Source organism: Nannospalax galili, unplaced genomic scaffold, assembly GCF_000622305.1.
Source record: "Nannospalax galili isolate Female #2095 unplaced genomic scaffold, S.galili_v1.0 scaffold445, whole genome shotgun sequence".
Taxonomy (NCBI): Eukaryota; Metazoa; Chordata; class Mammalia; order Rodentia; family Spalacidae; genus Nannospalax; species Nannospalax galili.
The window spans coordinates 2,504,826-2,575,117 of NW_008354184.1; the positions used below are offsets into that span (position 1 = coordinate 2,504,826).

At 52.6% G+C, this 70,292-nt stretch overlaps 1 protein-coding gene across 2 annotated transcripts; it reads right to left on the reverse strand.

Moving 5' to 3' along the window:
* Positions 1–22,899: 22,899 nt before the first annotated feature.
* On the reverse strand, positions 22,900–50,078 carry Cyth4 (cytohesin 4). 2 transcript variants are annotated; one of them, XM_017802768.1, is made up of 14 exons: positions 49,915–50,078; positions 42,767–42,849; positions 41,436–41,500; positions 40,093–40,159; positions 38,610–38,728; positions 37,380–37,460; positions 35,973–36,085; positions 33,819–33,967; positions 29,701–29,812; positions 26,620–26,696; positions 25,980–26,051; positions 25,389–25,543; positions 24,414–24,482; positions 22,900–24,102 (listed from the first exon to the last, which is right to left on the reverse strand). In XM_017802768.1, the coding sequence occupies exons 1-14, from the start codon at positions 49,931–49,933 to the stop codon at positions 23,817–23,819; spliced, it is 1,467 nt and encodes a 488-aa protein (XP_017658257.1). In that variant the 5' UTR covers positions 49,934–50,078; the 3' UTR covers positions 22,900–23,816. The 2 variants fall into 2 exon arrangements, with proteins under 2 accessions (XP_017658257.1, XP_029410966.1); XM_029555106.1 differs by lacking the exon at positions 42,767–42,849.
* Between the last annotated feature and the right edge of the window lie 20,214 nt (positions 50,079–70,292).

A 70,292-nucleotide genomic window follows, 5' to 3' on the forward strand; every position in this document is an offset into this window, starting at 1 on the left:
GGTGTGGGGAAGGAACAGAGCCTAGGCTGGGCTACTGGCCACAGAGGGCCTAGTGAGGCACAGGGGTGGGGGGCAGCAGGTGCTGTGCCTGAGGACCCGAGGCCCTGGCTGGCCCCATATCCAACCCAGGGCAGAAAAGGCTGGCATTGCCCTCCCCCAGCCTCGCTCACTTGGTCTGCAAGTGTGGACCAGCTCACCTTGAATGGAGCTGCGAGCCCCTCTAGGGAAGAACCGTTACCTGACAATCAACCCAGAACACGTGGCTGCCATGTTTTGAGCCAGTGCCAGGCCAGGGCCTATCCTGGTCATCTCAATCCCACATTGGCTCCGAGTGGGTATTGTTAGCACAGCTTGATGAGAAGGAAATGCCATCCCAGACAGGTGTCTCTCTCTCCCTCCCTCCCTCCCTCCCTTCCTCCCTCCCTCTCATCTCTTTGCTTGTGGGATGTTCAATCCTTCCCTCCTTCCCTCCCTCTGTCTTCTCTCTCCCTCCCTTCCTCTGTTTCTTCCTTTCTTTTGAAGGCAGGGTCTCATACTGTAGCCCAGGCTGACCTCAAACTCCCAAGTGCTAGAATTACAGGTGTACACCCCCATGCTCAGCTTGTAAGAATTCTGATGAGGCAAAGAGGCCAAGCAAGGCTGAATGGGAGGTACTCACACTGTACAGGGTACCCTGGGCCCCTTGAATGGGACCATAGGAAAAGAGACTGACCAGGGACACATTGCCACAAAGGAGCCACACTGTGTGCTTCAGGGTTCCATGAAGCACAGGGTAGCCTTTTGCAAGGGAGAAATGGGGACCTCCACTTACTGAGCACCTACTGGGTGCCTTGTGTTAACTTTGAGTAACTCATTTTATGCTTAAGAAACTAAAGCCCAGAGAGGTGCAGCAGTTGCCTGAGATCACACAGTGAGAGAACCCAGGCCAGCTTGGGTGCTGCAGGCCCCCCACTCAGTGCTACCTCACGGAACCTGTGAGATCTACTTTCTACAGAAGGTGGCTCTGAGGACCTTGGAGAGGACAGGCAAAAAAGAGGGGGAGGAGGAGGCTGGGGTGGTACAGACAAGGGGGAAGGCCTGGGATGGGAAGTGTCCTGAGGTAAAGGGCTCTAGGGAGGGATGAGAGAGGTGCCACCAGGAAAACAGATCTAGGGGCAGGCGCCAGGTAGGCTCTGGGCAGGAGAGTGGCATGAACATGGTGGCGGGTTCCAGAAGGCTGCCTGGCAGAATGGGTGGGGTATGGGACTCACACTGAGTGTACTTTGTGTCAGGTACAGCTTCCAGAGCCTTGCAGTGGCCGACTCCACAGTCCTCTAGGTCAGTGCTATGACCAGCCTATGTCACAGATGAGGAAATGGGCACTGTGCCACTTGTCTGAGGACATAGAACTCAGAAGTAGTCCAGCTGGGGACCCTACCTGGGCTGGCCCTGGCCACCTGCTTCTCCTTAGGGATGGGGGAGCTGAGGTGCTGCTGGAGGCTGGCCTGAGTGCTCTTAGAGGCCACACTAGGGAGCTGGGATTCCCAAGGAGGCTGGGAGACAGACACCAGGAGTCACCTAGAAGAGGTGCAGAGAGTGACCATGTGGCCACAGTGGGTGCAGAGATTCAAGACTCAGGGAAGCGAGGACTGTTGGAAGCAGGCTCTCAGGAAGGACTTCCAGCATCCTGAGTATGCCTGGTCTCCTGCCTGCCTCTGACATCTGCATGGTCCTGAACGATGTGTGGGTGACAGGAGTAGGGCTCATGGGCAGTTAAGCCTCTGTGTGTGTGTGTGTGTGTGTGTGTGTGTGTGTGTGTGTGTGTGTGTGGTGTGATGGGCATGTGTGCACATGGTAGTGTGTGAGAGATGGTATATGTGTGTGATGGGTATGTGATGTGTGTGCACGTGTGTGTGATAGGGGTATGTGTATGACAGGTGTGTGTGTGAGACGGGTGTGTGTATGTGTAGTGTCTGTGAGTGATGTGTGTGTGTGCTGTGTGTGTTGGGTATGGGGCAGCTTGCCCAGTGAAGAATGGTGTCTGTCACAGGAGGATGTCATGCTGCAGGCCCTGTCACTGCTCTATTGCTATATTATAGGAGCTGAGTGTGGCCCACAGCCTCTGTCTCCTTGGCAGGTGAGCAGATGGGCAGGTGGGTGGGTGGTCACTGCAGCTAACCCTGCCCTCACCACTGTGATGCAGCTACTATTGAACAATCCAAGGCCCAAGTCCAGGGCAGGTTGAGGAGGACTTCAGGCCTGGAGCAGCCAAGAGTTGGTGACTAGAAGTGACCTGGGCTAGTGACCCTGGGGGAGGTTGGAATGGGCTACGACCAATGGCTTTTGAGCAGGGGGAGCAACCGGGACCTCTTCTCTCCCTGGCTGGCTAGGCTCTGGCTGGCAGCCCTGGGTATTAAACGCCCACAGAGCTGAGCAGCGGGAGCACTGGGGAGGGAGCAAGACAGCAAGATGGGTGTGCAGCAGCGACTACAGCAAGCTGCCAGGGAAGCTGGCCAAGGTGGGGGCTAGTGAAGAGGCTGCAGAAACAGGGCCTCAGGGACCTGGGTGGCTGAGGCTGAGAGAGACCAGCGCTGCAGGCTGGAGGCTGCCTGGAGGGGGACAAGCTGCCTGCACCTCCTCTGCACGCCAAGCTCATAGCAAACCAGGAAATGAGTAGTCAGACTGCCCACCCACGGGGGGGAAGGGGGGGACTGAGGCTCAGGCTGTAGTAGGATAGCAAGGGTGTGACAGGTCCTTGGGGCTGGGGACCCCCACCTCACCCCGGGGACTCTTTGGACAGGAAGGAAGGTTACTTAAGGGGTAGGAGAGCACACCTAGTCTCCACTACCCCATGGCCTCACTTGTCCCCACAATTCCCTGCCATCTGCCATCTGTGGGCCTCAGTCTCCCCACCTATGAAATGGACATGGCCTCAGGCCACCTGTCAATCATTGCAGCTTTTGTGACCAGCACTAATGGGAGGCAGAGGAGACCCAGCAAAAAGCTGTCCCTTAGCTGCTAAGGCTCCTGTGACTCTTTAAGTGCTCTGTGCCTCAGTTTCCCTCATGCATCAGGAGCTTGAAAGGGGCCTTCCTTCCTGGGTTGTGTTGGCACAAGGCTACTGTGCCTCTTTCCCGTTGGCCCCCCTGTACCCAGCTCCTGGAGCCTGGAGGGCAGGCAGGGGCTGCACCCATGAAAGGTTCATTTCCCTCTCATTGTGCAGGTGACAGATCCTGCTGCCAATAATGACCTGTGACAAATCAACACTGAAGCCCAAGGCTCCTGGAAGCCCGGAGCCCCCGAGGAATCTGAGTGCATTTCTGAAAGAGGAAGAATGGGTGGAAAAAACCCAGGGGTTGTGGTGGGGGGCAGCTCTCGGGGAGGCCAGGGACGGCCACACAGAAGGAAAAGCGAAAGGAGTACCCTCTCTTCACCCCTTCCCAGGGCCTTCCTGTGTTTGGGAGGGGCCCCTCACCCTTCTGGATGCTCTGAAGATTCTGGGAGACAGGTCTGCGGAAACACCAGGGAGAGGCATAGTGGAAGGTAGAGAGGCCTCTCCTGCAGGGCACCCTGGAATGCCTGGGAGGGGAGGGGTCAGCTGCTGGACAACAGGGAGGCGCGGGAAGCTTGCGAACTGAGCAGGATGGGAGGAAGGCTGTTCCCCTCTGTCTCTTCAGTGTGCAGCCTTCAGGGAAGGACACCCTGTGCCACAGGAGGGGTGTGAAGAGGTGGCCTGGTGTGCTACTCCCTGGCTAATTACAGGTAAGCAGTACAGCCTGAACCTGGCAGGAACTAATGCTGGGGGTGGGGCAGAGGATCCAGTGGTGGCCCATCTGTGACTGTGGCAGGAGTTCCCTGGTCCCCGGGTGGTCTCACTTGTGTTTCTTCTGCTGAGGGAGATGCTTTGTCCTCAACGACCCATTTTTCAGATGAGGAAACCAAGGTAAAAAGTTGAGAAGAGGTGAAGAAGCTGGGCGTGGTGACACACACCTTTAATCCCAGCAGGGCCTGCAGAGGCAGGTGGATCTCTGAGATCAAGGCCAGCCTGACGTACATACTGAGTTCCAGGTCAGCTAGGGCTACAGGGAGACCCTGTCTCTTTGCAGTCTACCTTTACACAGACATTATTTCAAAGTTCTCACCTAGGTCCTTCCTAGCCGAGTGACCGTGGCCATGTTCACTTGTTATGGCCTCATGGGATTCAGGCCTGTGGCCTGTGGTTCTGTCCCCTGGGTTTTTCTGCACTTGCTGAACTCCTGTACTGCCTTAGCAGGTAGCAATGCTGGAGCTCCAGTGCCTTTCCACCCCCACCCCCACTTTCTCTGCTCCCAGGCTGGGAGGCCTGGCCATCTCCCTCCTACTACTGGTGTTTTCCCTTTTGAGCTCCCCAGACTAACAGCAGCTTCTAGGCAGAGTATCTGGCTTTTTAAGTCACCTTTGCCTGGCTTCCTTGGGTAGGTGTTCTTATGTGGCCGTGACAGAGGACAGATGCTTTTTGCCAGCTGTTCTAGTTAGCCTTCAATTGCTGTGACAAAACACTGACCAATACCAACTTGGGGAGCAAAGGGTTTATTTGGCTTACATCTCCCAGGTCACACAGTTCATCACTGAGGGAGTCCAAGGTATGAACTCAGGGCAGGAACCTGAAGGCAGGTGCTGAATGAAGAACAGGCCATGGAGGAACGCTGCTTACTGGTTTACTTACTTCCTTGGCCTGTGCTCAACCTGCTTTCTTAAACAACACAGGTCTACCTGCCCAGGGTGGCACCACCCACAGTGGGCTGGGCCCTCCCATATCACTCAACAATCAAGAAAATGTCCCACAGACACGGCCACAGGCCAGTCCAATGGAGGAAATTCCCCAACTGAGGCTCCCTGTACCCAGGTGTGTCAAGTTGCTAACTAAAGCTATCCAGCACGCCAACCCTAAGGCACTTAGGGGTGGGGCAGGGTGCTTCCCAGAGCAGCTCCTAGGTCTAGAGGCTCAGTTCAGTGGGGGAGGTCCTCTTCACAAGGTCAAGCCTCTGACCTCAGGGTCTCAGGCCCCTAGGCTTCAGTCTCCTCTCCTGGAGACAGCCTCCCAAGGGTGGGGGAGTTTTGCTGGCTTCAAGTGGAGGTTTGGGGAAGGGGAGGGACAGGTGATGGGGGTCAGGGACTCCCAGGACCCCTCTAGTATCACACTGGGGCCAGGCTCCTCCTCTCTGCCCCACCTGAGCCCAAGCAACCCAGGCCTGAGAAGGAAAGCCAAAATTGAGAAACCTTTCCACTCCAGCACTGCCAGTTGCGTAGTCCCACCCCATCTTCAGATGTGACCAGTGACCATCCACCCAGCCCAGGAGGGGCAGAAGATGAACATGTGTGCATGGGTAAACTGAGGCCTGGAGAGGCTCTGGCACTTGCCCAAGCCCTGTGTCTCCCTGCCCCTTTTTTTGCTCTCTTATGCCTGTCATGCCCCATTTTGCTGAGAAGAGAAAGAAAACCAGAGTGTTGGGGGGGGGGCACGACTCTGAGCTCTGGCTAGGACTGAAAGCCTGGCAGCCTGATGTGTCAGGTACCTGGGACAGCTCAGTAACTCTTTCCCTGAGGCTGACCCTGGGGCCAGACCCTGCGGGTTGCCCCAGGCTGTCTGAGGTAGCTCCTCCCTTGTGGTTAAGGGAGGAGACAGGCTGGCAGCAACATGGCCTGAGGGTTACCTCAGGCAAAGAAGAGTTTGATATGGCCCTGGCCTCCAGGTGACCCACACTGCCTGACATTCCCCGTCCCCCATCCCCATGGCTGGGCCTCTCAGACTTAGCGCCTGTGCATGTGTGTTAGGGGGTTGGGAAGCTTAGAGAGGCAGACTGTGCAGGCAGTGTGAGCATGGGGACCTAGTCAGGCATCTGATGAGAGGAGTTCAAAGATTTTCCCTGGGCCTTAGTCCCCTCTGTCCAATACCTCAGACCTTTTGTCATCTGACTAGGAACATGTGTCCACTTAGCCACATGCAGGTCCTGTCATTGGCTTAGGGACACCTCTTCAGATCTGTCCCTTCAGTGGAGACTGACTGAGGGCCAAGGGTGGCTGTGCCGGGGAATGGCAACAGACAGGGTTGCCAAGCTGCAAGGGAGACAGATGCACTGGCTCTCCTTCGAGTTTCTGAGCTGGGACTCCACAAAGTCCAATGTACTGTGAATGAGGACAGGCTCTCTGTTCACGTGACACCCACTCTGGGAGACAGGTCAGTCAGCACCTGCAGAAGGGCATCAAGGGGCCTGCCCTAAAAAGCTGCAGATGAGAGCACAGATGGGCCACCACTGCTTCAGGAAGCCCCTTACACGAGAAGGAACAGCGTGTGAGGTAGCCTAGTGGTGTGACAGTGCTCTATGACCCTGAAGCCCAGAGAAAGCTGGGAGGGTGGGCACAGGGAGCACAGGAGAAGTGGGGGCACGGGCTAGTCCTGAGCTGGATCCCCACTGGTCCCATCAGGAAATGGAACTTGCTGAGATACCAACACACAGGTGATCCAGGAGGGTTGGAAGGGGACCGAGGGTGGACTAAGCCCAACACTGGGAAGGAGCAGGTGATGTTACTGTAGTAAGCCTATGGAATTGGGTGGAGCAGTTGGGTGGGAGCTACAGTGGACTTGGTCAGAGTCTTGCCTGGGAGGTAGACGCAACAGAGGATCCCTGGCTTCTCTCAGGACTCCTCACACCCCCTTAGGCCTCCCACTCATCCATCCACCAACCCCAAAGGAGACCACTGACATGGAGCCAGGGATAGCACAGAGCTGTTCTCTGCTGGGCGCTTCAAGCATGGCCCGGCCCCTGCTTAGTCCTCTTCAGCCTGAGGTTTGACTGCTGTGCCCTTCAGGGGCCCCTGTGGCCTCCAGGTCCTGGCTGGGGGCTAAGCTTTGGACCAAAGGCTGACGGGTAGACACTCAGCTGCAGTGAGAGGAGGTTGGTGAGCCTGGACCTTTAAGAAGCAGCCCAGCCTGTGAGACTGGGGCTGGAGAACCTTGTGAAGAGAAAGCTGACAGCAGATTCTAGAACTGGGACAAGTTGAGCTGGCCTAGGGACAGGGTCCTGCAGACAGGACTGCACACACTGCAAGGATGCTCGGCAGGGCCAAGTGACAGGGCTTGAATGTCACCTGAGCCCTGTGACTTCAAACTCAAGGCTGTGAGAGCCATTGATGGTTCTAGGGAGGGGGAGGTACTGTGGATGGGTGCTGCAGAGCTCTGTAGGGCCCTTTATAATCTTCACCCCAGACAGAGGCCTGGAAGGAGGGCCAGTGGCAGGAAAACTGATTAGAAGCCACTGAGGTCCTAACTAGCCCCACCCATTGGGCAGGCTTTCTGGGGTTCCCGAAGTGACCTCATGTCAACACTGCTCCCTACCTAAAACCCCGGGAGATACCTAAGATGACCTTGCCTGCCCCACCTTGCGTGGAAGCCACACCTGCCACTCTGGCTGGTAGCAGACTCCGGTCTCTGAGGACACTGCAGACAAGAAGGACAGAGAGCTGTGAGAAGGGAGGGCAGCCAGTGGGATGGGTCCCCGGCATGTTGGTGCACCTGAGGCCAGGGCTCCGGGGTCTGCTGGCAGCTGCCTCTGTCTTTGTAGCAAGGGCTAAATTGGGCTCCTGAAAGTGGGTGCAAGGGAACCCCCAAAGCTGGGCTAGGAGTCCTTTCCCAGGTCTCTGTCCCTGGCTCCACGCTGCTCTCTGTCGTGGGTCCCACCACCCTCTAGGGAAGTGGTGAGGTTGGAGAGTGGCAGGTGCCACAGCCCACGGTGGGGCACGGGGCAGGAAGGGGTGGGCGAGAAGATGACGGAGGGAGGGAAGGGGTGGGACACGGATAGGCAGGCAGGGCGGCGGCAGTGGCGGCACAGTGAGGGCTCACCCAGCATCTCTGTGGAGTGTGTTTCACACACTGCCTCTCTGCTTCATCTTCACACCTTCCAGGTACTGGTATTTTTAAAGTTTCGTTTTGCAAATGTTTGCATTTTATTTTGTTTATTCATTGGAATTACTGATGCATTTATGCATTCAATATTTAAAAGGTAAGTGTCTGCCATACGGAGACTCCCCTCCCTTCCCGGGGGGGGGGACCAGACTCCCCCGAGGCAGACGGCTTTGCCAGAGACTTTGCCTCCAAAGGTGTCTGCACAGAGAGCGCACACAGGCTTAGAAGAGCAAATACTAGCCATATGTTTCCCCTCTTAACGCATTGAAAGAGCACCTTCTGTCTCCATGGGCTTCCCACTGACTTTTCCTACCCAAATCTAGTTTATACCAAAACAAAGTCCAGAGAGGTTAAGAGAGTGTTCTGGAGTCACACAGCTTGAGCGGCAAGGTGTACAGTCATCACTGTACGCCTGTGATGTGGGCTGGTCAAGGATCATTTTCCGCAAAGAGGCACTGGAGGAGGCAGGAGTGTGCAGGTGGGGTGGGTGGGCAGGCGAGTGGAGTCATGCAGGTGGGACGGCACGGGTGAGTGCAGTAGGCCACTGCAAATGATCAACCTGGAACCTGGAACGTTGCACCCAGAAGATGGAGCACATAGAGAGGGTGTAGGGACAGTAAACGGATGAGGTGTGGGGGGGAGGCAAGGTGACTATGGGCTGTGACCCTGTGCCACCCTCCTGTGAGTCTTTATGCCCTTCCCTGCCTCTGCTGGATCCTGGGAGGTGAGGGCCCATCCTACTGACCCTGCCCTGAACCCCCTGCCAGTGGGTCCCAGACCCTTCTGCAGGCTGGCAGAGCCCTGTGAGACCACTCAGAATTCCCAGCCCCTTCTTGTGATTTCAGGGCATCCACACTGGCTAACACTGGGAGGGTCCCTGTACTCCTGGCTCCAGTGATCCTCACCTCATCCCCTGGGTGGGACTAAGACGTCCCTGTGCCTCGCCACTCTCTTTGCTTGCCAGCATCTCCCAAATGCTCCCCGAAGTAAGGCTTGCTAGCTTCCATCTGATTTGCTGTGTGACCCTGGTGTAGACACTTGTCCTCCACACCTGTCAGGCAGTCTAGCAGTTTTCAAACCTCAGCTGAGCATCAGAATCCTTTGAAAAGCCATTTAAAACCCATTCATTGCTCACCAGAACCCCCAAGGGAATCTGCCGAGCCAGAACTTGCACCTGTGAAGTGCACACGAAGGGACCTTCCAGCTGACCACTCTGAGTGCTGGGTGCAGCTTTAGCCTCTTCTGACAAGGACCTTGGGCCCCAGAGAGCTCTGGCCCCTGTTGCCTTGTCCAACTTCACTCTGTGGGGCTGAGACAATGCACCGGATACGTAGCCCAGGCTGTCCTGGAACTCAAGGCAGTCACCCTGCCTCAGCTTCCAGAGCTGGGATCACAAGCGTGTGCCACCGGAACAACTTCCTAGGGTCTCTAGAGTGTCCCTCCCGTGCTCCAAGGGCCCAGAATCTCCCACTGCCTGCAGGAGCGAGGTGCAGGCGTGGGGTGGGGGCCAGCGGGCTGCTGGGGAGCTGCCTCCTGGTCTCCAGGGACTTGTGTTCCATCCTGGCTCCGGGGAGGAATGGTTTGGGAGAGGAACTGATTGAAATGTACTTTTTGTTTCGGGGGAAATTAAAGTCTTCAATTTGAGAGCATGGCAGCAATTAGTGTTTAATCACGGGAGGTTCCAGAATGCGGAAACGTGCCCTGGCTGGGGAGGGCGCCTGGCCCTGGTAGGGACTGATTACAACCCTGCTTCCCGCCGTGGTGTCAGCCCCTCCCCTTCCCTGGGACAGATTAAAGTGTAATCTTATGTGTCAGCTTGCTTTCTGGACAGAGGAACAGAGGGATGATGAGATCCTGTTGCTCTATCCGGTCCTAAAGAAGTCGTGGGAAGGCTAGGGCCCAGGAGGGGACTCCACTGTCTTCCTGAGGCATTGCCTTTGGAGTCTCCCACGTCTGGGTCCAAATCCCGCTTCTGCCACTTACCAGCTGTGTGACTAAGAGGAATCCACAGGTTTCTATGTCAGCGCAGAGGGGAACATCCCAGCAGGAGGCCCGTGCTGTGCTGTGTTCCCTAAAAGAGTCTCTGGCTGTACCTGGCACATAGTAGGTCCTCACTGGTAGGAAAGTAGGGTTCCTTTGGCTCCTCCCCTTTCCTGAGAGTCTTCCTGTTTCAGGCTAAGGAGGAGGAGAGTCAGAGAAATGGGGTTTGGGGAGGGGCATGGAGTTGCATTACCAGTGACACCACAGCCGGTCCTCAGCTGTCCCTTCTGCCCAGTGAGCCCATGATCCCTCCCCTCAGGCCTTGCTCTGAGCACCAACAGCCATAAGGAGTGGGCCTTGTGAAAATCACAACAACTTGACAGGGTCCCTTCCCCCAAGATAGTACCAAATCGGAGTTTGGGGTGGAGAGTGGTGCTCTTCTTCCTCTCCTTGTACTACCCACAGCAGTCTGAGGTAAGGGACCTACACAGCCAGGCCCGAGTGGGTGGATAGGTGGTGGTGCTGGCTCAGCCAAGAAGAGCCTGCTTCTGATTTGTGGCTGGTTTCCATGGCAACCGATTGATTGCCCCAGCTGCAGACTCAAGGAGAATCAGCAATGGGCCTTTCTCCCAAGCTGGGCTGCCTGGGAGGCCACCACGGTGACACCTATGCCATCCCAATGGAGTCACCACTGCAGCTCAGCCCAGGAGCCATTATTGACACCTGCTGTGTGCACATGTGATCTACCTATGAAACAGGAGGAGGCCTAGTATGCAGGAAGAACCTTCTATGTGCAAATGGAGCCACTGGGCCTTGCCCTGAACCTGGCCCAGCCACACCCCAAGCCTGGGGAGCTTAATCACTTAGGCTAGGAGTTTTCTCCAGGACGCAGTGAGGACTAAGCACATTTAGTTAGAACAGCTTGCCCATGCAGCCCACCAGAACAAGAGGGCAGTAGCATGGACGGCTGAGGGTCAGAGAGAGGAAGAGAGTCCAGCTGAGAGAGGTTTGACTGGAGCAATGGAGGAGTTGAAGATACATCTTGGCTCAGAAGATGGTGGGGCTGGGAATCAAGGCCATCGTGCAGGGCACTGGGGTGGGCCAAGCAGGGTGGGTGAAGAGCAGGGTCCTGAGGCTCTGATGAGGCCTCAAGTAAGCACTGCAGGCTGGTGTCTCTGACTTGCCAGTCCTACAGTCTGTCTGCCCACAGCCATGCCCACCTCCTTAACTGACCTGTCCCTAACCCTGCCTCTTGTCCAAATCTGGATATGGGACTTCCAGGCTTCCCTCTGCCTGGCCCTGGTGAGTCCCTAGCCCACAGTGGTTCCTCCTGCCACAGGGGAAAAAGGCCAGGATGCAGAGGGACGTTGTCCTCTGGTCCCAGGCATTGGTGGTACCGCCCTCTTTCTGCTCATGCTTGGACTTGGGTGCCTCTGCCCCCCATCTTCTCTCCTGTTTCAGGACAGCCCTCGCTCTCCCACTGTCTCCCACTGCCCCTTGGGGGCAGTTTTATAGTGATCCTTGCCCCTGTCCCAGTTCCTGTTCCAGGTGACTGTGGTCCCTGCCCCAACCCTGTCCCTGTCCTGACAGTCTGTCCTGTCCCCTGGCCTGTCCCCTTCATTTAGAACCTCTGTCTGGCTTCTGGTCCCCAGATGGGCTCTTCAGGCCTGGCCTCATTGACATTCTGCCCACAGCAGCCTTAGTAGCATGCAAACTGCAGGCGCTGCCCTGTGAAGAAGCCAGGCGGAGACAGGTTGGGCTGTGGGCTGGAGGGGACCATGGCGGGGGTCGGGGTGGGGTGGGGGTGGTGTTTCTAGGGTGGCTGCCTGAACCTCAGTTTGGGGGTCTCAGCAGGAAAGGACAGGATGGCTCACCATTGAGCACCCACAGGCCTGGAACTTCAAGCCTCAACATTAATCCCAGTCTCCAGGGAGCCCCTTGCCACTCTTGCTTTGGGAGGTGCACCCCGCCTCCTGGAGGTGAGGCCCCTCCACTGTAGATACTGGTAGGATTCATCCTCCCTCAGATCCTCTGTGTCCCAGCTCCTGCTCGCTGTCCTCTACTGAGGAAAGGCCCCTGGGGACTGGGGAAAAGTTGGCCTTTGCTTCTGGTGCTCCTGGGTTCCTGGAGCTCCATGAGACGACCCCAAAGATGAACAGGGCCCACGAAGATATAAACGGAATATACACAGGGAGAGTGCTGTCTTCCAGGAGCTGGGGAGCCTCTGAAGGTTGTTGAGCAAGGTAGGGGAGCAGAGTCCTATCTCTATTAACGCCTTCCTTCATGGATTCTTCTGGGATTTTTTGTGTAGTCTCAAACTCACAGCAGTCTTTCTGCCTTAGCTCCCAAATGCTGGACTACAGGTATTTGCCACCCTATCTGGATTTCATTGATTAAATATTTAGCTAAGCCTTTTGCTGGGACTGGTGATTCAGAAATACCAGCCCCAGTCCTGGCCCTTCAGGGGCTGACAGGATCACCAGGAGATGCTCATGAATATTCATAAGGGCAGCCAGAGATGTTTATGTATATTCATAAGGGTGCCAAGGTCCTGGCAGGGGCAGAGGGAGGTGGGGGACAGATTTGAATGCCCTAGACTCAGGATCTGCTGTGAGGTTGGGGGTAGAGGGCAAGTAGAGGCTGTGGGCCCAATTGGACAGGGCATACATAGAGAATTCTAGGCCCAGGACCAGCATGGGTAGTCTCCAAGGGCCCATCCACCTCCTGGGTGCAGCAGGCCTCAGTGGCTAGACTAGAGAATGGACAATACTTTCACATTTGGGTGCTGACTGAGGACAGTGGCCTCCAGGGGGAGAACAGTGAGGAGTCAGGGATACAGAGTATAGGATGAAAAGGAGAGAGGCTGGAGATATGGTTCAGTTGGTCGAGTACTTGCCCACCATTCACAAAGGTCTGAGTTCAAACCCCAGCACCTCATAAACTGGGCAAATGTCTATAATTCCAGCAGGTGGAGGCAGGAGGATCAGAAGTTCAGTTATCCTTGTTCATATAGCAAGTTGAGGCCAGGCTGGATACATTGAGACCCTGCCCTCCCCCCAAATAATGACAAAACAACACACACACACACACACACACACACAGTAAAATAAAATAAAATAAAAAGAACAGGAGAGCAGAAGAGCAAAGAGAAAACAGAGATAGGACAGCCAGCCAGCCCTCCTGCCCCCTCTCTGCCCCCCCGCCCCCCCCCACCTAGAAAATGTGTGTTCTGGGTGCTAAGGGTGAAGCCAGCCAAGCCTGGCTGGGCAGCAGAGTAGGGGCTTAGTTGGTGAGCAGGGATCTAGGACTAGTAGGAGCTGGATGCTTGGAGTTCCATGAATGTCCATTCCCATGGTGGTGGTCAAGGTTGGAGGTGGTGGGAATCACAGGTGTTTCCAAGGGCGTGGTGTAGAAAAGGGTGCAGGCTCACTGCTGGCCACTTTCCTAGCCTTCCCACTTAGCCTGTGTTGACTCCACTCCCATTTGTTCAGACAGGGAAACTGAGGCTGGCGACATCACCACTTGTCCTATTAGTATGGTGGCAGACAGATTCTAGAAGGGCCGAGCACTTCATACTTCCGGTTTTGAAGGTATACCTCTTGGGCAGAATTACTCAGCTTTGCTATTGTCATGGAAACACTGCCACAGAGTGGGCGTGGCTGTGTTTAAATACAGCTATGGGGGTGGGGTATAACTCAGTGGGGTATGCCTGCCTACCAGGACTGAGGCTCTGGGTCCCACCTCCCCCAGCACCCCCCTCCCCCCCAACACTGCAAAACAACACCACTTCTGTGTAGGAACACAGAAAGTCAAATTTCATATGCAATTTTCACACATCAAGAAGTGTGAGTTTTCTTTTCCTTTAAAAATATTCAAACCGAGCTAGACGTGGTGGCACACAGCTTTAATCCTAGTACTGGGAGGCAGAGGCAGGCGGATCTCTATGAGTACGAGACTAGCCTTGTCTACAAAGTAAGTTCCAGGCCAGCCAGGGCTGCATAGTGAGACCCTGTCTCAAAATCAAACAAGGAAACAAAAACTCAAGCTGAGCATAGGGTGCAGGACTGTAATCCCAACACCTGGAGACTGAGGCAGGGGGATTACAGAGAATTTGAGAGAAGCCTGGGATGCACAGTAAAACCCTGTCTTAAGCAAAATGAAACACAAAACAGGGCTGGCAAAATGGCTCAGTGTGCAAAGAACATGGTGCCGGGCGTTATCTGTGAACTCCAGACCAACCAGGGCTACATAATGAGACTTCTCTTGAAGAAGAGGAGGAAGAGGAGGAGGAGAAGAGGAAGAGGGAGGAGTAGGGAGAAGGGGAGGGAAGAGGAGGAGGAGGAGGAGGAGGAAGAGGAAGAGGAGGAGGAGGAGGAGGAAAGAAGTTGGGAGGCTGAGGCAGGTGGAAACTGCTTTGAGTTTAAGGTTAGGATGGGCTACATATTGAGCTCAGGGCCAGCCTATGTGTGACATCCTGTCTCAAAAGAATAAATTCACACCTCAAAATAAAAATAAATACATAAAATATTCAGTATTATGAAAACCATGCTTAATTGACAGCTATCTCAGAGTAATTGGGGGCAGGATTTGAGATCCTAGAGAGGGGCTGTACAGGCATCTTTAGCTTCCAGACTAGACTTGTTCCCAGCACTGTCTGCAGCTGGGGTGATCCCCGAAGCTGGGGTGACTCCCATAGCCTGTCTGTCTTAGCCATCTCTGCTCATCTTAGGATGTATATACACCCATGCCCAGGATTAGGAGGCAATATGAGGGCGTACACCTCTGAACCCAACACCCAGAAGAGGGTCTCCTCCTAGCCACACCTGAGCTGGGAAAACCTGAAATCTCCAGAAGCCTCAGTTTCTCCATTAGCACAGTGGGCTGTAGCAGGGAGCCCACCGTCAGGGACATTGTAAGGTCTCAGTGAGGCTGTTCTGGGAAGGTGCCCAGTGCCTGGCTGCCTCAGTTCCCCATCTCCATCTTCTTGACAACAAAAGGATGGAGTACAACTGTGTCCCTGTAGCTTCCTGATGGTCTTTCAAGTGCTTTTAAACTCAAGGCTCCCTTAGGGGAAGCATGGAAGATGGGTACTGTGAGGGGCAGTGTAGAAGCTTTCCCAGTGGACAGTGGTGCCCAGAGTAGAAGGTGGCATGGGAAAGTGTGATGTGTCTTAGCTGCAGGCTGTGCAGCTGGACCTTTCTGCCAGCTGTCGGAGAGGCGAGTTGGGATGTACTCCCCTCTCGTGTTCCATCGACATGCGAGGCCTCTTGTACCCCAGGAACACAGGAAGGTACTGTTCCTGAGAAGGTCTGCTGGACTTGGGGTGCCCCTGAAACCTGAGGCCCCTGGGGTTCGTTTCAGTTGAGGCTAGGGGACTTTGAAGTCCCCAGGGTGCTGGCCAATTTCAGTTCATGCAGCGGAACCTGGGGGCGGGGGCGTCAAACAGAGAGGGTCTGGTTCCTGATTTGGTCTTATATCATGACTGGAAGGTTTAGGGTGAGCCAGAAGGGCACCCTTCCCCTGCCAGCCATCTGGGGCAGGAAGTCCCATCCTTCAAACCTAATTTCTTTTTGTTTGTCACACTTTGGAGAGAGGCATCAACCAAGCTTGACATTGATGAAATAAAAATGGGAAGCAGGGTGAGTGGATTTGGCTCCCTGGAATTTACGAGCACATCTCTGTAGTGAGCAGGGAGGTTGTCCGGGTTGTGTGATCTGGATGGAGCAGGTGGGAATGGGCAGTCCCCCCACCCCCCACCACAGATAAACAGGCAAAAAGTGGAAGCCAGTGATTCACAAGAGAGGAAGGAAACACGCTCTCTTAGCCACGCACGGAGACAATTCATTCCCACTCAGTTCTGAAAGCCATGGGAGTTTTAATAAATGCTATTCCATTCAAAGGAACAAATATTTTAAAACATGAAGTTATTTAATCTATCGCTGAAGAACGCTCACTGTCTTCAACTGCTCATCACATGCCTGGGCGTCCTCAAAAAAAAAAAAAAATGCTGCAGTGTTGGTCCGCTCTTGCTTTCTCCAGATGCCCAACGCACAGGTGAGGGAACCCGGGAGAGGTGAGTTACTTCATTAGGCTGTCAGGTGACAAGCAGGTCCTTGGAAAGGCTCAGTCAACAGATCTCAAAGTGTGGTCATCCCAGCCTTGGAACATGCTGGAAGCCACACTGGTCCATTATCTGTTGAGCTCCCCTACTGTTTCTGATGCTGCGATTGGAACTGTTCCTTCTGGCTTTGGGTGAGTGAGCAGTAGAGGGTGAGCAATGTGTGTCTGATTGTTAGAAATCTGTTCCTGTTTCATTTCTGTTCTAAGCACTCTCACCTGCTGAGCCATCTCCCCCACCTGACGCTGAGCTTATAAACATTTAAAACTGGAAGCAACCTAAGTCTCCAACGTGTTTCTGATGCTGCGATTGGAACTGTTCCTTCTGGCTCTGGGTGAGCGAGCACTAGAGGGTGAGCAATGTGTGTCTGATTGTTAGAAATCTGTTCCTGTTTCATTTCTGTTCTAAGCACTCTCACCTGCTGAGCCATCTCCCCCACCTGACGCTGAGCTTATAAACATTTAAAACTGGAAGCAACCTAAGTCTCCAACATTTGGGGATTAGGAAAAGAACTGTGACCGGTGCAGGACAGATGCCGTGTTGTGGAAAGCCCATTTGCCAAGGCGGTACAGTGTGACACTGTAAGTTTTAGGTTTGTCCAAGGTTTTCCACAGGGTTGTCGTTGGGCACTCCGATTCCAGGACCCCTCAGTCCTGACCAAATGGGGACACATGGTCACCAGGAGTGTAACCACCATTAGTGCTACAGACAGAATATTTTTTGTTTTGCACCGTTGCTGGGCAGGTGGTGGTAACATGATACTTCCCCTCATTGATATTAGGGGGCCCCTGGGACTTACTTTAGTTAATAAGATGTAAGGGGAAATGACTATCGTGTGCAGGCGGTGCTCCTGGTAACCTATGTTTTGCACTGTTGCTGGGCAGGTGGTGGTAACACGATACTTCCCCTCATTGATATTAGGGGCCCTGGGACTTTAGTCAATAAAATGTAAGGGGAAATGACTATCGTGTGCAGGCGGTGCTCCTGGTAACCTATGCCAGGATGGAACCTCTTTAGCTTGGGTTTCTCGGTGCTTCTAACAAGCAAAGAGCCTTGTCCAACTCCCCACACGGCAGGCAGTATAGACGTGTCCCTGTTGCAAGGGGTCGGGTTGTTACTGCAGTGTGCCCTCAACTGCTCCAACAATGCCAGTGCAACACAGGAATTGACCTTACTAAGGCAAATGCAGGCCACGAAGTTGTATTTGCCGTGTCACCATGGAGACCTAACCCATAATGTATGTGGGGTGAGGGACAGATTCTGAAACACTGGTCATATTTGGTATACTTAAAGAAAGTCCTGCGACTTTTTTCCCTTCTTTAGTACATTATCCAGTTTTCTACACTGAGAATGTCTCATTATTTTTTGGTGGACGTTTTATTAAAAAATAATTTCTTTGCGGCAGAGTTGGGTCCTCTCTGGGCTCTTACTTATTCAGTGAAAATCCCCTGGGGGAAGGAGAAAGGGCTAACCAAACTTTAGCCTCAGTAGATAAAGGTGAACAGGCTGTGAAGGTCACAGAGCTGACCCTCAGCTCCTGCCTGCCCACAGTGACGAGCTGGCTCCTACATCCTCATCTATTGAGCAGGAGTGGCCCCACCTCCCAGGAAGCTGCTGGGACAATCCCCAAGTACGTTCAGAAGATAGAGGGATCTGCCTGTGGCTTCCTAAAGACGCCTGTATGTTGGTGCCTTAGCACCTGTGAGCCTCTGTTTCCTCTGGAAGGAAGGGAAGGCTGATGTTATTGGCCGAGGTATCTGTGGAAGGACCTGGGGGCTATGGTGTGCAGGAGGTGGGATGTAAGGGCGATGTCTTGGAACCAGCAGCACAGCCAGCACTTGTACTCTCCTTGAGGGTAGCCCCAGATCTCCATGCTGTTGTACCAGAAACTGAGTTATGAGCTCTGACCTGTGACCTATAAGCTCCGGGACAAAGAGTAAGGTTGGAGTCTCTAGGAGGCTGGCAGGATGCAGGACTGGTCCTCTGCGGCACTGCGTCGGATGCAGGTGGAGAAGGCCCTGGCTGAGTGGGTGATCTGTGCTGGGCAGCTTAGGCTGCCGTCAGTGCTGGCTGGGGTGGGCAGGGTTGTCTGGGCCAATGTGGAACATCAGGTCGTCAAGAAACTCAGAAGAGGCCAAGTGAGGAGGTGTGTGTCAATCAACCCAGCACCTAAGCTGAGGAGCGTGGGTCTGTGTGAGTTGAGGCCAGCCTGAACTACAGAGCAAGCTCTTGTCTCAAAACACATGTTGGATGTGGTGGCTCATGCATTCAGTACACAAGGAGCTGAGGCAGGAGGACTGTCTGCAAGTCCTAGTCCAGCCTGGGCTACCTAATGGGGCCCTGTCTTTTAAAAAAATTTTTAATTGAGTTTTTAAAATTTCATACATTTTCCCATTCAAATCCAGACCCTGTCTCCCATCCATGCCTCCCCCACCCCCCCATCGAACCCTATGCACTCTGCCATTGTCCTATTCATTCAGGTGTTTGTACCCAAATGTCCTTCAGTGTAAATTGTCCACTGGAGCACTGGAGTCTAGTCAGCCCATCTGGTGGCCCAATATAAGTCACACTCTCCCTTACCCAGCAGCAATCAGTCTTAAATAGTTCTCAATCAAGTGCTGGCCTGCCACCTATTTCTCACCTCCCCTTTGGGCCCTTGTTTAATTGAGCTGACTTGGGTCCCATGTTTGATGCCACCACTGCCGCAGGCTCACATGAGCAAGCGTCCAGTGGCCTGGAAGCCTCCACCTCTTTATCTTCATGAACCAGCCTGGGCTCTTACAATCTTTCTGCCTCCTCTTCTGCGGTGGTCCCTGCCGGAGCCATGGGTGGGTGAGGTTCCATACAGGAAGTGGGACCCTGTCTTAACCAAAAACCCAACAACAATTCTCCCAAGATTGGGGGTGGGGGAATCAAGGACCATCTACAAGGTCAAGAATCTTCACTGAGATAATGCAGTCTTTAAGTAAAGAGAAGCCAGTGGGCATGGGAGGGACTTCTGAGACCTGTAGAAGTTTCTGCTTCTTCCTTGGGGCTGTCCTAAGCCAGCAGATCATTTGGAGACTCCAGGTCCCAGGATTGTATCTGGGGAGTCCCAGCCTCCAGAGGCAAGAGGTGAGTTGATGAGGCGTGGAGACAGTGAGGCCCAGAGCCACACAACTGGCCACGGGGAAGCCAGGATTCAGACCCTAGTCTGCAGGCACTTGCAATATGCCATTGGGCCAGAGCAGGATGACCAAGAAAAAAGGGCAGTCCCGGATCCGGAAGGGCATAAGTGAGATGGCAGAGGGGGACACTGCAGGATCAGGGGGTGCTTTCTGCCCAGCCCAGGCTTTTATCTAGCCCCTCCTGGGGATCCTGCAGCCCCTCCACTTGCTGGGACCTGTTCATCCTGTGCCTGAGCTGGCTTGGTGCAAGGCTGTTGGGGAGACTGAGGGCCCCCCAGACATTCAGGCTGTCGCTGCCCTGCCACCATCTCCCTCTTACACCCCTGCTGTTCTAGGGCAAGTCCCTCCTGTCCACCACCAAACTGCTCTCTACTCTCCACATGTGCTGTTGTTTGAGGGGCTCTTCACCCTTCCCAGAGCAATCTTTCAGGCTGGGATATCCCCCAAACTCCTCTCTGTTCCCTCCTCATCGCTCTGTCTGCATGAGCTCCAGCCTGTGCATGGTTCAGGATCTTGGGTCGCAGTGCCAGGTCTGGAACATGGTGCTTTCTCCTTTCCCAGGTGTCTGGCTTTTCTCCTGGAGAGCAGCTGGTGTTTCGAGCAAAGGAGGCATCATCCAGCTTCTGGAAGAAGCCATGGGATGAAAGAGGGAGGTGGGGCTTGGCCCTATGGGGACAAGGCCTTTCTGGTGAATATAGGTCCAGAGAGCATCGGCCATTGGTCTAATTTCACACAGCAATTTGGGGAAAAGGCAGGGTTTGTCCCTAGCTCCGTTTCTCTCTAGGGTGTCTTGGGTGAGGTCTGCTGGTGGCTGGGCCCTGTGGGCCACAGTGACTCTCTTCTACCAGTGGAAAGCTGGGGCTTGAGGCTTGCAGTGCCCTGGTAGGAGACCTGCCTTTGATTTTTGATGCTCACTCTTGCAAACCCCTGGGGAACACCTGAGTCATTGCTGAGCCGGCAAACATATTTAGCTCCTTTCATTGTCCCTAATAAATCAATTTCTCCAGGTCTCTTATACCTGCTTCCAGCTCTGGGCTGCCTGCCCCCACCTCCTGTCGCCTGACATCTGGGCACCGGAGGCCCCAGGTCTTGTTATGGAGAGACTGCCAGCCCCCAAGCACCTGGCAGTGCGCCCCCTTGCTTTCTCCTCTCCTTCCCAGGGGCATTCTGAGCTAGGTGAGACCTCCTGGTTCTGGGCTGGCCTGCATTCAACAGCTCTGGTCCTGGAGCCCCATCAGAGACTCCCGCAGTTGGAGTTGCCAGGCTTGGATGCAGGGATTGATTGAGGCATTCGATGCAGGGATTGAATGCAGGAATTAACAGCATCCATCAAGCTCAGCTGTGCCACACCTGGCCTCCAGCTCAGCACCCTCTTGATATACTGGGGCTTGTGTTTGAGATCCAAGGGAGTCCCAGAAATGCCTTACTCCATCTTGTTTCTTATTGGATGGTGGACCCCAGGCCTCCACTGGGCTTGTACTTCATGGTACCTCTTCCGAGTAGCCTCTCCAGATTGCCTCCTTCCCCATGAGACTTCCCTCTTTCAGTGGCCCCATCTGCTTTGCTGTAGGTCGTCTGCCTCGTGACAATAAGGAATTAATGGCATGGAACAGAACCCTGAGGACCTACTCACCACTGTCCTAAAGGAGCTGGTTCTCTCCTTCTACCATGTGCGTCCTTGGGATTGAACTCAGGGGCTCAGGCTTGGTGGCAGATGTCTTTACCTGCTGAGACATCTTGCTGGCCTTCCTGTCCTAAGCATTTCTTATATACTTAATTATTCCCATTTTACAGGTGGGAAATCTGAGACTCAACACTGAGGGAATTTGTTTAAGTCACAGAAAAGAGCTGGGTCTTGAATCCATGCCTTCTGGGTGGTTTTTGCTGCTGCCCCTGCAACCTCTCACAGTAAGTGGCTCCTTCCTTCATTCCCCAGCCTAGGACAGGAGCCCATGCCTGAGAGCCCCCCTCCCCAATGCCTGTGGACATCTTCACTAAAGGTTTGTGCCACCAAAGGAACTCTTAGGGAAGAAAAATCTCATCCAAAGGGGGGAAGCAGCTAGTTCTGGGGCCCACAGAAAGTGGGAGAATCAGGGGACTGTACTTGTGTGAGAGAGGAGGTGTTAGGTTGAGTTTCCTGGCCTCTGTGGGGATGCTTGAGGCCACAGGCCCTAGTCACCCAGGTGCCTCCTGGTCAGGTCCATGATGCCCAGGCTGGGTTCTGTGCTGCCCAGAGGCCCAGGCTCTGTCAAAGGAAAGAATCTGTCAAGCCTGGCTCCTCTGGCAGCAGAGGACAGCTCTCATCCATGTGTGGTGGGCGCCCCCTGCTGGCTAGATTTAGGAGTGCATAATGACAAAAAGTTGCTCTGGAGAGGGGTTATGGAGGCCCTGGGGCCTGAGCCGGCCATTATCAGAGGGACCTTCCAGTCTTGGTGCGTGACATGGGCCCTATCCCTAGCAGTCTCACAGTCTCAGGGGCTTCCAGACCCTGGAACCTGCTAATCTTAGGCCTGAAGGCCTTTATCAGTTAACTTCAATTAAATCAACAATTAGTATGCACCCACTGTGTGCCAGGTGCTAAGAGGTGCTCCGTCAGTCAGACCTGCACAGAGCTCAGTCTAACTGGAGGGAGATAAGGTGAACTGAAATACAGATCTGGCTGCCTGCATTCAGGCACGCTCTTTCCAGAGGCCTCCTGGATTGTTCCTCTGCCCAGCCCAGCTCTGCACGTCCCACTGACCCCCCTCAGCAACAGCATATGTCAGCTGGGCTGGGTCACATCTGTCTCTCCCATTACACTTGGGCTTATTTTTAAAAGATTTATTTATATAATTTTTATTATTTATGTATATATGTTTGCATCTGTATGTGTATGTACACATGCATGCAGGTGCCCATGGAGGTCAGAAGATGGCATTGGATCTCCTGTACCTGGAGTTAAAGGCAGTTATGAGCTGTTTGAAGTAGGTACTGGGAACCAAACTTAGGTCCTCTGTGAAAGCAGCAAGTGCTTTTAACAGCTGAGCATCTCCCCAGCTCCTGGGCTTGAGTTTATTTTGAGGGCAAGGATGTTATCTTGGACCCCTGGTTCTGCAGGGAGCTTGGTACACAGAAGGCATTCAATACATGGACCAAAGGAAGGACTGTACAGGTAAGATGACCAGTTCAGTTCCTGAAGGTCTTTAAGGAGGACCCTAATGGTGGGATTTCAGATTGGGGTGTGGAGGTATGGAGGTAACCCAGGACTCAGGGGCCCTAGAATGTGAGCCCAGGTAGCAGGGATTCCTGGGACTGGGCCTGGCACAGCCAGAGGCACATCATAAACATCAATGGGTAGACAGTTATCAAAGGTTACTGAATCCAGCCCCACAGTGATCCCTGGCACCAGCCTGTCCTTACAGCCCCCTAGATAGGGGGAGGGGTCACTACTTATCTTCCATGACTGCCATTCCATCTATCGACAGTTTTGTCTTCTGGATGGAAAGTTCTTCTTTCCCTGGATATGGCAGAACTATCTCGGCCTTGCCCCTGCCCCCATTTCTTCCTCCAAGGAAGCCCCTGGGAAACTTCTATTCACTGTGGTACCCCCATTGTCCCAAAGATGAGGCTCTGGGGCCCTCTGAGTGTCCGCTTTTCTTGTCTGGGCAAAGGCTGAAGGGCCAGGAACAAGTCAGGGATAGAAGACACCATCATTGGAGGACAGAGCTCTGTCCACCAGTTGGATCATGAGCTTTATTCTTGCTTCTGAGTGTTAGAACAGAAAGCAAACCACTTCTCCCACTACTTTGGTGATGGGGATGAAGCTGAGGACCAGACAGGGGAGGGGACAAATTACACAGCCCCTGTGTGTATTTCCCCAAACCCCCAAATAGGGGCAGCTAAGGGGGGCTCACCTGACAAGAAAGTTCTTAATTATCCAGCAAGGGCTCCCTCTGCCAACGCCCTGGCTCCCAGATACTTGTACCCTTCTGAGTTGGGGGTCTCACCCCCTCCCATGGTGTTTCTCCCCCTGACCCTGTGGTAAATGTGCATATGTGTGTGTGTGGGGGGTAGGGACTGGGGAAAATGGGGGTAGAATGAGGGGTAGGGACTGGAAAGAATGAGAGCAGCCTGGTCACCCACTGTTCCCGCTGGGCACTTGGGCTGGCACGGGAAGCCCCATTTCTGACTGCACTGCTGAATTTTCCCCCAGGGGTTCCCCAGGCTGGAGAGAGGGTAACAAGTATTTTGGAGGAGCATCTCTGGGGGCAGAGCAGCCTACTGTGTATCAGAAGCTGGCTTTGCTCTGGCACAAGGCTGGAGTGTCTTGAGGTACTGGGACCCACTCTGTGGCTTCTCTTTACCATGGCTCTGATGGCCAAGTGTCCAGCGCAGGTGCCATGGCAGAGAGTCTGTCTAATGAGTTCTGCACCACTGGCTGGATTCCCACCACCTCCGGATAGCCCTCCTGGTAGGCACAGCCTGCAGAGTTCTCTCCTCATGGTGTTTTCATTGCAGCTCAGTCCTGTCTTCGTCAGTTGTTGCCACCGTCTTGAGGTTCTCCCTGGTTTCTCTCCTCATGTCGACACCCTTGGGAGTGGTACCTGAACCATTCTCCTCAGAACCTTCCAGCTTAGTCTGTCTGGGTCAGTTACCTAGTATCCCAGCTCCCTCTGACTTGCAGAGTCAGCAGGGCCAAGATGCTTCCTGTCCAAACTTTGTAGTTTTGCAAGAACCAGAGAAGGGGTGTGGTTTGGCAGAAGATACACAGGATATACATACTCAGAAATATGATCTGAGGCTTCCAGAGTCCACCAAGGTGCTGGGTGTGTGCTGATTTCTGCTCTGGCAGGGAGGGCCCAGCCCAGTGTGAGGGGGAAGGGACTTGCAGGGACACCTCTGAGCTGGAAGCTTCCAGGGATGCTGTGATCCTCCTGCTGGGGAGGGTGAGAGTGGGACATGCACGCAGGTGGTGGGCTCTGCACTGGCTCTGGTCACTGGTCTCTCTGCCTTTGACTGCAGTGGCCCAGGGCAGACTTTCCAGGCTCTTCCCCACAGTGGTGTCAGGAGCCTCCCTGAAAGCTCTGTGCCCTTGAAGTTCCGCATCCCCCACAACCAACTCAACGGGGGGAAGGGGAGGTTTGTGGGCAGGAACAGGTATAGCAGGGTGAGAGGTGTGTTTCCAGGTGTCAGAGGTCCCAGAAGGGCCTAGGACTGAGGGCTCCCAGTGCGGCCTCCAGAAACTCACTGCTTGCCAGCGATCTTCTTTTTCCTAGCAGCCAGCAGGTCGTAGAAGGGGACACGGGTGATGCTGGCCCTGGGGTAAGGAGAGGGGATACGATTTCAGGCCTTGGGGTTGGAGAGATGGCTCAATGGTTAAGAGCACTGATTGGTCTTGCAGAGGACCTGGGCTCAGTTCCCAGCACTTGCATGACAACTCACAACTGTCCATAACTCTGGTTTCAGATCTGTCACCCTCTTCTGACCTCCACACATTAGTACACTTGCACACATGCAGGCAAAACACTCATGCACATAAAATAAAAAATTTAAAAAGAGATTTCGGGGTTTGCTGGAAGGTGGGTTTTCTGGGTTTGTGATTCGGGGTATGTGACACCCAGGGAGGTGTCAACTTGCCCTGTTCAGGAGAAAGGCCAGGGGACCCCTACAGAGATGGATCCTTTGGTAGGCCCAGCAAGGGTGAGACCCCTACTCAAGGGGGTTGAGGGCCAAGCAGAGTCCCCGGGCTCCTTTCCAGCTCCTTCAGAGACTGAGGAGGTGCAGGGGAACCTATGGTGGAACAGCAGGCTCCTTCTTGGGCCCAGCTCTACCCTTCACTGCTGTGTGGCCCTGGGCAAGTCCCTGCTCTCTCTGAGCCTCTTTGAGACCTGAGTAAAAAGATCCTCTAAGTCCCTAGGACACAGACACAGTCCTTGCCTAGTTGTCATTTATATCTTCTGGCCAGCAGGCCTCCCACTGGCCTGTGTCTCCCCCGGCCGAACTCCTTGTGTGCACCATGTGCTGGGGGTCTCCCACTGAATCCTAAAGTTGGACTCTTCCTTCTGTGTTACCTGGGGCTTGACCCAGTGTCTGGTTCAAGGATATGCCCTCAGAAGGTTGCCAACAGGAAGGAGCCCCTTTATGGACAATGAAAGGCGATCCTAAAGAAGCAGGGCCTTCTGGAAGGTGACAGAAACTGTGGCAGGTCCCAGCAGCCGCTCACCTGATGGCCTCAATCCACTGGTCACGCTCCTCGGCGCTGGCAGCTGAGATGCGGTAGGACTGATGCTTGCCCTCCACCACCTTACCGTCCCCGTCCGTCTTGCATGCCTTTATCTTCTGGCCCCGGAAGCTCGGGCTGTACAGCTCCAGACAGAACTGGGGGTGGGGTGGGGGGGTTTGTGCCATGTGAAGGCAAGGCTGGGGGATAGGCAGGGATACTTCCCCATGGTTTTCAGGGGATATGTGTGATACTTGGGTAAGACCAGCACTCCCCCACACAGTGGCCCTGCAGGACATCTCCCTCCCAACAGGCCAGGGCAGAGGACAGTGAATGTCTACTATGGAACAGACTCCCTAAAATCCCATGTAACAGATGGGGAAAGCGAGGCTCAGGGAAGAGTCATGACTTCAGATCCCCAGCCAGTGTCCTAGTCAAGCTCTATGAAACAACTGAGATGTGACTTCCGTAACACTGACCATTCCAGATCCATGGCTCTAGGTGGACCCTACAGAGTGGCCGGACCTCCTGGGGAAAGGTCCTGCCCAGTTGCCTGCCCTCAGCTCTGCTAAGAATCCCCAGCCTGACTCGCACCGGCTTCTTGGGGTCGTCCACTTTCTGCACAGAGAGGTTCTCCAGTGGGATGATCCCCCGAGGCTCCTTGTCCTATGGGGAAGGAAAGAAGGTCAAAGGCAGGGAATGAATTTGGGGTTTCCCCTAAGCAGAGTCATGTGGGATTGCCTTCCCAGATTGCCTAGCCATAGAGGAGTGGGCATAGCATGAGAGCCCTGGCTGGGATTTGGGAACCCTAGCTTCTTTATTTTTTATTTTTTGAGACAGGGTCTTGCTGTGTAGCCCAGGCTGGCCTCGAACGTGCTAGGATCCTCCCACTTTTGCCTTCTGAGTGTTGGGATTATAGGCATGAACCACCATACTTAGCCCTCAGGAGCTCCATCTTTGAACAACAATTATTTTTTCAGTGCTGAGAATTGAACTCAAGGTCTCCTGCATGCTAGGCAAGTGTTCTACCACTGGGCTACAGCCCCAGCCCAGGAGACTCAACTTTAAGCTGGGACTTCTTGACCTTGTGCCTTGCCCAGCCCCTTCTCTTCTTCGCCCCTCAGTTCTTCCCATCTGTGAAATGGGAAGGGACAAGAACTGAATGCTCTAAAAGGGCCCCAAGCTTCCTTATGAAGGTGGTGGCCAGGGGGGCTAGGGCACGGGCGCTGCTCACAGTGGTGAACTCGAAGTAGTACAGGCAGTTGTCTGTGAGGATGAACCAGCGCCGCTTCCACGTCTTCACCCGGCCTCCTGAAAGAGGCCAGCAGTGTGGCAAGTCAGCCTTTTTCTCCATGAGCCACTGGGAGAGCCAATGTGCACTCTCCTGCTCCCCCAGCCCCCAACCCTCTCCCGCCCCCAGTGACTCCCAGTACCTCACTTCTCTTGAACTTCATCCAGGTTCCCAGAGATTAGAGGGTACTGGCCACCCTCACACCCCCACTCTGAGCCCACACCCTGACCCATGCTGCCTTTAGTGTATGTTTACGATGGTTATTATTGATAACCAACTTAACAGCATCTAGACTCATCTAGGAGACGAGCCTCTGGGTATGTCTATGAGGAGGTTTCTAGGTTGGGTTAATTGAGGTGGGAAACCCCACTTTAAATGTGGGCAGCACCATCCCATGGGCTGGAGTCCTGGACTGAAAAAGGAGAAAGCGAGCTGAGCACCAGCCTTCCTCACTGTCTGCTTCCTGCCTGTGGCCACAGTGTGACCAGCCGCCTCATGCTCTTACTGCTGCCTCCCCACCATGATGGAGTACATCCTCAAACTGAGCCAAAACAAGCCTTTCTTTTTTTATATTTCATTTATTTATTTATTTTATGGGTATGAGTGTATTGCCTGCATGTATGTGAGTGCACCTGTGTCGTGCAACACCGTGGAGATCAGAAGAGGGCTTCGGATTCCCCTGGACCCGGAGTTAAGGACGGTTTGTAGCCGCCGTGTGGGTGCTGGGAATTGAAGCCAGATCCTCTGCAAGAGCAGTCAGTGCTCTTAACCACTGAGCCATCTCTCCAGGCCCCAAAGCTTTCCTTTCTTAAGTTGCTTTTGTGAGGTATTTTGTCACAGTAAGGAGAAAAGTAACTCATAGAGCATCCTGGTTTTGATTTGCCAGGCCTGGTTCTAGAAGACTGAGAAAATGCTAACTTGTGAATCCCTGTGACTACCCAGGAGGAGGGGGCCCCAGTAACCTCATTTGACAGATGAGGAAACTGAGGTGGGGGAAAAGTGAAGTCATGTGCCTCTGGTCTTGTGATGCAGCTGATGTTCAAACTCCAGTGTCCTCACCCGGGAGCCAACACCCTTGGGCATGTTAGTACGTGATAGCTAGTGTTCTCATAGTCACTATCCCTACTGAGGCTGAAGACCTGGGTGTGAGCTCAGCACCATCAGGCTCTGAGGTCCCTCTGTTGCCTAGCTTTGTACTTGGAGCTCCCCTGGGGCTGACAGCAAATATCTGGGGGAATGTAGGAGGCCCAGAGGCCAGTAAGAGGAGAGGGTGGAGTGTGTTGACAGATGGAGGGCTCCGTGGGCATCTGGGTATGAGCGGGGCTGGCACAGTCTGAGCACAAAGTGGGTAATGGAGAATGCCTGAGCCAAGGCCCTTGCTCCAATATGAGGTGTCTTCCCTCACCTGCCTTGGAAGACCATGGTCCCTAGCTGGCTGGTTCTGCTGCAGAGGCTCCCGGGCATGTGTGTGGATGAGGCAGGGATGGCTGTTCCCCTCACCCAGTGCAGTATCCACCCCTGCACCTACCACTTTGACTCTTTCCCTAAGCCACATCATCTCTATCACTCCCTCCTCCTACTTCAAGGACAGCCAGCCTTCTGTTGTCCTAAATTTGGCACTTGTTGGGAGATTGCCCTGACCTTGCTGAGTCTTGGCTTCCTGAGAACCACCACCCAAAGGCTAGGCTGTTCAGAGGACCAGCATCTCACCCATACTTAGTAGGTCCTGAACAGATGGTAATCAGCCAAGACTTCTGTCCCCATCTTTCTGGGAGAGAAATGAAATTACCCATGGATCCTCTATCTCCCACCTGTCTTCTTATAATCAGCCCTCCCCTGCTCTCTGCATTCCCAAGACTGATGGGTAGGTAGATGAATGGGTGGATGGGTAGGGTATTTATGTATATGGGTAGATGAATAGATGGATGAATGGATGAGTGGGTTGTGGGTAGGTAGGTGAATAAGTGTGTGGGTGAATGGATGGGTGGGTGAATAGATGGGTGGGTGGGTGGATGGGTGGGTGAATGGATAGATGGGTGGATAGATGAGTGTATGGACAAATGGATGGGTAGGTGGATAGATGAGTAGATGAATGGATGGGCAGATGGATAGATGAGTGAGTAGATGGATAGGTAGATGAATGGATAGATGCATGGATGGATAGGTAGGTGGATGGGTAGAGGGGTGGATGAGTGGATGGATGGTTAGATAGATGGAGAGATAGGTGGATGGGTAGATGGAGGGATAGGTAGATGTATATAGATGTATAGATGGAGAGTTTATGTAGATGGGTAGATGGAGGGATAGGTAGATGTATATAGATGTATAGATGGAGAGTTTATGTAGATGGGTAGATGGAGGGATAGGTAGATGTATATAGATGTATAGATGGAGAGTTTATGTAGATGGGTAGATGGAGGGATAGGTAGATGTATATAGATGTATAGATGGAGAGTTTATGTAGATGGGTAGATGGAGGGATAGGTAGATGTATATAGATGTATAGATGGAGAGTTTATGTAGATGGGTAGATGGAGGGATAGGTAGATGTATGGATGGATAGGTAGGTGGATGGGTAGAGGGGGGGATGAGTGGATGGATGGTTAGATAGATGGAGAGATAGGTGGATGGGTAGATGGAGGGATAGGTAGATGTATATAGATGTATAGATGGAGAGTTTATGTAGGTGGGTAGATGGAGGATAGGTAGATGGATAGGTAGATGTATGGATGGATAGGTAGGTGTAAGGGGTAGAGGGATGGATGGGTGGATGGTTAGATGGATGGATGGATAGGTAGGTAGATGGGTAGATGGAGGGACAGATAGATATATGGATGGATAGGTGGGTATATGGGTAGATGAATGGATGGGTGGGTGGTGGAAAGGGCAGGCAGGCTGTTGTGCTAGAGATCGGGAGACTGGGGCTGTGCTGATCCACTCCTGAGGCTTCTGGTAAGTGTATGTGCATGTATCATCCATGTGTCCACACGTGTGCAGGTAAGTGTGTATGCATTTGGGTCTCACCCAGTTTGAGCAGCCAGCCCTCGCGGTCAGGGTTGAAGAAGGTGTGGGTGAGGTCACTGCCATCTTCCTCGGGGATGGAGAAGGGCTCACTCTTAATGCTGTCGAAGAGGTTCTGCCGAGAGGAGGGAGAAAGGCCTGGCTGAGTCTATGAAATATGGAGCCTGGACCACCGGGCCTGGTGACGTTGGACAGGTAACCCCCCTCCTGGCAAACCCTCTCCTGGGCCATTCATTCTTGGTGAAACCCTTCCCTGTCACCTCAGGTGTGCTGGTGCTCCCCTCCTATGCTGAGCCTCGCCACACGCCACACCCACACCTGGTGTCCCCTCCTCTGTGTGAATGGGTGTCTTGGATGTACACATGGACATGCACACATGCACACCCATCCACTCTGGGCACAGCAACTGGAACAGAGACCTCCACGGGCAGTGGCCACAGTGGGAGGGGCCCCTCTTCTCCTTAGGTGGGCAGTAGAATCTTCTAGATGACACACACTGGGGTGGGGATAGAGAGCCCTCAGGAAGGAGGGAATCTGCCACTCCAGGCTAATAGGTCCAGCAGAAGGACTGACCCCCAAGGCAAGATCCTGACCATGGTGCTCCATGGTCCCCTCCCACCAGCCCTGTCTAAAATGAGTTCTGGAGACAGGGATTGGGGTGTGGAGGGTCCTCAAGAGTTGACTTTAGTTCTCCATGGATGACCTTCTGGTAGAAAGAGCTACTGAAATACTCTGGAAGGTAAACCCTGGAAGCTGATGAACTCTTTGTCAGGGGAGGCGGGCAAGCCAGAGCTGAGCCCCTGTCCCAGGGCAAAATGTAGGTATGGATGCGGATCCTCCTGAGTATTTCTAATCTCCTGCAGTGAAGGGCTCCACCAATCACAAAGCTAGACTTGTAAGTGCCCAGGGAAATGCTTTAAACTTTGGTGGCCACTTGCTACACAATGCTGTCTAAGGCGGTTCAACATTTTCCTATGGTGTCTGGATTTACTGTGATGTTTTCTTGGGATTTTAGACCAGGATTTCATCAGTCTCGCTCAACTCCCTTGCAGTTCTAGAGATGCTGTCTGCTGCTGGTTTACCATCCTGTCCTTTTGACTAGGGGTCCCCAAAGGGCACAGGCCAGAAGCTGGTGTTTCTGGGTTGGATGGGGTGCACATTATGTATGTCCCTGCACTCACTCTGTCTTGTGTGGGGTGGGGGTGGAGAAAAGCAGGGACCAGCTTCTCTGTTGGGGACCCCAGCTTCACCCTGGGAATCCCCAGGTGGTTTGGCTGATAGAACAAGGGCCTGGGACTGGAAGGTTGCAGCAGTCGCTATCAGCCCAGACAAGTACTTGGGAGGCTCACAGAAATTGTGGGGGTGCAGAAAGGGCCTGAGCCGCCACTAAACCCACAGGAGAACCTGGAAGCTTCTGTAGTTGCAGCTCGTACATACTACCCCACAGAGAAAGAGCTCAGTGTGCCCACACTTCCTGTGTCTCGAAAACACCCTGCCGGCTTTGTCACCAAGCCACTGGGTGTGGCCATCCAGGGCTGAGTAAGTAAGTATACAGCATGGGCTGCCCTTCCTGTGGTTCTGTGGCCCTGTTCCAGGGATCCCTACTTCTTTCCCTAGGTTTCTCAGTCAGTTGGTACCCTCTTCTACCCTCAGGCTCCAGGATGAGACAGTGACCTCATTTGGCTCACCAGAGCCTTGCATCTTACTGGCTACAGTGACTAGTTTAGGGAGAGACACATGACCCAAGCTTGTCAATAGGCCTATTCCTGGCTTTTAATTTCAAGGGCTGAAAAGCTAGAAGCCTGGAGTTACCTGGCATCTCTAGAGTAGCTTGAGTCTAAGCCTATATCCAGTGTGTCTGTCAGGCTTGCTGAGACTTGCATCCAGAGCATGGAGCCCTGAGGTCACTGAGCACCTAGATCTATCCTTGCCTGAAGTCAACAGACTGTAGGCAAAGGGATCCCTGATCTACTTAGTGATGCTGGTTGAGGTTCTTGGAGCCAGAAGTGGCAGGAGGGTAGGGTGTGGAGAAAGAGGGGAGAAGGAGGCATCAAGATTAACATAGGATGGGCCAGCAAGATGGCTCAGAGGATAAGATACTTGCTGCCAAGGCTAATGACCTGAGTTCGATTCCTGGGATCCCCATGGTAGAAGGAGAGAACCGATTCCCATAAGCTGTCCTCTGACCTTCACACAGGTACTGTGGCTCGTGTATGTACCTCCCTCTCCCCACACCACACTAATAAATGTTTTTTACAAAGCAAAGACAAACATATGAGAGAAGAAGCTGTTGGCATAGACTGGGAACCATTCTGACTGTGGCTTCAGGTAACAAAACAGAGCGTGTGCGAGAAAAGCCCCCAAATCTCTAAATGCACGAAAAGGCGGCACCATGTGAATGACACACTCTCAGCGCTGTCCTTTCTCTCTAGTCCACTTCCATTCTCAAAAGAGCCTTTTTCTTCCTGAATAAACTGCCTCTATCACTTGGTGTGCTGCTGGGCCAGTTCTCCGTTCTGGGACAGAAGAACCTAGATGCCTCAGAGGGTGCTGTCTGGACCAAGTTCCATGCCTGCAACACCAGGAGACAGCTGACAGCCAGGAAGCGTGACCAAGCCCTGGCTTGGGTGCCCCCTATCTCACCCTCTGGTCTCAGCATCAGTAGGGCTCTGGAGTTCAACAGAAGCTTGAGCTAGAACTCAGTTATCATAAACATGAGGCCCCTCGCTAGTATGTCCCATGGTGCCCTGTGTCCTTAGCTGGACCTGTTCTAGGGGGATGCAGTATAAGCCTGGAGGGCCTACAACTGTCCAGGACATGGCATGCTGTGACAGAGAGGCTGGGACAATGGCCCAGAGGGTGTCGGCTAAACATACCTAGCCAGTGGATGAGAGATGTGGGCCTGACCAGAGCTCCAGGCAGCTCTGAGGCCTTGCTTCTAGAGTGGCTCCTGCGTGACAGATGTCCAAGGACCCAGGCAGCCGTGGACTAAGGGGAGGCATTACTCAACTCTGAGGAGGTTAGATTCAGTTCAGGCTTTGGAGGCAGGGGGCCTACTGTGTGCTGATCTCGGTGGGGGTGGGGGCATGTATCTGCTCACCTATCTGCTGGCTCCGATCAGGGTGGGGGCAAACCAAGGTGTGCCTGGGTGTTTCTAGTCCTTGAACCATGGGACTGTTTGCTCACCGGGTCCTGCATCTGCCCCCTTGTATTTGTAAACATCTCATGGCTCTGCGTTGTTCCTGAGGCTGGCCTTCAGCACCCAGATACTTCTGGTTACACCTGTCCCTACTACAGCCAGAGGTACTGGCCACTTTCTCCTTCCCAGACAGATGCTGCTTCCTCCTTCTGAAATGCCCTTCTTTTCCAGAGAGACTCTTATCCAGCTGTCAAAGTCCAGTTCAGAAGTCACCTCCTCTGGGAGGTTTCCAGGATGGCACCTGCCCTCCCAAGATGGCAGTAGCACCTATCTGGAGGGAAGGGCCCAGCACTAGTGTGGGCGACAGCCCTGATCCAGGAATGTAATTCACATGCAGAGCACCCTCCTCATGACCCTGGGCTTGGTCTAGTCAGGACCTGTGTAGTCATCTCTGGGTCTCTGTGCCAAGGACAGGGCCTGGTATAGTGTAGCGTGGATGGGGGTGTTAGATGAGGGGACAGGAGGCTTGGGACCTGCTTGACTGTGGAGCTAGTGGCAGCTTATGGAAGACCTGCTTCCTCCCTCTGAGGACTAGAGCTGAGATTATCACCTGTAACTCATAGAGAAGCCAGATTCTGAGCTCATGAGGCCCCACTCCCATTTATGGGGTGCTGAAGATGGACCCTAGGAACTCTACAAGCCTTTGAGCCACACCCCTGGCCTTTAGCACCCATTAGGGATAGTGTGAATTTCCCAAAGGTCTAAATCTGGAGGACTAAACCTGTGGTCCACCTCTGGACACCCTTGCTTTGAGGGGGCCTGCCAAGGGTACCCACTTATGACAGTTCATCTCAGAACAGTGGCCAGCCTGGCAGGCAGACCTTCATCCCTGTGGCATGTGCTGTATCTCAGAGGGACTCTGGGGCAGCCATCTAAGGGTAAGTCCCCCAGGGAGCCTGCAGGGCAGCGGCACATCTCTCACCCGCAGTTGCTCCTCTGGCAGGTCGCTGCCATCGTTGATGCCTCGGTTCATGGACACGAAGCGCTCAAAGGGTGGCCTGTCCCGGACGTTGGGGTTATGCAGGCCTGTGTTGAGCATGATGACGGAGAAGGACAGCACGTAGCAGGTGTCTGCGGAGCCAGACAGCAGTCACAGCCCTGGCCTGGAACACCGTCCCCCTTGCCCCGGTCCTCTCAAAGCCCTGAAGGTATATCCTGCCCCTGGCTGGATATGCCACGACATTCAAGGCCCAGTCTCTGTTCCTGTTCTCCCTGGCTCCCAGCTCCAGAAACTTCAGCTAAGGTTTCTGCTCCCCGCCCCACAACCCCCCACTGCGGCTGTGCCCTCCTTCCCTTTTAAATCTTGCTTGCCTTCAGCTGCTGCCCTCCCAGGCCCGCCCACTCTGTTCTCTGCCTCCTGGGAACTGGAGCTCATTGTTAGCCGCCCCTTTAGTTAGTAGCTTGTTCTAGAACTGCCTGGTAACCTGGCCGCCTCTGTGGGTGCCTGCTCCATTGTGCAGACCTGTGCATGGGTGTCGGGGAATGTGGCTGCCTCTCTGGGTCTTTTGGGGATCCAGAACCCGACAAGGCCAGTTCCAGCCCTTGACCTTCAGCCTCCCCATATGTAGCTTTCAGAGACTGACCCTGGAGTAGCTAATATTACAGAAAGTGATGCCTCTTCCTCCTACCACAGCAGCCAGTGCTGCTACTGTTCCCACCCCTTCCCTATACCTGGGACACAGGGTGCTGTCTCACCTCCATCTTACAGGTGAGAAACTGAGGCACAAGGAGTTTGGGTCACATGCTCCAGGTCGCATAAAGATAAACTGATCAAACCTGGTGCTTTGAAAATACCTTCCAGGAGCTCTTAACCACTGAGAGATGGCTCAGTAGTTAAGAACACTGGCTGCTTTTGCAGAGGACCTGGGTTCAATTCTCAGTACCTACATGACAGCTAACAACTGTCTGTAACTCCAGTTCCAGGGGAATCCCTCTTCTGACCTCTGAGGGCATTGCACAACATGGTTGAACTTACATATGTACAGACAATACATTCATACACATAAAAAATTAGAAATAATAGATAAAAATTTTATAAACTACTGAAAATGCCTATTTATCTTTCTATCTATTTATAATCTATCTATCTATCTATCTATCATCTATCATCTATCTATCTGTCATCTATTTGAGACAGGGTCTTACATACAACTCAGGCTGACCTTCAACAGGCAATGATTCTCCTGCTTCAGCCTCCCAAATGCTGGGGCTACAGATGTGTGCCACCATGCCTGGCTTCCTACTAATGTTTATTGAGCAGTGTAGTGTTCTGGGTTCTGGGGGTCATGGGTGAACAGATCTGATGTGCTCTCCACCCCTGTGGGGGTGTGTAGGTGTGTGAAAGCCAACACCAGTTCACAGGTCATGGCTGAGTGCCCGTTCAAGGGTCACAGTTGAGCCAGGCAAGTGCTGTAGGTGATTTTTGTCTCTGCTCTGAGTGGTGGCATGACTAGGGACAAGTTACTTCCTCCCTTAGAGTCTGGATCTGTGCTTCCCAAGGGATAATACATTGCTAACAAGCTCACAGACTTGATACAGGGACTCGATGACCCTGACAAGAGGGTCCAGTGGCCTTGCACGTGGAAAGTACCGGGCACACAGGAATGCTTCATGACCTGAATCAGCTACTGTTGCTCTGGTAACTCTAGAGCCAGAGGTGGCCATGGCAAGTTGACTGTGGTAGTCCCTCCTTGTTCCCTTGGAGACAGGGCTAAGGGCTGAGCCTTGTGGATCAGCTTCTATGTCTTTGCCCCCATGTATCAATCCCAGGCTGCTGCTTGTATCTGAGCCCTTGTTCAAATGGAACCTCCTACCAGAATGCATTTACTTCCTGGAGAACTCCTACTCACCCTTTAAAGCCTTATTCAGACCTTACTTTCTCTGAGAAGCCATCTTGGACATACTGACTCCTCTACCCTTTCCCCGTCATCCCCTTTCCCTCTCCCTGATCCATGCCTGAGGCAGCTCTGCCAGGCACCTTGCAGAGGCATGCCCTGGAGTTAGTGCTGGGTGAGGGCTCAGAAGGATCTGGGCTCCCAAGGTAGGGATGTGTGGGGAGGTGAAAGGGGTTTGTCACCTGTGGACCGGAAGACGCCTGGGTTGCAGAGGCAGTAGCGAGCAGCGAAGGTCTCCATCATGCGGTCAATCTTCTGGGCCTCACCAGGCAGCCGGAAGCTCCACAGGAACTGCCTGGGGAGACAGAGCCAAGTCAGCCAAGTGGGTGGGGCTCTTGGTGGGTCCCAGGCAATGCTCTGCCCCTGTCCCTGTGAACAGGAGAACCCGACCTCCTAAACCCACAAGATGGGACAAGTGGGGTTCAGATGTACAAGTGCCAAGCCCACGGGCACAGGAGGATCCTGGAAGTTTCTTATGGAATACTGGATATGGGACCCTGGTTCAGGCCCTGTCCTGGTTGGGCCTCCCTGTCTTGGGATCTAAACTGCCCTCTAGGTCTAGAAGCTCCTGACTTTCTCAGTGTCAGTTAAATTCTCTTGTCTCCTGCAGGGCACTTGAACTGCTCAGTGAAAGCTTGTTGCATGAGTGAGCGAGTGAGTGGAGATTCTGAAGCCCTTCATCTGGGAAGTCCATACTGCTTGGATGGTGGTGACCTCTTTCTGCCTTGCAAACTCTTCCTCACCCTTCAAAGCTCAGATCAGTTGCCCCTTAGCTTGCTAAGACTTAAAGCTGACCCACAGCAGCAAGGCCTACTGCGGGCATTCCCCATTTAGTCCTCTAGCCCTCTGAATTTGGTACTGTTATTATTTCCATTTCATAGATAAGGAAATAGAGGCATAAGGAATTTCTTTCCTTCTGTCCTTCCTTCCTTCTTCCTTTCCTTTTCTGTTTTGTTTTGTTTTGTTTGTTTTTAGTCAGAGTAGCCCAGGTTGGCCTGGAGCCTACATGTAGCCCAAGCTGGCCTGGAGTTCACAGCAATCCCCCTGCTTCAGTCTCCCAAATGCTGGGATCATAGGCATGAACCACCAGGCCCAACTATCTTGTTTGTACCTCATCCAGGGTCACACAGAGAGCGAGTGGAAGAACTGGGGTTTGGAGTGGGTGCTCTGGTTTTGGGGTAAATAGTGGTAACCCAGAAACCATACTACATCCATCAATATGAAAATACAAGCAGCAATCATAGTATCAGAATCAAAAAGTCACAAGCCACAGCAACTGTGATCACATCGAACTACATAGAAGAATAAACAGGACAGAGTCCAGAGTGTGATAGAGAGGCAGGATCAGGTTCTCAGATGGCTGAGAGGAAGGATAGCTGTGATCATTTCACACCTTAGTAACTGCAGTAGAGCAGAAGTGCAGCCTGAGATATCCCCTCCCACGGCTCAACTCAGCAGGGTGGGACTCTCCTGTTAAGCTTGCTCTTGGCTTCTTCCTCTGCACAGCCCTTGGTTGGGAGGAAATGACCCCTCTCCCACAACCACCTCCATCCCGCCACCCCACTGTGTCTCCTGCCTGGACCATTCACCTGAGGGCCTGGACGAGGTTGAGGTTGGCAAACTCGTGGCAGTCCACAAAGGCCTGCAGGACCTGCAGATTGATGGGGTTCCTGTGGAGCGGTGAGAGAGAGGGAGGGACACACGTGAGGACTTGCTGGCATTCTTCTGGAGGGGAGGGGAGAGATGACAGCCTAGTCTAGTCATACCCTGGGGCACAATTCTGTCACACACACACACACACAGACACACAGACACACAGACACACAGACACACACACACACACACACACAGACACACAGACACACAGACACACACACACACACACACACACACACACACACCCGCAGAACCCTATCTGCTCACCAGCCCTGGGCCTTCCCTGGCTTTGGACCTCCCAGTTCCAAGTCTAGTTCTTCCTTGGTCACTTCTTGCCTGGTGGCCCTACTCCAGCCACTGGGCATCCCCAGGCCCCGGTTTCCTCATTAGCAGTAGGAAGACAAACAGGCCTTTCCATTTCTTCCTTCTCCCCAGCTCTCAGGTCAGTAACCTGCACTCCAGCTCGCTTGACAAGAGGAACATGTTCCTGGGGCAGTGTGGAAGAAGGGCAGGCGACTCACCTGGCCAGCTCTACCCTGTCCCCTACAGCCCATCCCATTCACAAAGCCAGAGGGCACTCCCAGACACTCCTCAGTCTAGAGCATCCTATGGATCCTCCTACTTCGTTCTCTACTCCTTCCTCACTCCCTTCCTCCTGCTGTGTGTGGATCAGCTTCTGTCCCAGGACCTTTGCACTTGCTGTTCTCGCTGCCTCTAATGTGCTTGCCCCAGATGTACACTAGCCCCTCCTCACCCCCACACTGACTGAAAGCAGAGCTTCAGCTCAGGGTCTTCAGCAACTTGGTCCCCTTTCTGCTTTCTTTGTACCTGACAGAGCTTGCTTTCTGTCCCACTTCTGAGCAGAAAGTGCCAGTCCCAGAAGACGAGAATTTTGACTGTTTCATAAAGCCAGGACTTGGAAGAGCGCCTGGAGCACAGTAGGCATTAACGACATTACTGAATGAGTGAATGAATGAATGAATGAATGTGCTGGAGCCTGGGGTGAGTGATCACCTCCTTAGTGAATGAATGGATGAATGTGCCAGAACATGGGGCGAGTGGTCATCTCCTAAAGTCCTAAACATGATGGCTTTCCCAACATCCTTCACTCTGATCCATGCCATTCCCCCACTTCCTGCTCTCTGAGGTCCAGCTGCACTTACTTCTCCCCCAGGTAGGTGCCAATGGCTGTCTTGTTGAGGCCTTCACCCTTGTACAGGAACTGGGCAATGTCCTGGACGTTAGGGGTTAGCAGCTTGTGATCAGTGAGATACTGGATGCCCTGGAGGGGGACACGGAGTCCATGAACAGCCCCCACAGCAGCAGACCCCAGGTGGAGGAGGGGGACCTGGTATTCTGACTTGGCACAGTCTGTTCGAGGATGTTGTCCCCTCCTTAACAGAAGCTGCCTTTGAGAGGTGGTGAACTTCCTGTCATTGGAGGCGTGCTAAGAGAACCGAGTGCCTGCAATGAGCCAAGTTCACACCAGGTGTTCCCCAGCAGCCCCTGCAGCCTGCCAGTGCTTTGATTATACACTCTGGTGATTCGGGGCCTTCATAATTCTAAGAGACAGTGATTCAGTCTCTCCATTTGTTCCCTTAAAACTCATTATTTCAAAGACTTTCATTTCATCACACTAGCAATCTATGCCCATTGTATGGAAGTTAGACAAATCATCTAAATCAGGGAGGAGGAGACTGCTCAGCCCCCCCGCTGCCCCCCCATGAGGGAGCTAGCTTCCTCAGCAGTGACCTTCACTCTTTCCCCCGCCCGCTGCCACCCTGAAGCCAGCTTTGCTCATCTGACAGGCTCATGAGCAGCTCTCCTTATGACCCAGGCATAAGAAATCATCTCTTGATTTGAGGGAGGTCATGGGCTGGTCACTGGTGTTCTGGGTCCTTGAGTCCCTGCTGCTCCTGGGCAAAAAGTTGCTGGAAGTGGGTGGCAGGCTGTGGAGGTTCTGGGGTAGGGGGGCAGGGTGAAGGTGCTGGGGATCTTGTGGGCAGAGCTGGGAGCATATGTGTGAGTGTATGTGAGTGTGAGTAGGGTGGGGCAGGTGAGGGGGGCAGAGGGTTAGAGCCTGTGGCCATGACAGGCACGTGACCCTGACCTGTGTTGGGGACTGCAGTCTTGGCCAGAGCTGGGAGCTCCCTATGCCTACTTGGAGCCTTGCCTTAGTGCAGTGTGTGACTTCTTTCTGTGGCTGTCCCTGCTGTCGAGGGAGTCATGGCTACCCCGAAGAGTGAGCAGCTCCAGGATGGGTCATCTGCAGCCCAGGCCTAGAAGACATGTCCGGGGACAGAGCCCAAGATCTATGGCCTCACTGTCCAAAACTCTATTTTGGAGGATGTATAACCAGAGTGGAGAAGAGATGGGTTCAAGTGGCGGTACTTCACAGCCTCCCCGTCCTTCTGTCCTTTCATGCCACCTTGAGCCTGGGGCTACAGTGCTACAGAGTAGACAGAGCCTAGTCCCACCTGGAGACAGGATGCAAACTTGACCCTTGTAGGGGCCTCAGCTTCCTCCTGTTAGGTGGGCTGTCAGGTGAGCTGTGAAGGCACCTGGAAGGAAACCTCTTCTCCTGGCTACATGGCTGTGCACCTTGATGGGGTCCATGCTCCCTCCCCTGGCTGCCCAATTGCTCACCTTGGTGGGGTCCATGTTGAACTTCTTGCGCCCAATACACATCTCCTTCTCCTTCTGTGCCATCCGGCTGTGGACAGGGGCATCCATGTCAGCATGACAGTTCTGAACCCCATGGTCCCCAACAGCCTCCAGAGGCTCTTGTCAGAAGAGCCTTGGGGCTCCATGGGGGTCCCTAGCCTCTGCTTGGGACCACCTGGGAGAGGAAGCGAGGAGCAGGGTTGAGGGGTGGGGTCTGGCTTCTCCCCTGGGCTGGAAGCTGAACACTGGGCAGAACTCATGGGGGCGGTGCAGAGGGTCTGGGCATGATGGAACTGATGACAGCGCAGGCCCCAGAGGTGGCTCCTGGGCATAAGTCCAGCTCCACTCTCCAGGTCATGCCAGTCAAGGTGAGTCCTTTCATCATACCAGGACTCAGCTTCCCTCTCTCTAAAAGTCATTTGCCTCCTGCAGGGTGGAGAGGCTGAGTGGTGGGAGATGCTCCTGGGAGTAACCGTCTATGGCTGAGGCTAGGATGTGGAGACCTGCAGGTGTGCATGTGCTCTCATGCACACATGGTGTCCACATGTATGGACAGGTGGAAGTCTAGGAAGCACAGCAGGTTCCTGGGTCCCCTGTGTTGTGTAGTTGTGTCCTAGAGCCCCAGCAGGCATGTCTAGACTGTAGCCTGTGGGTTGCATATAGCTGTGTTTGACCCCAGAAGGCTAAGAATGGGGTCCAAAACAGAACTGAAACCTACTTAAAATATTGAGGTTTTTTTTTGTTGTTGTTGTTGTTGTCGTTTGGTCATTGTTGCATGGTTGAGTATGAACTTTGTAAATGAGATATTGTTATGTCATTTCACAATGGCAAAAGGCTGGACATGACTAGGGACCTCAGGGAGGTGGGTATGGGAACCTAACCTCCTTACACGTAAATGGAGAAACTGAAGTCCAGTGAGGAGCCTGTCTAATCTGCACTAGGGCAGAGAACAAGCAGGAGTCTTCCTGTGCAAGGGAGGATGGATGTGGGCAGAGGACACCTCCAAGTGGTGGATGGGGTGAGATGGGCCAGCAAGCCAATCCAGGCCAGACTTCTGGTCCCTGGAGTCCCAGGGCTCCTTTGCCCATTCAGTCCTAGCTGTCCCTGGCTAGTAATGTACAGGGTATGGCTGTGGGAAGCTGGGTGAGGGCTGAGAGAATGGGAGTCTCTTGGGAGTCAGTGGGGAGAGGTCCAGATGGGTTTGGATTGGGCTGTGGGCAGCATGTGCCTGCCTCCTGCTCCTCTTCTCCCTGGGTCCTGCTACCTTCCACAGCATCGAGTGGGGCATGCCCAGGAACCAGCTTCCAGGAGACCTGGCCCCTCACCTCTCCTCGGCGATCTCGAAGCAGTCAATCTGGGCAAATACATCTGCGATCTCATCCTTCAGCTTCTATAGATAGAGGGACAGATGGACAAACAGATAGATATAGGCACAGGTCAGCCTGGAGGTAAGACCCACAGGAGCCCAGGATATCCCCACAGCTCCCCATCTACCTATGGGCCAGACATCTCTCTCCTGTCTCCCCTCAGCCTCCTTCTTCCCCTCCTTATGCCTCCTACCCTCAAAGTTTGAACTCACTGCCTCTGCCTGCCTTTGTCTCAGGGGTGGGACACCCTAAGCCCCCACCACTGGCCCAACCCTATTTCTAGCGCTCTCTCTCTCTCTCTCTCTCTCTCTCTCTCTCTCTTTTCCACCCCCCCCTGCAGCCAGGATGTCTCCTGCCCTCTGGGTTTGCCCTGAGGGGCAGGGTAGGAAGCTTCTGCCCCCAGGGACCTTGGCTGTGCCACTGGGTGACTTCACCATAATCACAAGGGAGACTCCCTGGTAGGTGTCAACTGACACCTGGGTGTGCTGGCTAAGGGCCTGGGGTCCAATGGTGAGTAAGGCAGCCCCAGGCTCCACTTTCATGGGGATCCCCATAATCTGGGGATGTTGGAATCGTGGGTGGCCATGGGGGGAGGGGAGTGATCATGCAGAAAATGACCACAGCAGTGGTAGAGAAGGATCGGGCACAGGTACTCAATAGGATACCAGAGTGAAAGCTTTCAGGTGGCTCATCAGGTGGATCAGCTGTGTGGTGTGTGTGTGTGTGTGTGTGTGTGTGTGTGTGTGTGTGTGTGTGGGCGGGGACGACTCAGTGATGGTAGACAGGGAGGCCAAGGGAGCCTGGAGAAGGAGGCAGAGCCCTGCCTGGCACTAAAAAGGAGGAAGAGCCACGAGTTGAGCTGGGAGGAGCCCCAGGCAGAGGGAATAGTGTGTGTGAAGGCTTGGAGGCAGAACTGTTTGAGGAGTGAATCAGGGCCTTTTCTAAAGATCGCTGAGAAGCAGGGTAGGGAACAGATAAGAAACTGACTTGTGAGCTGTCAGAGCTGAGCCCAGGGCAGGTGTGACCTTGGCTAAGCGGTCTACATTCAGGAAGAGGAGAGGGCCAGTGCAGGCCTGCACTTGCTGAGCTGCTGTGGGCTGGCTGCCGAGCTGCTGTGGGCAGTCCCTAGGAGCTTAAACTACTTCCTACATCGGAGATGGGGATCGGCTTGGCCCAGGGCTGTGTTGTGGGGCCTGGGTTGAGGAGAGAGGGGTCTATGAGTGCGCGCGTCTATGAGTGTAAATGTGGGTCTATGTGGTCTGTGAGCGTATGAGCCTGCGTGGGCGCACCTGGATGTCCTCCAGCAGTTGCTTGCGGTGCCACTTGATCTGTTGCAGCTCCTCAGCCTCCCTGCTGCTCAGCTCCGCTGAGTCTAGAAAGAGAAGAGGCTTTGCTTGGCCTCCCAGGGCTTCTTCCCCAGGAAATCTAGGGTTGCTTCTGGTACCACTGGGGCCTGGCTGGCTGCCACGGAGAGACCTTCAGGGACCACCCTGTCAGGAGCAGCCCCACTTCTCCATCTTGATCCTTCCACTCCCTGAATAGAGATTCCCTATTGGCCAGAGTGGGGTCATGTGGCCACACCTAGCTGCAAGGAAAGCTGGTAAAGAAGCTTTTAGTAGGATGGTCATGGTGGCCTGCCTTTGTAAGAAAGGGAGATTGGATTTGGGGGGACACTTTGTAGTCCTTGCCCCCAGATACTGTGGCTCAGAGAGGAGCGATGACCTGGCTAAAGTCCCACAGGGACAAAGCCACCAAGTGAGCTGGGGCCCTGAACTGGGCTGGCTCCAATCTTGTGGCATCCCACCTGTGGTGGAAACAGTGAAGCCTGTGGTGCCGGCCTTCTGCACAGGTGAGAAGCTGACTCCACACCAGGACACTGCCAACCCTTCCACCTACCACACTCTAGTCAGAATCCCCACAGAGCCAGGCAAGCAGTTCACACCTATAATCCTAGCTCTCAGGAGGCTGAGGCAGGTGGATTAACATGACTGGCTCAGGGTGGGGCTCAGTAGCAGAGTGTCTGCCTAGCATGCTGTAAGTCCTGGGCTCTGTCCCCAGCTGTATAAAAGGAACAGAATAGATGATTTACTGGTCTTTGCCAAAGTAAAGGTTCCTATGGATGCCACTGGTCTTCCAGAGAACTCGTGGCTCAGCATCAGTCTCCACTGCTGGTTGGTGGGACATTGAGGGGGGCAGCAACCTCCTCCAAGCCTACCTGCTGGTGACCCCTGAGGCTCTGTGCCCACCCAGCCCCCTGTAAGCCTGCCTGTGCCTCCTTCCCACGTATGTTCCCATCTCCCTCTGCCCTTCTGCTTGACCTTGACGTCAGCCGGTCACTGCTGCCAGGAACACTGGGGGAACCCTCCATTATTGCTCCACAGGAAGTGGTCAGTCAGGTGGTCAGGCCTTCCCTCACGGCAGTCTTTCTAGAAAGGCCTGGAGAGCCATAGCTGCTCTTTTGTGGCTGTAGTTTGCTTTTAATTTGTTTTTTGAGACAGGGCATTGACCATGTAGCCTAGGCTGACCTCAAATGCGTGGCTGGAGTGGACTTGTGTTCAGACAGCCTCAGACGGCACCACTTGTTGTCTACAAGACACGTAGGACTGCATGCAATCAAGACCTTCAGGGCCTGCTGAGCAATGGAGTTAGCAGCCTGGTGGTAGTAGCTGAGGGGTCCCTTGCTTGAGTGACCTCTTGAGGACACATGGCACCCCTCCTCATTGGGCATCATTGGGGCAACTGGCTGCATGGTTCCTTAAGCAGAAGTGGGGGCTGATGGCTCCTTGGGACTTTCTGTCCTTGCAAGGCAAAGGCCCTGTTCCCAGAGGCCCAGACAAGGATAAGAAGCAAGTCTCACTAAAGTCTAAGCTGTGAACACTTGCTACATACTAGCAGTCCCATGTAAATGGAGTTCCTTAGCCCCCACAGCTCTTTACAGGAGATATCTGTTCAATTTGACCACAGAGGTTAAGAAAGGGGAGGTGATGGGTCTGGAGAGAAGGCTCACTGGTTAAGAGCACTAACTGCTCTTGCAGAGGACCTGGGTTTGATTCCCAGCACCTACACAGTGGCTATCAACCATCTGTAACTCCAGTTCCAGGGATCTGATGCCTTCTTCTGACCTCCATAGGCATTGCATGACACAGGTGCACTTACACACACGCAGGCAATACACTCATCCACATAAAATAAAAACAATAAATAAAATATTTTAAAAAAGAAAAGGGAGGTGGCATACCACAGGTCACACCCTCAGGAAAGGCAGTGTGGGAGCTGACACCCAAGGCTCCCCCAGAGAGAGGCAGACTCTGTGCTTGTGTGCATGCATGCATATGTGTGTGTACATGTATATGGGGGAGTGTGTGTGTGTATGTGTCTATGTGTGGAGGCCGGAGGTCAATGTTGTATCTTCTTCCACCACTTTCTACCTTACTTTTCTGTCTGTTTTTTACTATGTAACTGGCTGGCCTGGAACTCTCTATGTAGACAAGACTAGCCTTGAACTCACAGAGAGCCGCCTGCCTCTGCTTCCCAAGTGCTGGGATTAAAGGCGCCACCATGCCTGGTCCTCACCTGGCTTTTTAAATGTGTGTGCTGCTGCAGATCAAATTCAGGCCCTCCTGTTCCTGCAGCAAGTATTTTGCTGACAGACATTTTCCCGGCCCTAAGACAAAGATTCTTAAGGGGGGGCATGTAAAGAATGAGGGTGTGGAATCATGTGTGCAGACTCCTTTCAGGGACATGGCAGGAAGGCATTGCTGTGGACTGGTACTCTGGGTTCCTCCCTCAGAATGGGGTGGGGCTGAGTCCTGTCTGTGGGTAAACCCCATCCTTTTGGTTAACCTTGCAGGGTGATCAGACTTGCTGGCTGGCCCTCCTTGTCCTGCTGGCTGGGCTGGGAGCCCCTATTGGAGGAGGCCACAAGTGGTTCACTAGGCCTTAACTGAGGTGGTATGGCTTCCATGTTTATGTAACAGGCTGGCTGGCTATATGGGCTGACCACCCCCAACCTGTCTCTCCCTCCTCACTGGCCTAAGTCAGTCTCAATCTCTCTCTCTCTCTCTCTCTCTCTCTCTCTCTCTCTCTCTCTCTCTCTCTCTCTCTCTCCTCTCTCTGCCCTAGTTCCTTCTCTGAGCTCTGGTCTGTTATTGTTCCCCCCATACCCCAGTTTCCCAGTCAGTGTCCTAAGTAAACTCCTAGAACTCCCTCTCCCAGGCCTCTTCCTGAGCTCCTGAACTCCAGGGTCCCCTCCCCTCAGCACCCAGACACTAACTCCCTCTCACTCTTACAGTCCTGCTGTCTTCCTTCTGTCTCCACAGCCCCCACATCATCCCCACTGTCCTCTTGCTTGCAGTAGAAGCTGGACTTTGCAGTGTCATCCTACATCCCTGTGTGCTGCTGCCAATGCAGTGTCCTGGGTGTCCCACTGTCCTGGGGACAAAGACTTCAGAGTGTCTGTGCCCTCACCTTCCTCTCACGTGGCAGCTCCAGCCTTCCCCAGGTCTGAGCTCTGCTTGGCCTCCTGGAAGCCCTTTCTCTGTGCCATGGGCTTTTGCACATGCTATTTCATGTGCCTTGATGCCCTTCCTTCTCTCCCTGGCTGCTACCACTCACCCTAGATGCCTTTCGGCATTGCCTCTGGGCACTGTCCCCTGCCCTACCTCCTTCCCAGTCCCTAATAGGCAGTGGATGGGCTGATTAAGGACTGGGCAGCACTGCTGGCTGAGGGCCCACTGTGTGCCAGCGCCAAGTGCTCCTGGCTCCTCTCTGAGTGCCCACTGTGTGTCAGTTTTATGTACTTCTGGCTCTCTGAGCACCCACTGTGTGCCAGCCTATGTGCTTCTGCTCCTCCTGTCTTGGACCCCCATGGCTCTGAGGAAGGTATTTCTAACCTCCTCCTGCAGGTGATGTTCTTGGGGTTCAGAGAAGATAAGTGACCTGTTAGTCAACACAGATGGACAGTGGTGGAGCTTGGACTTGCACTCTGCCCACTTGGGACCTGAGCCTACCTTGTGAAGCTAGGAATCCCATGAAAATTGTCAAAAACCCAGGGCATTAGGGCTGGAGAGATGGCTCAGCAGTTAAGAGCGCTGGCTGCTCTTGCAGAGGACCCAGGTTTGGTTCCCAGCACCTACATGGCAGCTAACAACCTTCTGTAACTCCAGTTCCGGGGTATCTAATGCCCTCCTCTGACCTCTGTGGGCATTACGTTCATGTGGTGCACTTACATACATGCAGACAAAACACTTATACACATAAAAATAAATTAATAAAAACAACCAAAAAACCTCCTGGGTTTTCTGACTTGAGGGCTGACCACAGCAGCATGAAACAATGAAGACACAGAATGGGGCTTGAGTCAGGACTTCCTCGACCCTCCAAGCCAGCATAGAGCTGGGGAAACTGAGGCACGGGGGTGGTTGGAAATAGACGGGGTTTCCCGGAGAGTGGATGATGCAGGGACAGTGAGGTGTGGCCTGCACCTTATCTTCCCAAGTGCTCTCAGTATCTTTGGTAGCAAGGGTACTTAGGAACCCTCTGAGCACACTTTCCCTTTCTGCCCAAGCCCTGTCCCCAGTGGGTACAGTTGGCCAAGTGCATATGAACCCAGGAAACAGCCCCATGGCCCCTGATCTGCTGTCCTAACACAGGGCAAGTGTGCCGCAAGGAGCCTCTGACTCTTCATTAGGCTGCTTTCAAAAAGAGAAGCTTTCTCTCCATTTCAGAGCTCAGGACCCGAAGTCAGAGGGCAATGAAGGCACTGACAGAGAGGGGCCACCTCTGATGTCACCTGCTGAGGGTGAATTTCAGGCACTGGTGTGGGCTCCTGGTAGAGGCAGTTTCAAGACAATACAAACATTGGAAACATCTGGTCAACTGCGCTCCTAGGCTGTGAGCACCTGGTTTTCTCTGCAATGCTCCTCTTGGGGTGCTCTTCCCAAAGGTGCTCCTCTCTCAGCCTCCCCTCACCTTTGACTCCTGCTCTGTCCACCCATGGGGTTCCTACACTATGGCCAGTGAGTGCCCAGTGCCCAGTGCCCACTGCCCTGTAGCCACCCCTCCCAGCTCCTTGCCACTTCCCCCTCCCCGTTCCTCTTTCCCATTGTATTTTTAGTGCTTATACCCAGCTTCCAGAACAGCTGGCCCCACTTCCCCTTTCCAGGTGGAGGTGGCGCCGTGGGGCACAGAGGCTCTGGAAGGGTGCTGGGTCCTGCAGGGCAGACACCACCCACCATGGCGCTGCACAGCGGCAAGCACAGAGTGCAGCTTCCTCCCCCTGGTGTCTATTTTTAAACCACCCGGCCTCCCTCATCCTCTCACCACTGGCCCCTTCAGGCAGGGCTTTCTTGCCCTGGGTGCTCACCTTCCTGAAGGCCGTGTGTGTGTGTGTGTGTGTGTGTGTGTGTGTGTGTGTGTGTGTGTATGTATGTATGTACACGCTTGCCTGGTGGCACAGGCACATGGGCAGGAGGTGGGAAGCAGCTTGGAGGTGGAGCGGGGAGCATTGGTCATTGTTCCATCCATAATCAAGGTGAGGAAACTGAGGCCTGTTGCAGGAAGAGACTCAAACCTGGTACCGATCTTTGCAGGGGCAGTTCATGAGGACAAAGGGCCAGCCATTCACAGATGATGCATTTGAGGGTCTCTGGTCACTGAACACTCCTGGGGTAACTCCAGGAAGTTCCTCCCAGTGCCCCCTTTGCTCCCCTGTTTGTGTCAGAGGTGGTTGTGACCAGGTGTGAGTTAGAATGCCAAAGAGTGTGTTTCCTCTCCGCTCACCCAATACCCTGGAGCAGCAGCTCCCCTGGACACCAGCCCATGGCTTTGTTCCTGTATTTTGAAGCCCACCACCGGGCTGTTTATACAACGAATGAATGAATGAATGAATGAATGAATGAAAAGACAAACCAGTTCACAGAGACCCCAAATCTCCCACAGACTGTCATACTGTCCCCTGTCCATCCCTCTCCCCCCCAGACCAGCCCAAGGCATGCAGAGACGAGCCTTCCCTCCTCCAGACCTCTGCAGCATCTGGCCAAGCTAGCCTTCTAGGCCTCTCCTTGCTGGGCTCCTTGTTGTCCATGTGACCTAAGCCAGCCAGTCCTCATCCTCAGTTTCCCCCTGGGAGCTTCAGTTTCCTCATCTGTCCCAGAGGCTAACTGTCCTGTGACCCCACTATGTTAGGACCCTAACAAGCAAAGTGACAGTAGACAATCAAGCCTGGGGGAAGGGAGGGAGACTTGTGTCTGCCTTGCTCTCATCCCTCAGAGTGACCTACCTGCCTGTCCTGGGTCTCCACTTGGCCTCTTTTTGGCCCAAAACCCCAGCCTTGTCACCCAATCTCTGCAGGATGGAGTCACTTGCTTCTCCTGCAACCCCAAAGCCCAGAGACATGAGGCAGAGGCTGGGCCAGGGATAGCCTTGGGCAGGGTGGATGGAGATGCTGGCCCTGCTGAGTGGCCTCTAATATATGACATTGCTGACACAACTTCCTGTGTCCTATCCGTAAATGGGCCAGTGGGTTTCTGTGTTCCTAGGACCCCAAGGCACCATCTCTGGGGGATGCCCAGCAGCAGTGGGTGGGGCCAGGCTGCTCAAAGTTAGGTTTCATTTAGAGAAAAATGCTACTCTAGACTAAGTCTAAGTCACCTGGACCTGGGGATTCAGACAGTCACTATTGGCCCTCATGTTCTAGAACTCCAAGGAAACATTTGGAGGCCGGGGGTTAGGGGGCTAGGCTTCTTTCCCAGCCTTTCCCTCTGCAACCCAGAACCACACCTATCTCCTGTACCAACTTTGCAACCTCCTTCTCTGTCCCCAGGCCTAACTCCCTGGCTACTGGGGAGTGCCTATCAGGGCCGTGCTGCTGGTACTGCAGGTACTGCTTCCCCAGGAAGTGTACCCAGATCTCCCCCAAAGGCCACCAGACCTCAAGAGCAGAAAAAGTGTTGCAAGGCCCAGACAGGCATCACCAGCAGCATAAGGTGTTTAGAAATGGGTCTCCCCAGCTCCTGAGTCTTTACGGAGCCTCTTTCTTCTGGACGCTCTTCCTCAGATCCCCTAGGAACCCCCTCTTCCTTCAGGTCTGTGCTCAGCTTGTGCCCTCAAGGCCTCCCACCCACCCTCTCTCCTCTCCCTGTCCAGCTGTCTTCTACTTCACCCCACTTGTCACTGGCTCACCAGCACCATTATGTCCTGCTTACCATCTGTCCCCTTGCTAGAGCTGAGCTCAGGAGGCCAAGAACAGTGACCACTTTGGTCCCAGAGCCCAACCTGGCTTGGCTCCCACCTCAGTACACAATGTTTGATGTTTGGGGCTGGTGGCTGAAACCGGTCACACACATCTCTGTGCCTCTGAGGGCCCCGCAAGGCGGCCACTGCTTCCCCATTCTGCGGGAGGGGACACTGAGGCCCCGGCTGGGCCCCAGATGCTTACCTGGGTGACACAGGTCCATTCTGAAGCCCTGGGGGAAGGTTGCCCAGCTGATTGTCTTGGCAGCACAGCTGCTGCCTCAGTGGGTGACTGCCAGGGCCAGTCACAGGGCCTTCCTGTGTGCCCCGCCCCAGACCCTGTGGGAGGAAGTCAGCCTTGTCCGCAGGGGTCTGTGCGCAGGCTCCTGACACAGCATACTTCCTAAAATCAGCTGAGTTCTGCAGGCCAGCACCCTGGTGTCTGGGTGCTAGGAATGTAGCACAGCAAGAGGAAGACAGAAAGACAGAAAGACAGAACCCTGGGCATGCACATGTGCAGCCACAGGGCAGGAAAACCACCGAAGGCGGGACCTTCTAGGAGGAGCACAGGCTTTTATCCAGAAACCTCCCCATACATTCTGCCTCACAAGTTTTCTTTCTTCAGCTCTCATTTGAGAAAAGGCTAATTCAGTGCTGGGCAGGGCTTTTTTTCCTGTCTAGTGAAATGTCCAGTTTCCCTTTACCCCAGGCTGCTGGGAAACTCACCATGAAATCTGAGGCTTATCTACAGTTGTTCTATGATAGCATGTGACTTCAGGCTCAAGACTGTTGTTTGACTCTAAGCCCTGTCGCTCAGGACTCATGTGACATTGGGCTAGTCACTCATCTGCAATGAGCCTCACTGCCTGCCTGTAAAGGGAGTGATCACACTCACCTTGAGGCTGTGGAGAAGGCAGCAGGAGATGCTCGCAACATAGTAGGTGCTCAAGAAATGCTTTTCCTTTTGATGTTAATTTTGTTCCTTTGGGTTGGAATTCAGTTTCAGTGCTTGTGCCTTTTCTGACAGATTGATTTAAATCCTCTAGGGAAAGGGGACTCTGTAAAGATATGTTGATAAGATGGATGCTCATTCCTTGGAACTCACAGCACATCTCGACTTATTGATCTGTTTGCTCATCTGTTTGGAAGTCCTGTGAGTGCAAGGTCACCTTCTGGCAAAATATTGGAAGAAAGAGCAGTGTTCGAGTGTGGATAAGTGAACAAATGAATGAAAGAACAAATGAAGGGAACTGAGGGGAGATGGTGTGGTAGATACAGCGCCTACATTCGATCCCCCCGCCCCCGCACCCCGTGTGTGATGCAGAGACTTCCTGCTTGGTGGTGTAGGCCTGTCATCCTGGCTACTTGGGAGACTGAGGCAGGAGGATTGAAAGTTCAAGGCCGACCTGGACTACAGAGTGAGTTCAAGGCCATCAGTCGGGATGCTCAATGAGATCCCATCTTAAAATGAAGGGTAAAAGGCTGGGACATAGCTCAGTGGTAGAGTGCTTGCAAGTATACCCAAGGCCCTGCACTTGGAAAAAAAAGTGGGATATATTCCTCCTGTCCTGGGTCTGGCCTGGACCAACGAAACCGGTAGTGATGCGGTTACAGCGTGGTGGATCAGCAGCAGGGGGCCTGGAGGCCAGGATTCCTCCTTCCATGGAGCTGAGCAGGCTGGACTCTGTAGCACTTGGCGCCCTAGATGCCCCATGTCCCCTACACCTGTCCAAGCTTGGCTGTGGGACTTTCTGAAAACCAGAGACATTGGCAACAGGACATGGGCAGCTGGAGGGACACAGGCACAGGGGACACAGGCAGGAAACGAAACGAAATGAAACGAAACAAAACAAAAAACAAAACAAAACAAAACAACACCAAATAAACCTCAAACCTGAGACAGTGAGGATGACACCCAATGTGGGCATCTTCTTTGCCCTGTAAATAAATGTAACTTGGCTGCAAGCTGAATTTGATTGTCTCAGTCCTAGAGGGTCAAGGCTGGGTTTGAACTTGGGAGCACGGAGAGTAGAGATGCAGAGCCGAGGGTCGGGGCCATACCTGTAATTCCAGCCCTCAGGAGGAGGTAGGAGTGGACAAAAGGAGGAAGCAGCAGGCAGCGACACAGGGGTCTCCAGCTGCCCTTGCTTGCCACTGGAGCATTGGGGCATTGCTCATGGAGCCAGTTTTGGGGAGGAGGCAGGTCCAGGGGACCAGAATGCTGGAAGCTGCCTGAAACCATTTCTGCTCCAATTGCAGAGACTGGTCTGCCCTGTGGGGATCCCTCCCTGAGTTCAGAGCCATGTGCTGTATTCTCTGTGGAGTCACCTGTCTGGACACAGGGTCTAGTTCAGGGACACTTGTCAGCTGAGTCTTAGACTGGGACTGGAAAAGTGTCGCCATGGAGCCTTTGGAAATGGTGTATAGGGCCCCCCTGCTCCACCGTCTTTGTGGCTTTGTATCATTGGTGTCTGTTGTACCCGGAACCTTGGCCTGGGAGAGCCTGGTGCCACCCAGGGCTTGGGTCCTGAATTTGGGCTGCTTCCAGGACTGTGCTGGGCCTCTGGGACCTCTGCTTTCAAAACAGCTGTGCACAATGAATGGGTCTGCAGACTCTGAGGACAGTTAGGGGCTTAGAGGGTGGCCAGGACTTTTGTTTTATTTTAGGTGTGTCAGGCCCAGAGATGAAGGAACCACTGCCATTGAAGGGCGACGCGTGAGGACTGAGGAGACGGTTCAGCTAGGAAAGTGCTTGCAAAGCAAACATGAGGACCTGAGTTCAGATCCCCAGCACTCATGTAAAAGCTAGCCATGGGCGGGGTATGGCGGCGCACGCCTTTGATCCCAGCACTTGGGAGGTGGAGGCAGGCAGATCTATGTGAGATCAAGGCCAGCCTGATCTACATAGCAAGTTCTAGGCCAGCTGAGGCTACGGGGAGACCCTGTCTCAAAAACGAAACAAAACAAAACAATGAAAAGCTAAGTATGGGGGTATACATCTGTCACCCCAGTACTGAGAAGATGGAGACAGGCAGATCCCTGGAACTCATTAACTAGCCTGAACTGGTAGACTCCAGATCCAGTGAGAGACTGTCTCAAAAGATAATGTGTAGAGAGACTGAGGAAGATACCCAGTGTTGATACACATGAATACATGAGTGCAAATTAAACATTAAAAAAAGAAATAGGAGCTGCAGAATTGTAAGGGATTAAATCCCTGATAGGCAACAGGGTCACGAGGAGTATTGAAGATGGCACACTTCCTCATCTTGGCCTGAGACAAAGGCCTGGGGGCCCCCCCTTAGCTTCCCCTCTTTCCTGCAACTGACTAGTTCAAACTGGTTCAAATAAGACTGAGATTGGATGTGGACACTTTATTGTAAGCCATAAGCCTGCCAACCTTCCCTACCTTGTTTAAGCTAACTGATTAAAAATTAGGAGAGAGGAAACCTCTAAAACCCTTAAAACCCAGGCCTCCCCCGAGGACATTGAATTCTCAGTTTCCAAGTCGTCTCTCCTCTGTGGAGTTTTATCATCCCGTATGAGTCTGTGGATGTGTAATTCTTTACGTGTATGGATGTGATTCTTTATCTTTCAATCAAAGTTTGTTTGCCTGTTGTTCTCTTCTGGTCTGAGATTTTTCCTGCCTTTTAATTCTTTAGTTGGCTGAGAAAATGTGACCAACCTTATCCCTAGACTGATAACATGACCTCAACAAAATGGATCAGCCAGTAAAAGTGCTTGCTGTACAAACCTGACAACCAGAGTTCCATCCCCACATAAAAGTGGACAGAGAACCAGCTCTACAAAGTTGTCCTCTGACCTCTACACATGCCCCTCACCCCACATTACACATATACACAGTAGTGATTTTTTTATGTGTCTGAGTATATTGCTTGCGTGGAAATGCATCCATGTTCTGCAATGCCTGTATAGATCAGAAGAGGGTGTAGGATCCCCTGGAACTGGAGTTATGGATGGATGTTGTTAACCACCATGTGGGTGCTGGGAATTGAACTTGGGTTCTCTGCAAGAGCAGCCAGTGCTCAACTGCTGAGCCATCTCTCCAGCCCCTCAATAATAATTTGTTTAAAGAAAAGAAAAATATGAAGAAAGGAAGGAAGAGGAAGGAAGACAGAAAGGAAAGAAGGAATGAAGGAGGGAGGGAGGGAGGGAGGGAGGGAAGGAAGGAAGGAAGGAAGGAAGGAAGGAAGGAAGGAAGGAAGGAAGGAAGTTTTACATAGTTCCCAGGAAAAGGACTCTGAAGCCTAGAAGGGAAGCATAGGAGGGCTGCTGGGAGGTGGAGGGTATGAGCGGAGGATGTTCTGTGGATTTCTCTGTGGGAGAGGGTAAGTAAGGTCTTGTAGGCTCAGGACTTGATAGCTTCGAATGATCTTATCTGGCTTGGGCTTTGTAGGGTCCCATGTCTGGCTCAGCTTTGGACTGTGACCCCAAAGTAGCCACACTGGAAAGTCTTCACCTAGCACAGATGATGGCTTTCCTACAGCCACACAGATGGAGCCCCTTTCAGTCAAGCTTTCTACCCTATATACCCTAACACCTCCCCAGCCCCCAAGTCCACCAACCACATGCAGTTAGGGCACAGTCACACACAGCTGGGAGGAATGACTGGAACTCAGGTGAAGGGTCAATGACCCTCCTCACCCCTCCCTTTAAAAGATTTATCTTGGGACTAGAGAGATAGCTCAGTGGTTAAGAGCACTGGCTGCTCTTTCAGGAGACCCGAGATTGATTCTCAGCACCCACATGACGGTTAACAACTGTCCTTAACTCCAGTTCCAGGGGATCCAACGCCCTCTTCTGACCTCCGTGGGCATTGCAGGACATGGTTACACTTACATACATGTGGGCAATATACTCATACACATACAATAAAAAATAAAAAATATTTATCTTTTTAAATTAAAAAATATTTTTTTATTATTTTTATTACATACTATTATTTTATTATTACTTATTATTATTCAGATCCTCTGCAAGAGCAGTATGCAGTCTTAAGTGCTGAGCCATCTCTCCAGCCCTCCTCTCTCTGTCTTCTGTGGGGAGAATGCCAGTCAACAAACTGGGCTGTGATGATCTGGTTCAATCAGGCACAGCTGATCCAATGACGATGGTGACTGTTTTGCTCAGAGGACAGCGCTATATAAGAGTCCTTTACTAGCTCTAGAAATGCGCTTACCCTGCAGGGACCATGCCTCCCAGTCCTGGGCTCTCAATGCCAGAGCATCTGGAAGACAGAAAACAGAACTCTAGGTAGTATGGCTGATTCCCTGAACACACTGGGCTGACCGCTTCCCAGCCGTTTACGCAGGACAGACCTGTACACAGCAGTTGCTCAATCCTTGCTTTGGGAGGAAGGAGGCTCAGGCTGTTTGTGGAGGGTTAGGTCAGCCAGGGATGACCTGGCTGGTAGGGAAGGGCTTCTTGTTGTCAGTTGTAGGGTTCTAGCCTCAGTGTCCCCTCCTCTGAGCCATGGTGACATGCCACCCCCACCCTCTAGCACCTCAACTCTAAAACAAAGACGTGGCAGTGTCTTGGAGAAGATCAGAGGGAGCAGTGATGACCCTTGACAACCCTCCACTGTACCCTCCTTGAATTCCTAATGCTCTCTGGGCCCTGGGACAGTCACATGACCCCCTCACACACAGCCGTATCCCAAGGGGAGCATGCAGAGGCACAAACTCCCATGAGGCGTCTGGAGCCCTCATTTCACCCCCCAAGCATACTCAGATACTTGGGACCCCAGAGAAAGAGCGTTCTCCCTCCTCTGTGCTCTGTAGAGGTGTCAGGGTACACTCTGTGCTCCAAGCTCTCACTGCAGCCTCCAGCAAAGAAGTTATTACAAGAGACAAAGAAACCAAATCTGTCCTGTATTGGAGGTGTGATGTCACCCTGTGTCTCGTGCACCAGGGCACACCAGAACTTTCTTGTAGCATGTTGTCAGGAAAGTCCAATCACCAAGGCTCCAATGTATCTCCGTTAGCAGTAAGGAGAACTGAGTCACTTACCCTGTTTCCCTTTTTGTCCCAGCTGCCAGGAAGCTCAGGCAAATCTGAAGTTCAGCTGCACGCCCCATGGTTTGGCATAGTTCCCTTCTTCGACTTCTATTTTCCTGTTCCTAGCTTTTTGTGTCTGTGGGAAGTGTGGCCTTGGGGATGCAGATTCAATAAAACAAAGGACGAGGGGGGGAAGAAACAATTCGGACACCAGTCTGCTGTGTGCTCTTGGGTCACTTACTCCCACTCTCTGTTTCCCTCTAGCCTCGGACTGGTTTTCTGCTCCCCTGCAGGCTTCTTCTCTCTGCCTGTCAACACATACTCACAGAATATCTACCTGTCCTGCCACGTATCACACCACCCAGAATTCTCTGTGGATTTAACCATTTGTCTTGCTCACAAGTCTGGAATCTGGGCAGGTCTCTAGCTGGTGCTAGGTGGTTAACTAACTGCATACTGAGTGGTGTCTGCCCCCCAGGGTCACGGTCTGGGACCTTAGGAATGTGTCTCTTGCTCTGAGGTCTCTCACATAGCACCTGTAACAGGTGGCCTTGGAAGTCAAGTGCACGTGTCAAAGCACAGCCAGGTGGTCTCTCTCACCCCAGGAATAATATGATGTCACTTCTACATGAGGAGAGGGACACACACCCTGGTATTCAGTGGAGACAGGAGTGGGGGAGGTGACAATGTGTGGAGAGCCTTGGTGATGGGAGGCAGGGAGCTGCCATCTTTGGAAGACAGCACTTGTCTCCTCACTCATGCCTGGGGACACAGACTCAGCAGCACAGGGATGTTGGGGTCCCTTGGGAGCTATCACAAGACCTCTTTCCTTGTCATCGGAGGCCCCTACCTTCCACACTGACACCCTTGAATGTTACCAGAGTTGTTAGGGTCAGAGCCTGTGCCCTGGTAGGGTTCAGTCATCTGCCATCAATAAGCCAATTAAAAAGACAAAATAAAGGAAACAGAAAAGGAAACCCAGTCAAAGTGTCCGCATTAGGAAGAGGAACAAATGGGTTCATAACCCCTCCACCCAAATCTATCTTTGGGGTCCTGACATGTTTAGTTTATTTCTTTTTATTAATTTTTAGATTTTCCTTTTTCTGCATGTGTACATGCCTGTGTGTGTATGTTAGAGGACAACTTGTGGGAGTCAAGTCTCTTCTACCATGTAGGGCCTTGGGATCAAGGTCATCAGGTTTGGCACCTTTACCAGCTGAGCCATCTTGCTGGCTGGCTAGAGTTTTGGGTTTAAACAGAAGGTCAGAGGTAGGCATAGCTAAGCAGTCCTGGTCAGATGTGGTCCCAGCCACCATCTTGTCTGGGCTCCAGTCTCTCCTGCAAGGTGGTCTGACAAGCTGTCAGCACCGTGTGAAATCTCTCACTGGGAGACAGGCTGGTACCCGCCTCCAACATGAGACTCTTGGGGGAATTCCAATTTCTTGGGGTTCATTGTTTTAATAGTCAGATAGCCAAATGGAGGGGTAGACATGTCTTTTCAGTATCTCTTTAGACTGTCTGCCATGATAGTGACGTTTTCCCTGGGCTTCTCTGACTTCTAACAATCTGACTAGGTTTCTCCTGGACAACCCCATTTGCTTGTGAAAATGGCCCTCAGCTCAGTGGGCCCCAAACAGTGCCCCCATTTCCCTCCCACATTCTCCAGCTCTGTGAATAGCAGTGCTGTCCACTTGCTCACCCCACTGGGAAAATGGGGGACCATCACCCCTCCCCCCAGCCCCCAGCAGCCAAAGTCCCTCAGAGTTGGATGTTCAGAATGACCATCAAACTCTCAGACATCCTCACTCCACCACCTGCTAACCGACCCAGGTTCAGCAGCTTGTTGAAGCTATACCTAGGGGTTGAGAGCTATGGGGATGGAAAGAGACTGCGGCCTAAACAAAGGTCATCTAAGGCAGCCCAGGTCTGTGAAGGGCATTTTATGAGGAGGACAATGGCGCCAGGCTCCTGGTCTCTGGCAGGCTCCATGCTGAGTGGGTCCTTGTCTTTCAAGGTCAGTGTCTTCTTCGCTCGTCTGCTGGAATGCCCTTGAGATACAATCGACTCTCATCTCCTAGGCCAGGCCCTAGAACTCTTCAGTCCAGCACATTATCTCCCCTCAAACTGAACATCGCTCTACTTTTAATTAAAGAACAAGAAGATTAGCCAGGCCTTGGCCCATGCTTCAATGTCGTCTGAAAGCCACCAGATGTCCTGTGAAGAATGACAAGAAGGTGACTGACAGGGGTGTTGGGACAGAACTTAACGGACTCTTTGTCCTGTAGTAATCGGTTCTAGCAGGAGTGTCTCTCATTCAAAGGCGTTTTTCTTTATGAAAACTTATGACACTGGGCAAAGTGAAAACAAAAAGACGAAAACTGACCTTAAGGAACAGCTTCTGCAGTGGAACTGGTCTACAATGGGGTGGTCGTGGGGCTCCAGAGATGGCGTTGGGGCTGGGGGGATAAGAGCACTTCCTGCCCTTGCAGAAGACCTGAGTTCAGTTATAGCACCTATATCGGGTGGCTCACAATCACTTGCAACTCCAGCTCCAGGTAATCCGACGCCCTCGTCTGTCCTGCATGGGTACTGCACCCACGTGCACATACACAGAGATGCACACACAAATAAAAATAAATTTTGTTTATTTGTTTGCTTTTGAGACAGGTTCTCCCTCTAGCCTCAGCAGGCCTGGAACTCACTATGTAGACCAGGCCTGTCTCTGCCTATCAACTATAAGGATTAAAGGTGTGTGCTACCACCAATGAACTGTGCTTAACTTAAAATGGATAAAAATGGTAAGGTGTATGGTTGGATATTTTGCAACAAATAAACTATTACATTTTTGTTTATTTTTATGTGTATATGTGTGGTGTTGGTAAGGCATTCAAGTGCCACTTTGGGAGTTTGAGAGTCTGAGGACAACTTGTGGGAGTTGGTTCTCTCCTTCCACGTGTCCCGGGTATTGAACTTAGGTTGTCAGACTTGGTGGCAAGTGCCTTTACTTGCTCAGCCATCTTTTTGGACCTAAACAAACTCTAACAAGCTCTTCAAAAGTAACAAAACCAAACCCAAGCCTCAGTGGCTCCTACGCCCTTGGCCCATGAGACTGCCTGGAGCCTGGCTCATCTGCTTCTCCAGTCCTCCTCTCTTCCATTCCTACTCACAGGCCCTGGGATTGTCTTGCGCTATAGGTCTGTTCTCCTATGCCCCAGGGCCTTTGCACAGGCTACTCTCTACTGGGAATGCCTTCTCTCTCATGTGGCCAGCTCCTGCTCATGCTTCAGCCAAATCTTCCTTCCTCTAGGCATCTTTACTGCTAAGAGTTCCTGATACAGCCAGTTATCAGGGTCCCAGGACCTGCTGCTGTGATTGTTTGCTCAATATTTGATTTCACCCCTGGATCATACACTCTATGAGGCTTGGCTGTGTCTTGCTGTCCCTTGGCAGATGGTGAGTGGAGTGTCTTTAGAGTAAATGGCTGGGGTGGAAGTTTGACCTGACCAGCTCTGAGGCCTGTTTGGCCCTTGGTTTTCCACGGCCAACAGCTGACATGTTCCATCCCACTATAAGGCAGATGGTAACTTCAGAAAGTTGGGGTCTCCTTCCAAATCACTTGGGAGGTGATGACACCCCCTCCTAACATGGCCCTGGGGTACAGTGGGCATTGAGACACAGGCCTGTACCTACTTTCTGGTGTGAAGTAGGGTTTCTACATCCTTACATCTACATCTCAGGCTGGCGCTTCCTACAAGTGCTTGATTCTCTGGCACCCAGAGCCTTTGCTTATAGAAAAGTTGGGCTTCGGCAGGGCTGCCTGGTGGGAGTCACTCCCAGGGGTGATGAGGACAACTTGTTGTGATGATTAGTCTCAACAGCCACCTAATGATTAGAATCACTTGGGAGATGGGTCTCTGAGCAGCATGCCTGTGGGGTATCATCCTGGCTGCAGTTAACTGAGGCAGGAAGGCCCACCCACTGTGGGTGGCACCATTCCCTAGGCTGAGATGCCAGACTGTGTAAAAAGGAGATGGTGAGCTGAGTACCAGTATTCATCACTCTCTGCTTCCTGACTGAGGATGTGATGTGAGCAGCTGCCTCACACTCCTGCCACCATCCTTTCCTACTGTGATGGACTGTACCCTGAACTGTAAGCCCAAATAAAGCCTTTCTCCCTTAAGTAGTTTTGTTGGGATATTTTAATCACAGCAACATGAAGAATAACTAAGACACTTGTGATTGCAGTCAGTTTGTGGTCCCCCGACGTGGGAGCCTTCCACAGGAGGGGGCCCTGATGGCTGCCAGGTGTCTCCCCTGTGGTTACAGAAAAGGAAACTGAGGTAGGGTCCCTCTCACTCTTTGCACTGCCACCCCAGTCAAGTTTCATTTCTCCTTTGCTGCCTAGACCGCTCCCTTCTGAGCTGGTCTTTGCTTGACATCACCCTCCCTCTTTCTCCCTGTCTTCCAGGCTGTCAGCGTGCTCAGGCTTTTCTATGTCACCCCACTTCAGCAGGGTCCCATACAGCCTTGGCAGGGGGGTCTGCCCCCAGCAGCATGGTGAGAGCAAAACAGAGCCGCTTCTGGCTGAGAATGTGGCTCAGTTGGTAGAGTGCTTGCTTTGCATGAACCAAGCTCAGGGTTCCGACACCAGCACCACAGAAACTGGGTGTGGTGGTACACGCCTCTAATCCTAGCACTTGGGAAGTGGAGGCTTGGAGGATCAGAAGTTCAAGTTCTCTGGCTGCATAGTGAGTTTGGGGTAACCTGGTCTTCATGAGACCCCGATTTGAACAAGTAAAAATCAGAACAATAAAAGAAGGGAAAGAGCTGGGCATGGTGGTGCAGGTCTTTAATTCCAGCACTTGGGAGGCAGAGGCAGGTGGATCTCTGTGAGTCCAAGGCCAGCCTGGTCTACATAGTGAGTTCCAGGACAGCTGGGCCTACAGGGAGACCCTGTCTCAAAAAGAAAAAAAAAAAGAAGGGAAAGAAAGCAGAGCTGCAATAAAATGGTGCTCACGGCTCATATCCTCCAGACAGGCCCAGGAGGCTCTGTAAGCCTGGGCTGTACAGACAGTGTTCTCTCAGGGGTGTCCAGACCTGGCCAGCTCTACTGGCTGACCCAGCTTCTGAGGGCAGGTACTGATTTTCTTTTCTGTAAAAATGAGAATAATATCAACAGTTCATAAAAGGAGGTGATTGTTTTAAATACAGGAGTTCGGAGGGATTTAGTGAAACACATCCGTGGCACACAGCAGAACCAGCCAGGACCGGCTGGAGTGGGAGGCAGGACTGGGCTCTGTGGGTGCCTGTGAGCCTGGATCACAGAGCAGGAAGGCCTCCCCTCCTCTGCTGACCTCCTTCCAGCCTGGTTCCGTCCAGAGCACAACCAGCCCACCGGCGCCCTCGTGTGGCCAAGGTGGGTCACACTCAGAAACACTTCCCTCTTGTGGGCTCCCTGTTAGAGTCCTTTGGTGCCCCCAGAGATCCTGGAGCAGGGCTGTAGCTCCGTCTGTCTTCCCTTCATCACACATCCATCCCTGACTGCATCGCTGGTCTCAGGGTAGAGGTGGTGGGCTCTGGAAGCTGGGTGCTGAGGTTAAGTGCAGTGTGGGGTCTGAAACTGTTGGGGTGGGATGGGGTGGAAGGGTGTGTGTGAACTGGGACAAGTGGGTGTGGGGGGATCTGATGGTCCAGATCAAATCCTTTCTGTACTTAAGATTTCCTTCGCCCTGACTTTTTTTGTTACGTTTGTTAACAGTATACCATGAGCACTATTTTTTTCCATTAGTGAGTTTTCAGCTTCTCTTGGGTCACTCACCTCACCTAGCCCTCCTGCAGGGGGGGAATAACGGGTACATCTCAAGTGCAAGGTGCTCACCGGGAGTCCTAGGACAGTCCTCCAGTGTGCTCATCTGCCTACCCCATCCTCCCTCCTTCCATGTTCCCTCCTCCCTCGTTGATATTCTTCCCTTCGTCTTCCCTCCATTTCTTCCCTCCCTCCCTCCTTCCTACCTCTTCCTTCCTCTCTTCTCCATCTTTCCTCCTCCTCCCATCCTCCCTCCCTCCTCTCTACACCCTTCCTTCCTTCTCCATCCCTCCCTCCATCTTCCCTCCTCCCTCTCTTCCCTCTTTCCATCTTCCCTCTCTCCCTCCTCCTCCCTCTCTCTTCCTTTCTTCCATCTCTCCCTCCTCCCTTCCTCCTTGTGTTCCCTCATCGTCCCGCCTCTATCCATCTGTGCATAAGCCACCGTGGTTCTAAGCTTGCCCTCTGCAGTCAGCGCCCCCTTACCTCACTGTAAGAACACCCCCCCATTGGTGGGAACATTTCACACATGCAGTGTCCCCATGCTCCTGGATACATTGTAGACCATCAACACCCCTCCTCTGCTGCTCTCTAGTCTTCACTAATGTCCAGAGCTTGTGATTTTCCTCATTTCAGATGAAGAAGTGAAGCTCAGAGAGGGGAGCATCAAGTGTCCTACTCTGAGTCACAGGGACAGTGTCCCCCCCTCACCTAGGGTGCAGTGATGTTGACCTCACCCTGTGGACAGACAGTCCAGGAATGATTTTACTACCACATGGAGGGGCTTGGGACAGTGAGAGGAGGAGGGTAGTGGAGAGTCTCTTGGGGAGATCCCAGGAAGAGGTTGCAGGCTAGAGGGTGCCTGAAGGCCTTAGGAAAGGGAAAGGTCATCTGAAAACAGCCTATGTGAACGGTGGGGCAGAGCCATGACCTCTTTGTACACTTGCATGTTAGATGAGTGTACTGTGACTTCAGTAAGGAGGGAGGAATGAACCTCAAAAGGACTCGTTCACAGCTTTTATTTCCCTTGACTGGCAGTAGGCAAGAAAAGACCTGCCTTGGCAGGACCTTTCTCTTGTGACAGAGCTTGGAGGGGTGAGGGCTTCCACAACGTTGCCTTGAGCACTCCTCCAAAGGCAGCTCTTCGAAACCCTGCTTGGACCCTACCCAGCCTGCAATTCCTCCTGGGTCACACAGGAAGAGGGTGGTGAGCAGGGAGGTGAGAATCATGACTAGTTCCAAGCTGAAGTTTAGGAAGGCCACCCTGGTTTGCCTGGCCAAGGCTTTGATAGGCAGTTAGCAGTCTGTGTCTTGGATCCCTTGCAGCTATGGCTCTAGACACATGTCAGATCCTGGATGGGATGTGATATGTAGATTGAGTAGGTGTGTTCTGGCTGCTTTTTTCTGTGGCTGCCAGCCCAGCCTGTGAGTGTGGAGAAGTGGTGGCAGCAGAGGGCAGCTCTGGGCACTGTGTCACATGCTTTCTGAGGCCTGAGTGATGGAAGCTGCGGTGGGGATAGCATCCCAACCTTTCTGAGAGGCAGCTGCAGTGGTGGGGTTTGATCACCAGAACCCCATGAACTGAGAATGGTGGTGTATTCCTGTAATCTCAGAATTTGGAAGGTGGAGGCAGAGGGTCAGAAGTTCAAGGTCATCCTCAACTATATAGGGAGTTTGAGGTCAGCCTATGCTACATGAAACCAACTGAACAACCAAGAAGCAAATAAGCAGTCAAAACCATCCACACAAAAGCATTCTATGGAGTCAGTGTAGACCCTGTCAAAATTTCAGAGTTATTTTTCACAGAAATAAAAAAACTGTTGAAATTTGTATGGAATCACAAAACACCCTAAATAATTAAAGCAATTCCCTCCTCTCTCTCTGTCTCCTCCCTTCCTCTTCCTCTTCCCTCCCTCTTTCTCTCGGTCTGACTATGCAGCCCAGAATGGTCACCAACTTGTGATTCTCGTGTCTCAGCCCCCTGAGTACTATGATTTCAGGTCTGCACCACCACACCCCGTAAAAGCAATCTTGAGCAGCAAGAGCTGGAGAAGACCTGGGTTCGAATCCCAGCACCCACATGGCAGCTAACAATTGTCCGTAACTCCAGTTCCAGGGGATCCAAAAGCCTCTTTTGTCCTCTGAGGGCATTGCACGACATGGGTGCACTTACCTACATGCAGGCAATACACCCATATGCATAAAATAAAAATAATAAATAAAAAATTTTAAAAAGCTCATCATTCTAACTATCAAGGGGAATTCAAATGAAAACCACAGGGAGACAGCACACATCCCTGTCAGAAAGGTGAACAAATATGGCCCCTGGATGAGCTGTGCGGCAGGTGAGAGGAGGTGGGAACTCGAACACAGTTATTCTGGAAAATAGCATGGAGCTTCCTCAAAACTTAAAAACAGAAGTTGCCTATGACCCAGCAATTCCACTTCTGGGGATGTACCCGACATGGAGACAGCAGGGTGTGCTGATGGGTCCTGCTCACCACAGCCAAGGCAGAGCTTGAAGCAGTGGCAGGGGCTGAGCAGGGTGAGGAGATGAGTTCTCAGAGGACACCAAGTTCCCTTGGGCAGGATGAGTACATGCTTTCTACAGTCTGCCGACAGCTGTTAAACATGCATTGTGTATCTGAATATTGTTGAAAAAAGACCTGAAATATTCTCACTCCCCCACCCCATAAGCAAGTGACTGACAGATAGTTCATTACCTTGATTTAATCACGTCAGTGTGTACATGCATCAAAATGTCACAGTGCACTGGTAAGTGTATACAGTTCTTGTTTGCCAAGAATACTTATTTTTGTTTTTGAGACAGGATCTCCCTGTAGCCTCAGCCTGACTCACTATGTAGAGTAGGCTGGCCTCAATTGCACAGAGATCTGCCTGCCTCTGCCTCCCTAGTGCTGGGATTAGAGGCCTACACAACTACACTTGGCTGTCAAGAATACTTTATTTATTTTATGTGCATGAGTGCATTGCCTGCATGTATGTAAGTGCACCTGTGTCATGCAATGCCCATGAAGGACAGACGAGGGTGTCGGATCCCTTGGAACTAGAGTTATGGACAGTTGTTAGCTGCCAATGTCAATGATGGGATTCAAACCCTGGTCTTCTGCAAGAATAGCCACTGCTCTTAACCACTGAGCCATTTCTCCAACCCTGTTATGAATACTTTAATAAGGGACTGGAGAGATGGTTCAGTGTTAAGAGCACTAACTGCTCTTGCAGAGGACTTGGATTTGGTTCCCAGTACCCACATGGCAGCTAACAACCATCTGTAACTACAGTTCTAGGGGATTCAATGCTCTCTTCTAGCCTCTGTGGATACTGTACACCTGTGATATACTTACATACATGTAGGAAAAACACTCATACCAATAAAATAAAAAAAATATCTTAATGAAGCTGGGGAAGGATAAAGTAAGTCCCAAATATTATACTGGTTCTAATCAACCAACCAACCAATCAGCCAACAAACCAGTCAGTCATCTCTATCTTCATCTTTTCTGGCTGCTGTAACAAAATACCATAGACTGAATGGCTTATAAACAATGGGCATCCAATTCATGCTTTTGGAGGCTGGAAGTCCAAGATCCATGCTCTGGCAGATCAGTGTCTGGTGAAGGTTGTTCTGTGGTTCATGGTTGACCATCCTCCTGCTGTGTCCCCACATGGTAGAGGGGACTGTTCCATAGAGATGGCACTCCCATTCATGAGGACTGCACTCTCATGACCTAGCCACCTGCCAAGGACCTACCTCCAAATGCCATCATGTTGAAGTCTGGGGACTCACATCTGGTCCCTAGAGATTAACTGGGGGATGTCCCCACTGTGTCTCCAGCTTGGTCCCTTCCCCTTCTCCAGACTCCCCTGTGTGACAGGTTTCTCAGACAAAATATCCAAGATGGAAGGCCTATTCTAGGACTCTCCTCTCTCTTCTGGTCACCCTCTTCTAGTTAATTTACACATTGCCTGCAACCTGCCAAGTTGTAAGGATGCCTGGCATTTTTCAAAGATTTATTTATTTGTATTTTGTGTGTATGTTTTGCATGTATGTGACCCATGTGTGTGCACTACCCACAGAGGCCAGAAGATGGCGTCAGATCTCTTGGAACTAGAATTAAGATAATTGTGAGCTGCCATCATGGGGATGCTGGGAACTGAACCAGGTCCTCTTCAAGAGCAGTAAGTGCTCCTAACTGCTGAGCCATCTCTCCAGCTCCCATAAGGCTGACCTTTTTGACACCACTATCAAGTACCACAGACTTCAGATCACAGGTTCTCAGTCCCACCACATCCCACACCCTCCACACTGCCTCCTTGGTAGTACCATCCCCCCTGGGGCCTAGAAGCCCCCAGGTTCAGGTTTCTTCCATGGTGGGCTCATCATGGCCTATTTTTCATTTGGCCGCCAGAGGGCGCCACCAGAATTCACATCTTGCTTCATGACAGAATAAATCAGTCTCATCCACAGGGCACCTCTGGTTCTTGTCACCAGCCACCCCCAGCACTTCCTTCCAGCCCCACCACCTCCATGGTGGCCCCAAGACACCCTGAGCCCTCCAGCCAAGTTTCCTCTTGCCCTTTCCAGCTTCTCTCCTTCCCCCAGCATGTCACCCACCACCTGACAGTGTCATTAGAGTCACTGCTGACTTGTCTGCCTGTCTCCCGGCTGAAACTCAGCTCTCTGGAGGCAGAGATTTCACTTTGTTCAGATGGACCCAGCAGAGCTTGTTAAGCATGTCACAGGAGGCACTGAGCATGTTAGACTTGCAAGGTGGGACTTGCTGGCTAACCCCAGTCCTGGCCCTCCTCTCAGGCCTCACAGGTATCTGGATAGCTTTCCCCTCCTGCTTGCTGAGGTTCATTCCCCACAACCCCACTTCCCAATGCAGTTGGAGGGAGGGAGGGAGGAATGCACTGGAGATAGCCCAGGCACTGGGTCTCCACTCTGCCCACAGGCATGTTCCCACGCCTTCTGTGTGTTCCCTTCCTGCAGCTCAAGCGTGGCTGCCTGGTGGCTAGACAGATGGAGACTGGGGTTGCTCTCCATTGCCACCATGGCTCTGAGGCTGGGCTACGAGTAAGGAGGTAAGCAAGGGGGACAGAGAAATAGGAACTCGATTATTAGAAAAAGGCAAGATTGTGAGTGAGGGCCTGGCTCAGGGTCTGGCTGGAGGCCTAGAGGGGGAGGCAGGAGATGTAGGAGAATGGATGAGGCCACTGGGACTTTCCTCAGTGGTGAGACTGGGCTTCACTGAGCGATTAAACTTCCAGAAAGCCCACAGTGCCCTCTCCCCAGCACCAACCCTGACAAAAAGGCTCTTTTCCCAACTAAAGTAGTTCTGTTTTGTTTTTTAATTGGGTGTATATGTGTGTGTCGGTGTCTGTGTGCAGTATGCTGTGTGTAGTATGTGAATGGGAATGCAGGTGCGTGCAGTATGCTGTGTGTAGTGTGTGAATGGGAATGCAGGTGCGTGCGGTATGCTGTGTGTAGTATGTGAATGGGAATGCAGGTGCGTGCGGTATGCTGTGTGTAGTGTGTGAATGGGAATGCAGGTGCGTGCGGTATGCTGTGTGTAGTATGTGAATGGGAATGCGGGTGCGTGCGGTATGCTGTGTGTAGTATGTGAATGGGAAAACAGGTGCCAGGGAACCTAGAAAAGAGCATCGGATTCCTTGAAGCTGGAGGTACAGGCAGTTGTGAGCTGCCTGATGTGAGTCCTGGGAACCGAGCTCAAGTTCTTGGCAAGAGCAGTAGGCTGTGCTCTTAAACACTCAGCCATCTCGCCAGCACCCTTCCCCACTAACTTAGGAGGTGAACACCAAGAGGAGAGATATTTAGCATATGTGTGTGACACATATCTGTAATCCCAGCACTGAGGAGGCTGAGGCAGGAGGATCCTGAGTTTGAGGCCAGCTTGGGCTACACAGTAACACGGCCTCTCCTTACACCTCCACCCCTAAAAAAAAAAAGAAAAAAAAGAAGGAAGAAATATTTAAGGGAGAGAGTGCAGGGTCTGAGGGGGCTGGGTCCTGGGGCTCAGAGGGGGAAAGTACAAAGAACGCAGCTCAGGCCAGAGCTGATTTTATTATTTTATTTTATTTTATTTCGGTCTTTTTGAGACAGAGCTGATTTTAAACGTTCCTGTGGTTTGGCAGCAGACAGGAAACGTGTCCGTCACTGTGGAGACAAACGTCACCAGGGTAAACTGCACTGGCTAATGCGTGGCCATCTGGAAAAATAGGAAGCAGGATAAAGTTCACACCGTTGGAGAATGGATGGATGGCGAGCGCTTCCAGGCAGGCAAGTGTGGAAAGTCAAACCATGAAGCTACAGGAGGAAAGCGCAGAAGGATCTTGCAAAACATGATTCAGAAGGCCGGAAGCCTTCCTAGGAAGCCCCCAGACCCAGACAAGAGACATTAACTGACAAGACAAAGCCATTCCTGAGGCGGGCTGAGAAAGCGTGCGTCAGTCTCCCCAGACACAGAGCTAATTCCTCTGACATGGAACTCAGAGAAAAAGATCGACATAGAGAAGATAATGGGCAAAACATAAGAAAGCACAGCGGAAGGAAAAAGGAAGGCGTTGGGCTTTCTGCCTGCTGGAAAGACGCTCGCTCAGAGGAAGCCAAATGCAAATCTCACAACCAGCCCACTTTTTTTGGCTGTTGGAGTGTCAAAAATAGCGGTGCCTGAAACCCCGAATTGGCTAACGCATTGTTGGGGGAGCCAGGATGGTCCCACCCCTCAGGGCAGATGAGGGCAAAATCTGAACCCAGTCACCTGGAGGATGGGAACACTTCCAGATACTGCAACTGGCAGAACGCGCATGCGCCCAGCCCTAGCCCTGCCCCACGGTAGGAGAGGGGTAGATCCCCCTGGGTGCTCTGTGAGACCGCCTCAGTCCTTCCCACGCTGCTACGTGGAGCTGTTTTTAGAGAGAGGAAACTGTTCAAGTCAGGGAACTAAGTTCAAGGTGAATAATTAATGGAAACTAACAAGGTGCAGAGGACAATAAGGGGAGGGAGGAAGTAAAGAATGCTTTCTTCTGCCGGATTAGTCCAGAAGGTACGGGGGGGGGGGGGGGGGGCTTGACAGGTGCCTTATCCAGATGGAAGGCAGACTTACCATAAGCTCTTCAGTACTTTTGAGTTTAGAGCATTCGAACTTATCTGCCATTCTGAAAAAAAAAAAAAACAGGAAAATATCAGAATGTTACAAAAAGCTTTCAAAAACTTTCTTCCCTTTTTTCTTCCTCTCTCTCTCTCTCTCTCTCTCTCCTCTCTCTCCCCCTTTCTTCCTTCCTTCCTTTTTAAAACAGGATGTCACTATGTAGCCCTGGTTAGCATGGAATTCACCTTGTAGCCAGGCTGGCCTCGAACTCTCAGAGATCTGTCTGCCTTTGCCTTTTGAATGCTGGGATTAAAGATGTGTATCACCACACCTGGAAAGCTTTAAAAACTTTTAATGTATGCTGTTTAGGTTCCAGCTTAGGGGACTGGAATGGCTGTGTCATACTCGGATGGGCAAGCGGGAGGCTAAGTGTGGATGTCCAATGGGGTGCCTGTGGTGAGGTCTCAGAGCCCTCCACTGAATCAGCCTCAGAGGGTGGAAAGAGCCAGGGTCCCCCTGAACAGTAGATGTAGCAGTTAAGGGAGATGACATACCTGCAGGGAACCAGGCAGGGAACTGCCCTCATCCATGCATGCACCCATCCATCATCCATGCATCCATGCATCCACCCATCCATCCGTGAATCCATCTATTCATTCATCCATATACCCATGCATGCATATCCATCCATCCATATATTCATACATACCCATTCATCCACTCATCCATCCTTCCATGTAGCCATGAATCCATGCATACATGCATACATGCATGCATGCATGCATCCATCCATCCACTCATCCATCCACCCATTCATCCATGAATGCATCCATCCATCCATTCATCTACCCATCCGTTCATCCATGAAAGCGTTCATCCATCCACTCATTTATCCATCCATCCATTCATCCATGAATGCATGTATCCATGTCTCCACTCATCAGTCCATTGATTCATGCATCCATCTGAGATGGGCCAGTGGAACTCTGAAGAGAGGCCCCTGGGATGCAGACAATAGATCCTGTTCTGCTCCACGTCTGGGGGTATTGGACATACACCTGACTCTGGAGGCAGAATGCTGGGTTTCTGGTCAGGAAAGTCCCTGATGAAGAGAAGGGCCTCATTCTTCTTGGGGATCTCCTGAGAGAAAAGTCCCCTTGCTGAGTCCTGGCTGTACCTTGTACACCTAGTGAGCCTCCTGTGTGGGGTCACCTTCTTAGCAGCAGAGGGGAGGGAGTGACTGGAACTGCAAAGTGACTCAGGGACCTGGGGGGTGAAATGTGAGGACAACTCCTAGCCAGTCAATCTGGGGAGGACCCTGCCAGGCTGGCACCTGCCCAGAACTAGCCACTCTGTTCCTTCATTTCTCTTGATTGTGACACTGATCAAGGTAGAGGGGACCCTGACCCAAATACTGTCCATCCCTAACTCCAATGCATTCACCAGAGACAGGGTGGGGGAAGACAGGGTGCTGGAGAGATGGCTCATCAGTTAAGAGGACTGACTGCTCTTGCAGAGGACCATTAAAATTATTTATTGATTATTAAACAATTTTATTATATTTTTATTTGTTCCGGGGGGCTGCATGTGTCATGCTGCATATGTGGAGATCAAAGGACAATCTGTGGGA

Excerpts from the sequence above, each read along its gene's own strand:
- Cyth4 (XM_017802768.1), bottom strand. Across the intron at positions 40,160-41,435 it reads TTCGAGATCGCCGAGGAGAG|CCGGATGGCACAGAAGGAGA; the intron begins GTGAGGGGCCAG and ends CCCTGTCCACAG. Across the intron at positions 37,461-38,609 it reads GGCACCTACCTGGGGGAGAA|GAACCCCATCAATCTGCAGG; the intron begins GTAAGTGCAGCT and ends ACCGCTCCACAG.